At 36.5% G+C, this 69,488-nt stretch overlaps 7 protein-coding genes across 9 annotated transcripts; 4 read left to right on the top strand and 3 right to left on the bottom strand.

Annotated features, from left to right (window-relative positions):
• The first annotated feature begins 32,610 nt into the window (after positions 1–32,610).
• Positions 32,611–34,452, top strand: LOC136269035 (tyrosinase-like). The gene is made up of 3 exons (XM_066064497.1): positions 32,611–32,927; positions 33,119–33,753; positions 33,812–34,452. The coding sequence occupies exons 1-2, from the start codon at positions 32,855–32,857 to the stop codon at positions 33,739–33,741; spliced, it is 696 nt and encodes a 231-aa protein (XP_065920569.1). The 5' UTR covers positions 32,611–32,854; the 3' UTR covers positions 33,742–33,753; positions 33,812–34,452.
• On the top strand, positions 33,742–34,132 carry LOC136236868 (tyrosinase-like). Its single transcript, XM_066027100.1, has 2 exons — positions 33,742–33,753; positions 33,812–34,132. Exons 1-2 carry the CDS (start codon positions 33,742–33,744, stop codon positions 34,130–34,132), a joined length of 333 nt encoding a protein of 110 aa, XP_065883172.1.
• A 4,943-nt stretch (positions 34,453–39,395) lies between the features above and the next one.
• Positions 39,396–41,088, bottom strand: LOC136268813 (tyrosinase-like). Its single transcript, XM_066064279.1, has 3 exons — positions 40,900–41,088; positions 40,074–40,708; positions 39,396–40,016 (listed from the first exon to the last, which is right to left on the bottom strand). The coding sequence occupies exons 1-3, from the start codon at positions 40,970–40,972 to the stop codon at positions 39,699–39,701; spliced, it is 1,026 nt and encodes a 341-aa protein (XP_065920351.1). The 5' UTR covers positions 40,973–41,088; the 3' UTR covers positions 39,396–39,698.
• Positions 41,073–41,969, bottom strand: LOC136268814 (tyrosinase-like). Its single transcript, XM_066064280.1, has 3 exons — positions 41,827–41,969; positions 41,320–41,573; positions 41,073–41,200 (listed from the first exon to the last, which is right to left on the bottom strand). The coding sequence occupies exons 2-3, from the start codon at positions 41,566–41,568 to the stop codon at positions 41,099–41,101; spliced, it is 351 nt and encodes a 116-aa protein (XP_065920352.1). The 5' UTR covers positions 41,569–41,573; positions 41,827–41,969; the 3' UTR covers positions 41,073–41,098.
• Positions 41,970–44,299: 2,330 nt separating this feature from the next.
• LOC136236122 (sentrin-specific protease 1-like) lies at positions 44,300–47,034 on the top strand. 2 transcript variants are annotated; one of them, XM_066026223.1, is made up of 6 exons: positions 44,300–44,483; positions 44,984–45,215; positions 45,267–45,452; positions 45,513–45,632; positions 45,750–46,361; positions 46,420–47,034. In XM_066026223.1, exons 2-5 carry the CDS (start codon positions 44,984–44,986, stop codon positions 45,932–45,934), a joined length of 723 nt encoding a protein of 240 aa, XP_065882295.1. In that variant the 5' UTR covers positions 44,300–44,483; the 3' UTR covers positions 45,935–46,361; positions 46,420–47,034. The 2 variants fall into 2 exon arrangements, with proteins under 2 accessions (XP_065882295.1, XP_065882294.1); XM_066026222.1 differs by having other exon boundaries at positions 44,336–44,483; positions 46,420–47,016.
• LOC136236121 (uncharacterized) lies at positions 46,930–48,441 on the bottom strand. 2 transcript variants are annotated; one of them, XM_066026220.1, is made up of 3 exons: positions 48,225–48,441; positions 47,397–48,017; positions 46,930–47,345 (listed from the first exon to the last, which is right to left on the bottom strand). In XM_066026220.1, exons 1-3 carry the CDS (start codon positions 48,313–48,315, stop codon positions 47,035–47,037), a joined length of 1,023 nt encoding a protein of 340 aa, XP_065882292.1. In that variant the 5' UTR covers positions 48,316–48,441; the 3' UTR covers positions 46,930–47,034. The 2 variants fall into 2 exon arrangements, with proteins under 2 accessions (XP_065882292.1, XP_065882291.1); XM_066026219.1 differs by having other exon boundaries at positions 46,930–48,017.
• A 15,241-nt stretch (positions 48,442–63,682) lies between these two features.
• LOC136236908 (tyrosinase-like) lies at positions 63,683–66,070 on the top strand. Its single transcript, XM_066027137.1, has 5 exons — positions 63,683–63,807; positions 64,061–64,314; positions 64,434–64,734; positions 64,926–65,560; positions 65,618–66,070. The coding sequence occupies exons 2-5, from the start codon at positions 64,066–64,068 to the stop codon at positions 65,933–65,935; spliced, it is 1,503 nt and encodes a 500-aa protein (XP_065883209.1). The 5' UTR covers positions 63,683–63,807; positions 64,061–64,065; the 3' UTR covers positions 65,936–66,070.
• The last annotated feature ends 3,418 nt before the right edge of the window (positions 66,071–69,488 follow it).

The following is a 69,488-nucleotide window of genomic DNA, read 5'->3' as shown; positions in this document are numbered from 1 at the left end:
TTTACCCAGCCTGGATAGAACCATCCTGCAAGATTATGCCAGAAAAGGTCCAATTCCTGTAGTATTTTTGCAGGATCATGCAGGGAAAGGTCTTTTTATTGCAAGATCTTACATTTTCTTGCAAGATGGTCTATAGGCAGCCAGGCAAAGTGGGTAGGCAGTAGTTTCTCATCAGCCACTGGTGTGGGTAGGCAGTCATTTTCTATTACTGATTATTGAAGGAAGCACCCAAAATCACAGCAACAGTAGGCTATCTGTCACTATACAAGGATTATCAAAGGCCTTCATATAAAGCTTAATATGCTTACACTTTACTGAAGCAGGAGGAAACGTTTTCCGTAGCAGAAAATGGTGGCTAGTTTGTCTAAACATTAAAATGCTGGTGCACATGATCAATTGTTATAATAGCAGTAATAAATTTAAAGGCAGCAGGGTAGAAAAGGTGATGCGGACGAGTGATGAGAAACTATAAATGAACCCTACCCTCCATTCCCCATCTAATTCAATTGTCTAATCAGTTATCCCGCTGCTGCAGCACTTCGTCATTTTCTTAACTGTTTTGTTATTTTGTATATGTTTTATCTGTTGTAATTGTTAACTTGTTTTTCATTTGTGCAACTGTGTGTTGATGTACTTTGTTTGGAGAGCACGTTAGCAGGCTATAAGTATGCCTTTTGTGTATACCATTGTCTTTGACAGTGGATATACTGATTGAAAGTCTAATGCATGATCAGTTTCAAAAACACTTACAAGTCATCCACAATTTTCAGCATTTTTGCAAGCGTACAAACCATATGCTAGGGGAGGGGGGTAAAATTATATATATATACTTTTTAAAAATGTCAATCACGTCAGTTGGTAAGAATTCTGAATAATGCAGTCATAAAGCTCTAGTAAACCGCTACTAATACAAGTGAGTGTCCATTTAAATGGTGGACTAAAGTGAGCTGATGCTGTTAATGTATGGGCCCAAGCCAACATGATTGGAAATGGAGTGCTTCAGTGAACTGAAGAGCAATGTAGGATGAAATGAGGTTTTATAAGCTGAAGGAAAGACGAAAATATAGCCCATTGAACCATTTTTCAAACTACAGTTATCAGCATGATAACACTACAGGCTCTTTATGCTTTTATAACAACAGCGCTTTCTTACTTACTTTCTTTCTCTTTAGTCTTAGTCTAGCAACACTAGTACTGATAAATGATTACAATATAGCTACACTGGTTGTTGCTTTTGTTTTCTACCTACAGAAGGTGTTGTTGTGGGTTTTGGGCATGGGAGGCTGGATTATGTGGGTACTAACATGTTGACATTTGTGGCAGTTGTGGGTTGCCCATAGAGAAATAGACCCACATTTCCTGACCTCAGTCCACCTGTTGTTGCTACTGCCAGTGGTGTTTACATGAGCACATTAATGATAACCAAGAGGAGTTGTTTCCATGATGTGTTCCAAATGTGCATCAGAATAGTTCTAATGCCTGGTGTGTGTGTTCAGGGTATCAGCTTCTAAAGCATCAAAATGATAAAGCCATAAGATGTCTAAAAGACAAAACAAACATCATAACATGTATTTTGCAATGTTAAAAGTGTCAGTGTATTCGTTCTGCTATACAATACATCCATATGTGTCAACATTTATACAGTACACTTTGGGCTAGGGTGAGGGGTTAGAAAAAAAAAGAGTAATCTTTCTACACTCACTAAAAAAGCTGAAAATTGTGGATGACCCCTTAAAGCTTTAAACAGATTAAAATAAATTAAGCAGCAGTACTAAGGATGTTACAAAGATCAGCACAGTAATCCTGGTACCACTGGGAAGTGCTGTACTGTATCTACTTTGTTTCCTGTCGTTGCTAACTGATGATGTACAAGCTCATCCTTAAATACGTAATAACCAACGACTTCTACCTACTGTGTATGGGATTCTTATCCACTATGGTGCTCCCAAGCAGTGTAACATATCTTCAACACCTGAAGCATGTTATAAGCCTCCAAACCTCTCTAGGCCATGTGTACCATAGTTGATGGTGCCTGAAAGTGAGTATATTTTAAAATACAAATGGTCTTCCAATTTACCCTTGCTTTTGCAGTCAATTCTCCTGTTGTTTAGATAGAATTTACTTTGATTCACTACCTTAGCAGGTCTTTCCATCTTTTTTTGTACCACATAAATGACTCATAATGGCTGTCTGTGCAGCCACTAATCCATCATAGTTAAAACAGAAGTCCTATCGGTGGTAACGTAGACACAAATATTATCCCATTGAGAAGAGTGATTGTTCCAGCAGAGTCAATCACTAGAACCTTTTGAACAACTGCAGCCTGTCTCTTCAGTGTCATCTGTAAGACTCTGTGCACTACAACATAAGAAACGACACGGATAAAGTTCAGTATGCTATTAATACCACCATTTTCATGCCAAGAATGACAGGTTAACATATGCAAACTAAGTCATAAACAAACCTCTCATTATTCACCAACAGATTTAACTGCTAGGACAACAAAATGAAACAGCTTATAGTGTTTCAAAATTCCATGTTTGAATCCAGATTGTTTTTCACAATAATAACTGTCGAGTTAGGTGATAGTAGATGTCTGTTGATGATTAATTGCTTACGATACTGGTAGTAGTCATAGTAGAGGTTTTATAGTGCATGTAATACAAACAATAATTGAGGTAAGTAGTAGATGTCTCTCTATCCTGCCTGCTCTCATTCACACATGATGAGTGATGCACACCCTCCAACCAGGGCAACATACCATTATGGTGCAAGTTCCAGCTAGTATTTACACAATTAAAGTACTAACAAAATATTTTTATTAAGTGTAGTCATACTACATGTTGAAAGTAATAGATCATACAGCAACAGTTGTATTATGATCATTGATGACCACTTGCACTGTCAAAGTGAAGATCATGGCCACCACTTATCATCACTGTAAGGCTAATTACTCCATAATGGCAGCATATTTCTGATTGTTGCAAGCAGCAAACTAAATAGAGCTAGAATATGTATTAAGCCCCGTAAAGCCTCTTTGTCTATTCAGCTCACGTGAAATACTTTCAGTACTTGTGCAACATTATTATGCATTCAGGTGGGCTTGTTCTATCCTCTGGGTCCTACCTCTGAACACTACTATAAAACATGCTCAAACATAATCTCATGCCCAGCTAATGTGCAAACACCATCTGGTGACAATTCTCTTGGGCCTGGAAGTACAATCCAGCCAAAATATTGGCTGGCCAATCAGAATCGAGGAATTGCACAATCGCATGAATGTATTGGAAGTAGACAAAAAAGCAGACTATTTATTAGAAGTTACTCTCCTAGGCTATTCAAGACGTTTGTTGTCAAGTAGTGCTCGGCATTGAAATTTGAATACATGGTGTTAGTAACAGGAAAATATCGCAGTATATCGATGTATAGTGATGTATAGTTAGCTTGTTATTCAGTGTAACTATTGCATCATTTCTTTGGCCTAGTATGAAGCAATATGCATCCCAAAAACCAAAAATATAGTTCAGTACAAGTAGGCATGTGTTGTAATGTGATAACCTCAAATTTTTGTTTAGGGTGTGTCTGCTAAACCATCAACAAATTGAGTAATTAAACACCAAAGGCTGTCATGAGTTAAAGGTATCCTATACTGGTATTCATTGATATACTGGTATTTCGATATATCGATTATCAAAGGATGTCATGGTATGATAATTGGTTATGATAATTTATCACGATAAACAGTATTACCGGTATATCGCAGAGTACTATTGTCAAGTTGTTTTTTCCGGTCTCACCTTGTGAATCGTGAATCGACGTTTCACCAGAAATGATAATATTTATGCTATCCTCTACCGATACGATAAATGAAGAAATCGCATTAAGTAAACGCCCTATTTTGAGTTTTACTTTATTCCTAGCCATTTTTGAATGGTATTTCAGTGTTTTAAAATGGTTATGCAACTCCTCGATTCTGATTGGCCAGTCAATATTTTGGCTGGATCGCACTTCCAGGTCCAAGAACCTCGAGCATTGTCACCAGACAGTGTTTGCGCATTAGCATAAGCCCGGGGCAATACTAGCTCACTCTGTGCACAAAAATTGTCACTACCCTGGTTTCTTGTTAATAACTCTTGTTATATGGGCCAGCTGCCCAAACATTTAGTGGCACTGTGAAGCCATTTAAATGCCAAAGCTAATAGTCAAAAAAGTGCTTTGATGCAGGCAAGTACAAGTGAGTTGTGAGGCTTTGAAAATATCCCATACATTTAGCATAGATGATTCCATGTATACAACATGAAAACATGCTTGTTTCAGTGCAAAACCATTGGAAGTGAACATATAAGTGAACATATGTTCACTTCTTTGATATGATTGTATTTGGCAGAGCTCAGGTGAATGTGTACTGACTATAGTGCTGTAAACAAGGCTAAAATTATCCATAAGGCTGTGAAAATTTAATTATATGTTTCTGGTTCCCTTCCTGGTCATTATGAATAATTGTGCAATCACCATGCAATAATATTTTATATCTGTTCATGTTGAAAGGTTTTCATGTCTTGTAAATACTTTTGCTTACAAAAACTATACATTAAAGGGACACTCTGTTGTATTATTCACATTGTAAAGCTGTTCAAGTTTATGATGCAACATTTATTTTTGATGACGTAAAATTAATAAAATAGTGGGCGAAGCTTTCTAAGACATGCTATAGTATATCAGTAGTGCTATTTCTGTGAAAAGATAGCAAGTTACAGCTGTACATAATTAACACTACACAACAACTTGAGTCATGTATCACAACCACACTGTTGTGCAGCTGAGAAAACATTTCAGGCTGTCTTCTACCAGCCTATTTGTCAATGTACAAGCCCAATTCCCCTTCCACTTGCTGTAAAATCACATGTAAAATTGTGTATAGTTATGTATGAAGTAGTAATTATGAAATTGAATGGCTTTAATATTGAGGAAGTGTCCTTTTGACTTTAAAATTCCATGTACTGCTACGTCAAATAGTGTACCTCATCAAAAATTTGCAGCAACAACAAAACACACAAAGCCTGCATGGTCACCTGGTAAATTTTGGGGAATCCATAGGACCAAGAATTTATAATGTTGGAGAGGTAAACTCCAGAAATGATAATTAATGGCCTAATAATAAACAACATTAAATCCTGAGTGTCAAGGTGCCACCATATCCAAAGCAACCAGGCTACTGTAGTTCTTGGATGTGTAACTGATAGCTCCTTTTATTATCCCAAACTGTATTATGTAGTGATCATTCAATCTGACTATTTAAAATTATTTTGTGTGCATTGAATTTATACATTAACCCTTAAACCCACAGAGAACTATTGGGAAATGCGTGTTTACACATTATGGGTAGCACAGCGACACTAAGTGGGGTAGCTTAATTCTTATAGCCTACTCCATTTTGATTAAAAGTCTGTTCACTGGGCTACTTGGAGAAAGTTAAATGAACACTGTAACTATAGCAGCTTACTTGTTATGAAGCAATGAACAACAGCAAGCTGCGTATCCATGTTTCTAATTCTAGCCACGTGTTTGATTTTGATTGTGGGTTTACTTAATATGAATTTTATATGGCCTGATGGAAAATTTAATGGCAAATCAAAGGGTATTTGTTGCAAGGTGATAGGAGTAACTACCATATGATCGTATAAAGGTATGTAAAGGATTGCATGTTTTGCCTACCAAAAAATTAACGCTACTTACACAGCTATAGTTTTGGCCTCACTGTTTAGCATTAAGGTAAAATCCTAGGTATCATTTTGCTCCTCATAACATCACAAGTAGAATGATGAAAATTGCATAGCCATAGGACAGGCACTTCGAAAGTTACAGCACTTTGTGCAAGGCATGCGTGTTTAAATCCAGTTTTCGGATTTAAGGGATATGTAAACTGAAATTTATACTACTGTGTATTTATACCTTGTAATGTAGCTCCTCCAGGTTATGGCCAGCAGGGTTATTACCCTCAGCAACAGTATCAAACTATGCCTCCGCAATTTGTTCAGCAGCAACCATACCCTCCTCCGACATACCCCACTCAGACATCAAACACCAACGTCGTCGTTGTAGGAGGAGGAGGGACTCCGGTCCAGCAGACCACTATAATTGAGCAACCAAGGGAGAATGTCAACCATCTTCTTCACTGCATTATTTCCTTCTTCTGCTTTCCATGGATTTTGGTCTGGTGTTGCCTATGCTGTATGTATGGATGTTAAGCAATTCAGATGAACATTAGTGTAGGCTACAAACTAATAAACTCTATTCAATATGATTTTGTACGTGGCTTTTAGATATATTAAGATGTATGTCTATACATGTGACATTATATGTGACTGGATTAGCGAAAAGAAGTCTCCCACCCACATCCAATTTACCAACTTTGACATAATATTATCATAACTTCAGATTGGGAAAAGGTATTGCTTTGAAATTTGGTCAATACAATATTATAGTGAGCAACATGAGTTAAGGGATGGAGAAATTTTTCAGGTTTGTATCTTACTTGAATACCAAGTCATGGTCTTCCAAGTTCATGGTGTGTGGAAGACCCCTTTTTGCAAATCCAGTCACATATACGTATATCACCGTTTGTTAGATTTATATGTAAAGAGCAACTTTAAAGTGCAATTGAATGTACAATATCCATTTTTGTGTATTGTTTGCTTTTACACTAAACTTTTTCGCCAGTTGAAGTTTTGGGAATTACAATAATTACAGGATGGATATTAACTTGTTGTTTTACTGTATACATTTTTTTTACAATACGCTAATCATTTCAGAGATTTGGCTGTCTAGAAAGATAAACCTTTACTTATGGACTGATGTTAGTAAATACTTACATTTTGGAATGTCCTGGCTCCAGGTGTTCATGTCAATTTATATATCTGTAAGAAGATATGTAACTTAACTAGCTATGTAAGCAAGTGGCTTTTGAGGCATTGCACAAGAGCATGTTTTAATATGTACTGATGTGGGTTTCAATGTACGTTTTTAAATGTGAGGATAAATAGGGTTTCTTTGCTCATCATTGTGTGCATGGATTACATGTTTGTTGTTCAATTCATAATCATATTATATAAACATACCCCTCTCCTAAAAACTAAATATATATGTCACTAAAATAAAGCAGTGCAGTCAGGGCCACAGGCAACTGGGGCATTTTGCCCCAGGCCCAAGCCTGAAAGGGGTCCCAGGAGGCCCCATGAATACCTATTTAAAAGATTGATATACTCTAATAAAGCAGTAAGATCTAAATACTTTAATAGAACAGTCACAGTATTCTTCAGAGGAGCAGTGTAGGAAGCTTATAAATAAGGAGATATGGTTGGTGAGGGGTAGCTATTGTCATTGTCAGCATGTAATGACCTTTTTTTTGGTCTTCAACTTACAGCTTGGGTGAAGTTGTGATTCAGAATGGAAACCTCCTTGCCCCTGGGGCCCCACTTTAATTCTTTGCCCTGGGCCCCTTAATTTCTCTGGGCGGCTCTGAGTACAGTCATATCAACCTGTCAGTTAGGATTGAGGTACCGAGAAAGAAAAACATTACAAGGAGTTCTTCAAAGCCAGGAGAGACTGAGAACTAAGTTGAAATGTACATGAGAACTAATTTCTGAGAAAGTCTAAGATTCAACCCAGGTACTGAAATATGCACTGAGCAGCTAAATAACTACACCTTTACTACCAAAATTTTAAGACAAAGTCTAGGACATGTATTATGGATCCAGAGATGAAAATGATTATTATAGTGCTTAAATAGTTTTTAAGTGTCGTAAATTCTCAATATGTAAACTTTTGCCATCATTTGATTATAGGGAAGACAAAATCAGCCATAATGTATCTTTCAGCTATATTTTACTTTTGAATCTTCATGCAATATTTCATGATTGCATATGGGATGGAGGCCTGAAAGATTGGGCCGTGCCTTTGTGCTTCAATGAGTTAGTCAACAAACTCATTAAATAATATATAGGAAACTGATGGCATCCCTTTGTTATGCTGATAACAAGTACACTATGTATTTAAACAATTACATGCAATTTATTTGTAAGCCTCAGTTATACTTGCAAGTGCATACTTTACCAGTGGCTGAACTATAGTCTAACTTGAGCTGTACAGTGCAACCTCACTTATCCGAACCCCTTGGGACCAGGGGTAGTTCACAAGTCTGAAAAGTCCATATCTCTGAAACTGTATAAATAATCTTAAAATAGCATATAAAGATTTTTTTAGAACAGTCACTACTTTAGGAGAGCAGTCATTTCTGTAGTTTGATTAACCGAGAATCCGGACAACTGAACTACAGAAATTGTAGTTCAGTTATCTGTTTGCTGAATTGGAAAATTAAAGTAACACTAAAGCTAGCAGTCAAATAAGAATGGAATTTCAGCCAGTAAAATTTCAGTGACTTCCTCTGTTGTGTTACACATTTCTTTATGTCTTAAAAAGAGTATCGATATCTTGGTTGCTTTGGTTTTTTAAAATCTTGAATTGTTACATAGGAGTATTGCCTATATCATCCACAGCCTGTTATGAGTTATGAAACACAGCTGGAAGAATTTTTCTATATCTTTAACACTACCAAGGATCAAAAATTGGCTTCCTGTTTTATAGCAGGAGAACCAATCACAATTTTATGATGCTAATTATAAGTGCTTTCCATGCACGCACATGTATGCACCATCAATTCAAAACAGTGGAAGAGAACTTTAGGAAAGGAAACTCTATATAGTTAGGCCAAACAAACTTGTTTCTCATTCCAGCCGGCAGCACTTAACACCACATGGCCACTACCTCAAATTTGTTATTGCTGCTATTAGAGATGTGAGTATATGTATTTTGGTGTTACAATGATTGACAAGTGACACAAAAACTCATCAGGATGAAAAAAAAAGCCACCAGTGTCACTCTGAACTATTCTGAATTTTGAATTGGACTTGCTGAGTATAGCCTGGGGCAAATGTGCATTCAGAGATTCTGTAATCATTCAAAGAACTATATAGGGAGTGCTAAAGTGTTACTATACAGGGAGTGCTAAAGTGTTACTATACAGGGAGTGCTAAAGTGTTACTATATAGCAGGGGCGGATCCCAGGGGGGGGGGGGGGGGGCTTTGGGGGCTGAAGCCCCCCCCCCCCTTCATATTTAGGCTTTACTTGATCAATATGCTGAGTATTATAATGAAATTTTGTCTTAGCATAATTATATGATCACTAATAATACAAATACTCTTAAAACTACCTTATAAACATTTTTCCAAGGTATTATCAGTGGATTTATGCTAAAGTTTATGCAACAAGGACCCGAATCAGCATTGGAGGTTTACAAGATCGAGATACTCTAATAGAGCAGTCAGCTAACTACTCTAATAGAACATTCACTGGAAACATGTAGTTGGTTCTGTTATGGAATTTTTCCAAATCTGCCTGCACCTATACATACAATGAAGTGCATTGGTCTGTTTAAAGGGTTTCATTCATCTACTTGTGTACGTAGTTAATATGTATGACAATACTTAATTCAGGTACACAATTTCCATTGAAAATGCTCTCAGATTCAATCTTGTATTGTTCAAATTTCAAAATTTTCCACTTTCAGCATATTATTATTCTAACATGCACCTATTCAGTGTTGTGCAATTGTGAGAGGGGTGCATCATGTACTTGGTTGCCTGTACCTACCCAAACTTTTCCATTAGCAAAATACTTCAGAGTCAGAGAGCCATACCTATAATCTAAAGGCAGTATATAAAATATCTACAGGCAGAAAATATTATGAATTTTATGTGGAAATGTCTCCCAAATTGCAGTATTTTGGCATCTATTTTTCAAAATTTTCCTGGGGGGGGCATGCCCCCAGACCCCCCTAGTTCCAGCATGCTTCGCATGCTGGGAAGTGTGCTTTGCACACCTCTACCCAAGAGATTAGTACCTTGAGTTAGCCCCCCCCTTTATAAATCCTAGATCCGCCCCTGTATAGGGAGTGCTAAAGTGTTACTACTATGAACAAACATACTGTATGTGAAAGTGTTAAGTGTTACCTTGTTTCTCAATGAAAAATTGACTCAAAATACATTAATTTGCTAATGCTTTTTCCCTGTGGTTAGTAGGGAGTTTCTGTTACCTCATTAATACTAATTTTGTTACTGTAGGCGTACTGTTTTCTGCTTAGCAGGTACATTCATTCAATCACCTAGTATGGTAAACTCAATTTAAAATAGAATGGTTAGAATTCATATACACAGATTACTATGCAAACTATGAGAGTGACACATTAGTTGTGAATATACTTATCTTTGATGCTAAACAAAGTCATTAAATTGCCGACAGAAGGAAGAGCGAGGAGATTCAAGTCATAAACAAATTCATAATTAGAAGGAATTTATATAATGCAAACTGCATAAGTAAAAACAAACTCCACATTTTATACTATGTGGACCACATATGTACCCCACACATACAGCAGATATAGTAGCTGGTATGTAAAAGAAAGGAAATTTTTGTAGTATGAAAGTCCCTATTACTGTGTCTGTACATGTTGCCCTATAGTTTACACATGTGCAAGAAAATAGCAGTTACAGACTTTGTTAGCCGGTTATGTGTTGCAACTACTTTTGTGATGAATCCATTACTTGTCACGTTGTTACCAATGTGTTACTGAAAGGCTTCCAGTCTTGTGCATGTAACAAGATAATGTGAAAGTTACCATGATGTGCTTATAGAAATATCACTAGCTACTATGAATAAATGGACCACACATTGCAGTCACTCTGAAGTGTGTACACTCATGCAGATTCATTATACATTGCGCTAACAATTGTATCATAAATACACTTAGGAAGTGTACTACTTGACTGAAAACTCACTAGAAATGTCAGCAAACAATTGCAAACTATCCATAGATAACCCGGCAACAAAATAATCTGACAGTCCAGGCTGTAAACAATCATCACACTATAATAAGTTAGTGGATTTTACAGAATAAATGTTTTCACAAATTTTGATAACATTAGTAGAAGGAGTGGAATATTCAGTTTTCACTACTTGTGTAGTAAAGTATACTATATAATTAGGAAATTAAGGTATTAACTTGCTTTGTGATACCCACTAGCATCATCTTACATATCATACAGTTAAGTCCATCCTTTATTAATGCACGTATATGATTTTCATCGGTTACTCAAAGCAAATGGTAATACAACTGTTACATTCTTGTTCAATATGCATGCATTGTAACTTCTAGTTAGTTCCTGTACAACGAGTTCACAGTCTGAAGACACAGTAGGAACACGATGCTTCATCCCAGTGACTAACTCACAGCCTCTTCTTGAAGATATCCTCTCCTCAACTGGTACAATAAGTTTGGTACCTTCCAGACTTACAGCAGGCAGAGTAGCAGTGTTTGAATTTTGGGCTAATTGGTTTGTCATTGAATTCTGTAGCAATTAAATACAACAATAAGTCCTAACTGTTGATGAAATGTTTATAATTCATACATCTATTAGAACTTTCATTGCAGTACATACCAACAGCCATAATATATATTACCTGCTAAATATTTAAGTGAATTTCAGAGTATCGATATACAACAACAGATGATCATAGATATGTAGTTTTTGTAATTTGCTTGGCAGTTCACTGTATATATAGATAATCTAATCCAAAACAGCCAAGCTGTAAAAAAGTGTGCGGCCCTCAGAAAGGCTATGGTGAAAAAAGATGTGAAATCCAAGGTGGCGGCCAAGAAATGGCTGTGATGGTAGGTTAATGGTAAAAATTTTAATAACGACAATTCAGGTGAATTTTTGTGCCGCTTCACAAAATTTACCTAAATTGTCATTATTAAAATTTTTACCATTAACCTACCATCACAGCCATTTCTTGGCCGCCACCTTGGATTTCACATCTTTTTTCACCATAGCCTTTCTGAGGGCCGCACACTTTTTTACAGCTTGGCTGTTTTGGATTAGATTTCATTTCTTTTTGTATTTGTATACCCCAAAGCCGGCCTATGGCCAGCTTTGGGACTTTTTTAACTTATGTTTTTTTTCTTTACTACAGGAAGAAGAAAAGATGAAGTAGATGTACTTTAAATGTTTTATCAGTAAATGTACAAATCATATATATATAATACATATGTGACTGGATTTGCGAAAAGGGGCCTTCCACACACAATTTGCCAACTTTGACAATTGATAACTTCAGATTGGAAAGAGCTATTGCCTTGAAATTTGGGCAGTGGTGATTTCTTTGCAGCTGAACTCTCTACATGATGGTTTCTTTGTAGCTGAACTCTCTACAAGGTAATTTCTTCTAGCTGATCTCTCTACAGGGAGATTTGTTTTTAGCTGAACTATCTACAAGGTAACTTCTTCTAGCTGATCTCTCTACAGGGTGATTTGTTTGTAGCTGAACTATCTACAAGGTAACTTCTTCTAGCTGATCTCTCTACAGGTGATTTGTTTGCAGCTGAGCTCTTTACAGAATGGTTTCTTTGTAGCTGAACTCTCTAAAAGGTAGCTTCTTCTAACTGATCTTTCTACAGGGCAATTTGTTTGTGGCAGGATTTTATACAGGGTGATTTCTTTGCAGCTGAACTCTCTACATGGTGGTTTCTTTGTAGCTGAACTCTCTACAAGGTATATAACTTCTTCTAGCTGATCTCTCTACAGGGTGATTTGTTTGTAGCTGAACGATCTACAAGGTAACTTCTTCTAGTTGATCTCTCTACAGGGTGATTTGTTTGTAGCTGAACGATCTACAAGGTAACTTCTTCTAGCTGATCTCTCTACAGGGTGGTTTCTTTATAGCTGAACTCTCTAAAAGGTAACTTCTTCTAACTGATCTTTCTACAGGGCAATTTGTTTGTGGCTGCATTTTCTACAGGGTGATTTCTTTGCAGCTGAACTCTCTACATGGTGGTTTCTTTGTAGCTGAACTCTCTACAAAAATAATTTCTTCTAGCTGATCTCTCTACAGGTTGATTTGTTTGTATATAGCTGAATTCTGTACAGGTGATTTGTTTCTTTGTAGCTGAACTCTCTACAAGGTAACTTCTTCTAACTGATCTTTCTACAGGGCAATTTCTTCGTGGCAGAATTTTATACAGGGTGATTTCTTTGCAGCTGAACTCTCTACATGGTGGTTTCTTTGTAGCTGAACTCTCTACAAGGTAACTTCTTCTAGCTGATCTCTCTACAGGGTGATTTTGTTTGTAGCTGAATTCTGTACAGGTGATTTGTTTGCAGCTGAGCTCTTTACAGAATGGTTTCTTTGTAGCTGACCTCTCTACAAGGTAATTTCTTCTAGCTGATCTCTCTACAGGGAGATCTGTTTGTAGCTGAACTATCTACAAGGTAACTTCTTCTAACTGATCTTTCTACAGGGCAATTTGTTTATGGCAGAATTTTATACAGGGTGATTTCTTTGCAGCTGAACTCTCTACATGGTGGTTTCTTTTTACTGTAGCTGAACTCTCTACAAGGTAATTTCTTCTAGCTGATCTCTCTACAGGGTGATTTGTTTGTAGCTGAATTCTATACAGGTGATTTGTTTGCAGCTGAGCTCTAAACAGAATGGTTTCTTTGTAGCTGACCTCTCTACAAGGTAATTTCTTCTAGCTGATCTCTCTACAGGGAGATCTGTTTGTAGCTGAACTATCTACAAGGTAACTTCTTCTAACTGATCTTTCTACAGGGCAATTTGTTTGTGGCAGAATTTTATACAGGGTGATTTCTTTGCAGCTGAACTCTCTACATGGTGGTTTCTTTTTACTGTAGCTGAACTCTCTACACAGTAATTTCTTCTAGCTGATCTCTCTACAGGGTGATTTGTTTGTAGCTGAACTATCTACAAGGTAACTTCTTCTAGCTGATCTCTCTACAGGGTGATTTGTTTGTAGCTGAATTCTGTACAGGTGATTTGTTTGCAGCTGAGCTCTTTACAGAATGGTTTCTTTGTAGCTGAACTCTCTAAAAGGTAACTTCTTCTAACTGATCTTTCTACAGGGCAATTTGTTTGTGGCTGAATTTTCTACAGGGTGATTTCTTTGCAGCTGAACTCTCTACTTGGTGGTTTCTTTGTAGCTGAACTATGTACAAGGTAATTTCTTCTAGCTAATCTCTCTACAGGGTGATTTGTTTGTAGCTGAATTCTGTACAGGTGATTTGTTTGCAGCTGAGCTCTAAACAGAATGGTTTCTTTGTAGCTGAACTCTCTACAAGGTAACTTTTCTAGCTGATGTCTCTACAAGGTGACTAGTTTGTAGCTGAACTCTCTACATGGTGGTTTCTTTGTAACTGAACTTTCTACAAGGTGACTTCTTCTAGCTGATCTTTCTACAGGGTGATTTGTTTGTAGCTGAACTCTCTACAAGGTAACTTTTCTAGCTGATGTCTCTACAAGGTGACTAGTTTGTAGCTGAACTCTCTACATGGTGGTTTCTTTGTAACTGAACTTTCTACAAGGTGACTTCTTCTAGCTGATCTTTCTACAGGGAGATTTGTTTGTAGCTGAACTCTCTACAGGTAATTTGTTTGAAACTGAACTCTCTAAATGATGGTTTCTTTGTAGCTGACCTCTCTACAAGTTAACTTCTTCTAGCTGATTTCTCTACAGGGTGATTTGCTTGTAGCTGAACTATCTACAAGATAACTTCTTCTAGCTGATCTCTCTACAGGGAGATTTGTTTGTGGCTGAACTCTCTACAGGTGATTTGTTTGAAACTGAACTCTCTAAAAGATGGTTTCTTTGTAGCTGAACTCTCTCAAGGTAACTTCTTCTAGCTGATGTCTTTACAGGGTCACTAGTTTGTAGCTGAATTCTCTACATGGTGGTTTCTTTGTAACTGAACTCTCTACAAAGTAACTTTTTCTAGCTCATCTTTCTACAGGGTGATTTATTTGTAGCTGAATTCTGTACAGGTGATTTGTTTGCAACTGAGCTCTTTAAAGAATGGTTTCTTTGTAGCTGAACTCTCTACAAAGTAACTTCTTCTAGCTGATGTCTCTACAAGGTCACTAGTTTGTAGCTGAGCTCTCTACATGGTGGTTTCTTTGTAACTGAACTCTCTACAAGGTGACCTCTTCTAGCTGATCTTTCTACAAGGTGACTTGTTTGAAGCTGAAGTCTCTACAAGGTAACTTCTTCTAGCTGATCTCTCTATAGGGAGATTTGTTTGTAGCTGAACTCTCTACATGATGGTTTTTTTGTAGCTGAACTCTCTACAATGTAACTTCTTCTAGCTAATCTCTCTACAGGGAGATTTGTTTGTAGCTGAACTCTCTACATGATGGTTTCTTTGTAGCTGAACTCTCTGCAAGGTAACTTCTTCTATTGATCTCTCCACAGGGTGATTTGTTTGTAGCTGAACTCTCTACATGGTGGTTTCTTTATAGCTGAACTCTACAAGGTGATTTTTTCTGGCTGAACTATCTCTTTCCACAGTTGCATGAACTCCCTACAAGGTAACTTCTTCTAGCTGATCTCTCTACAGGGTGACTTGTGTGTAGCTGATCTCTATACAGGTTTCTTATTTCTAGCTGATCTCTTGAATTCTCTTCAGGGTGACTGCTCTATTAGGATGACTGCTCTATTAGAGTATCTCGATCTCGCACTTGCTGCACCAAGTTGGATTTCGTGTTATTACTCCGTGGCTTTAAGTCTGATTCTTCTACACCATTGATGAGCCTTTCTAAGATGATTACTCCATCTGTACAACGATTTTCAAAGCATTACCCCAAGCGGTTTATCTGGTAGGCGTGGCAAGCAGTCTTTTTTTATTTATTAGCTAATCTCGATTGCGTAATTGTTACACACTGTTGGTTTTTTTGTTGTATCTTCCTGTTTTTTAGCTCGATTTCTTTCAAACCACAAAAGGTTTGAGGTTCAATAGTTAACCTATTAACCCACCGATTTTCAGCTTCTTCCCATACGCGGTTTACCCTGTAGGCGTGACAACATATTGGTGTTATTTTTCGTGAATAATCGCTCATAACTCTTTGCCTGTTTATCGTATTCCAGCCAAAGTTGGTACCGAGATGCGCCCTTATATCCCCCTTCTGTGTGCCAAATTTCAAGGCGATCGGATATGGCGTTCAAGTTTTATAGCAGTTTTTGTAAGTTTGCGACAAGAAAAAGAAAAATAAGAAGAAAAAAAAAACGAAGAAACTGAGCCAATTTTTGAAGTCGCATATCTCGGGAATGCGCGAAGCGATTTCGCTCAAATTTGGAGTATGGAGTGCTGCAGTTGGGGGGCATGTCCACAGCAAAAATCGTCTTGTTTCATCAAGGGAGCACAGAGCTACGGAGGTGCGAAAATTGCGTTTTCTTTCTTCCTGTCAATATACTCACGGGTGTTACGCGCCGGCTTCTTGGGCCGCACGACACACTACCGTGTGTCTTGATAGTTGATACCATATAACTGAAAAATGAATTTTGTTAACAGGCAAACTTGAACATGCAACCATATTTGTTCTGCTATTCATTGGCTTCACTGTCACATGTATGACTGCATTTGCATACTCGTGTAATTATTATTTGCTAAACTCTTTGCTCATTACAGAAAACTTACTGGTGCCTGTATGAAAATCAGTTAGCTCAATTTAATCCCAATGCCATCTTTCTTAAATATGGATGACACCATTGGGAAAATTATTTTTGTCCTTTATAGCTATAAAGAGGTGTTCTTATTTAAGGGGTGTACAAACTACCAGTACTGTTTATCTTTGATCTGGACAAATGTCCATTATAAAGAGGATGTCCTTTTAGAGTGGTTTCACTGTATAATCCACGTCTGAATAGCGTTTGAACCACCAGTGAAGGATAATGTATTCATTGTGACCACTGTGCAGCTGTTGAGGGTTATGAATCTCTTTACATTACTTTTTCAGATACCACACACATTTACCAGACAACTGTACATCATTCATTTGCACAAAGTGGTTTTGTGAAGACTGACAAGATTAACGACAACAGCTGAACAGTGACACTGAATATACTTTTACACGCTCAAATTGATGTAGCTAGGGACTATGTCATCCTAGTTTACCAAAGATTCTCCTCTGAAATTATACAAACCATAATAGTAATTCACTTAACCTCAGGTAGGGTAAATGGTAAACTTTTGCAGACCGCATGCCAGGTGGTATCCCTACAACTCAGAGACGATTTTAAAGAATGTGAAATTGTAACTGATTTTGACAATACCAGTACACATCCTGTTTTTATGAATTTGGAAGATCATAATTCTATGTAGGAATATGCCATTGAATACTCCTGGCTTCCACAGTGTGGATGCCAGGTTTGGAAACAGTGTGGAAACCTGGTTTTCACTGTGTGGAAGCCAGGTTTGGAAACAGTGTGGAAACCTGGTTTTCACAGTGTGGAAGCCAGGTTTTAATTGGTTGGCAAAATTTGATCTTAAAAAGTGTTGCAGTCAATGGGATGGAGCATTTGGGCCTCCCCTTTGTGGAGGAGCAATACTTTTTTTTGATTTACTAAGTGTTATGTCAGACCAAAATTTATTAATTTAATTCTCAAGAAAATATGTATATTACCACCATTTATTGCAAACCCACCTGAAACCAAGTGAAACTATCACCCAGCATCTTTTTGCATATTAAGCGCCTCTAAAATAATTATCGTGTTGCTGTTGTTTAAGCCATTCATAGCCTTTCCAACAGTTTTTTCACAACCATCCACAAAAGGGTGTAATCAACAGTTAGACACTACTAAATAGCCTTCTTGCTATATAGCATAGCGGTGTAGCCCCAAAATTAGCCAAATCGTGCACTTTTTCATAAAACCATGAAACTTTCCACATAAGTAGTACTTCTTATGATTTTTGATATAGTGCCATCACAGATTTGACCTTTGGTGACCTTTATGGTCATTTTTGTGCAGAAATTTGACCATTTCTGTCTTTATCTCCCTTAGGCATTAACTGATGTGTTAAAGCATGGTACCAAAGTAAAGGTCTTGTTGAACAAAATAACTTGATTTTATTTAAAGTTAATAGGTAATTTGAAGTTACAAACAATTTTATTAGCTGCAAAATTCTCTGAATTTACCTGTGCTTGGGGTGTAAATTAGCCATGGGAGGTTAATTAGCTCAAAATCCATGGATAATATAAATGATCATAATTTTGATATGAAATCACCTATTAACTTCAAACAAAAACTAAGTTGTTTCATTCTTCTTTTATTTTGTTACCATGTTTTATTAAAATTAGCATGTTAATTGATCCCTCAGGGAGATAAAGACAGAAATGATTAAATTTTTTGGCAAAAATGACCATAAAGGTCACCAAAGGTCTAATCTGTAATGGCACTATATCAAAAAAATTATGCCATGAGAAGTACTACTTATGTGGAAAGTTTCATAGTTTTGTGAAGAAGTGCACGATTTTTGTGTTGTGCCACTATACTACTATTATGCACTTTATGGCTTCCATACATTTTTTTATTTGTCAGGTTCTTCGTGCATGATATTTAATGGCACTATGAAATGGTATGAATCAAACAAATGTTGATGCTTTTATCAAAAGTGAACCATTTTTTTGTTTTAGCCACTATGATGTTTGTTAGTATATTTCCAATTCCCATGTGATTTTTTCCACCAGAGAATAATATATTTAATTGCATTATAGATGATGAAACACTGAAAATATCTTCATTTATATGGTCATTGCTTTAATTACGTATATTATTTACTTTGTGATTAGTTATATACGTAGCGGATGAACATATATGCTTTGTTGGGAGCTTCCAAGGGTCAAGACAAGTAAGTTATTTAGGTAGTAATTCTACCACCAATGCCTATAGCCTTTTTGTGTATGTACACGACACAAGCAAATATTCTTACTCTTAATTAAAGCTGAATCAGACAGTATATAGGTTTATATTGATTGAACCTTGTTTCACTGCTTACTAAAGCGATAAAGCATTTGTATAAACTTTAATGCAGCACACATTTTTATGCAATTGCAAAATAGAATTTGTGAACATAATAATATAATTTACTCAGCTGGTCACATAATTGCTCTTTGTTTGGTGTTTGTTAGTAGTCCTTGTATAAAAGTCTGTTAGATTTATAGTTACCATGAATAAACCAGCTGCAATGCTACAGGTGTTTAAATCCAAGATCATAACTTGCATGTATACTGGTTTACAAGGTATTTTAAATGAGGAGCTGACAGAAACCTGTAGACTAACAAATTGAAAGATGTTTTACTCCGCATGTCAAACAGGCAAAAAGATGTTTCAGTTTTTAAATTTGTAAACATTTAGCCTTATATCAGTGCTAGTGATGTAACTGTATGGAAACAATTTCAATATAACTATTATATTTATTAGTAGTATTTATTTATTAGTATACTAAATAAATACTATAGTAAATACTATAGTATTTATACAGGGAAAACAGCATCAGCCGAAGAGGCTGTTTTTCAGCTGTGCCCTGTGAAATTACATGCAATCAAACAACACAAAATAGTACAGCACACAAAACAAAAATAAATTTACAAAGAACAAAATAATGATTTAAACTGTCTGATAGAGGTGGCATATATATAATAGTACAACTATATAATGCCACAAAGTGCTAGTTCTATATAATAAGGCTTGTTTCCTGTCATCATCCCATCAATTGTCTGGTAGCTACACCAGATTATTTGGTTATACATCCCATGAATGCAATATTTATGTTAGTGGGAGGCACAGGATGACCAAGTGCCAAGGTAAATACTTAAGCATGTGCATTATGAACATAGCAGAGGGTGACTAAGGGTTAGAGTACCATTGCTGCATCTTTTAAGATCAAGAGAGCAATTGTTTACTCAAATGCAGCAGTCAAGAATATAATTAATTATTGCATATTTACCTTCTACCCATATATAGTTTTTGCTTAGTGGGATGGGGAAAGGGCAATGCAATACTTATGTACACATACGACTGAAGGACTTATTTCCATCATCATCAATAGACACAAATATAAGTCTCACTCCCAAAGTTGGAGCCTCTGAAACAGATAGAGGTGGTGGAGTAAGGAAAATATGGATGGAAAAGGTGAGGTAACTTGGCAACAAAAAATATGCACAGCATATAGAGCAAAAACATATAGATGTGAGGCAGAGTTAACTAAATACTACGCGATTACCTGTTACTTCTATTCCATGTAATTAGTTACAGTTACTTTTAAAAGGTTACTACAAGTTATGTCACTAGTTACTTTCATATGCATGTTTGTACTTTTGTGGCATGTTGTAATCACTGTTATCCTCAGATATGCCCTAGCAGGGAAAAGACAACTGTATACATATGTGTACTTGCTGAAATAATAATTCTGTGACCATTTCAGCTCAGTTTCAACTATTGTCCTGTCTTTTACTCAAGCTGAAGAACAGTGCACAGAATGTGTCAATTTAGTGTGGCTGTAGTATATATGTCTGGTGCAAAAATCAAGGAGTGTTCTGGCTTTTAAAGAATGATTACTAATTACTATTAGACCTGAGTCAAATATGCTCAAAATTTTGCCCAAAATACTTTCAGGAATATCCCAAAATTTTCACCTACTATGCTTGCATTATGCTCCTAAGTTAGCAACATTTGTTACAATTATTTTGTAACATTTTAATCAGTGAATGCTTTATTAGAGTATTTCACTATAAAATAACTGTTCTATTAGAGAGTATCGATCAAAGTAGGTGCTCTATTGCAGTTTCCATTGACTGCTCTATTTGGGAGTATCGATCTATTTTCATGGAATTAAGCTCCATATAGTTTGAAATATCCACCTAATAAGCCTATCATGCTTTTTATTGTGCCAACATATTTCATGCAGGCCTAGTTACTATGTAACTAATGTAACTAGCTACTGTTGTATTAGTTACTTTTTGGACAGTTATTCCTAATTTATTTATTTATTAAGAGTTTACAGCACAAGTGCAGGACTCCTGGTCCTATAGCCTGTTTAAAGTAATTACAAGGGATGTAACTAGTTATATTACTACAGTTACTTTAAAAGTAATAATTATGTTATGTAGCTTAGTTAATTATTCTAAATGCTGTGTGGGAGTCTAGGGAATTAACAGAGAAAATTTTTATAAGCTCTGAAGACTATTTTCATTACATGTGTATTTTTTATAGTAGTTGACTGAGGGGATGTCATAATGTGAGCACACCAGTCTCTGGGATTTTGTTGCCCTAGTTAGCTTAGGGACCATCCACTATTTTCAGCAATTTTGCAAGCCAGAGTGCACACAGAGAGTACGCTAGGGAGGAGGGGTTAAATTAACCTGAATGCTTTTAAAAATGTTGGCCTTAGTAGCACCACAATTTAGTAATAGTGTTTGGGTAAGTGGTTAAAGCTGAGTTGCAGCTGGACTTTGAATAAATGCTTCAGGAGCTGGCTATGCAGCAGTGTACACAAGGCTGTATATCAACAATCAGCATTCTGTCAATGCCTGCATTCTGACAAGTCAGATGATTAGCAGGCAGATGTTTTGAATAATAATAACTATCACATCAACATTTATAATAGTACACTTTTGGGTAGGAGGTCAGGGAGGAGGTAAACAAATAGAGTACTCTCTGTACATTTGTGAAAATGCTGAAAATAATGGATGATCCCTAGTGGCTATAAGAAGCTAAAAATGTGCTATCGGCTAATGCTCATTTAAACTTTACTGTGTATTGAAAGCACATATATATCTCATCAAAGTAGCCTATAATATTATACTGTAATACTGAAACAGTCTGTATGTTACAAACACATAATCCGGACATAATGATAGTGTCTCTAAGCAGAAGTATTTCCAGCTACCATGAAAGCAGAAAATTTGACAGGAAAATATTTGGCAAATTGAACATATTTGATGAATTTTAAATTTGATGATTCCACTTGTTCACAGCTATAATCAAATATGGGATGTGTTGAGAATTTCATGATCAGTGATGACGTCACATGAAAGCTCAAGCTAAGCTAGCTTGAGTGACAATTTATAGCCAAAGTTACCACGAGTACAAACATGCAGTAACTAGTTAGCTAGCTAGCTAGCTGGGATGCATGATGCACCAGTAGGAGTAGTTAAGCATCTTGCAGATGCCTCTGGCATGAAAAATCCAAAACTTTCAGAGAACCAAAACTATATATGTCAGGCTGCAGCTGTAGGACCATTCTCATGCAGTAGTGCACCTTTCAATATTAGCTTGGTATTTGTGCAGCATCAAAATTAGCTGTTCCTTTAATTGCCACGTTATGTTAATTGCAAGCATTAGCCTGGAATTTATCTGTGATAGTTTTCTGTACTTCATTCATCTGATGACAGAAACATGTACTGAAAAATAAATGTCAGCTTAACCTTGACACAGTCTTTAGCTAGCTGGTTATTTGATTCCCTGTCAAGTTTTCTGATCTTATACTTAACAAAGTTACATAGTTACATAAATATTTAAATGTATATAGTAACTTTCTTATACTTCTGTGGCATAAAACTATTGCTCAGTGTTATTGATTACAAGTACTAGGAGAGGAAATGTAAAAATGAAATTGCCATACAGTCCGGCGGGTTGTTAAGCGCATGCATTTATAATTTTCAGAGAAAAATTTTGTACAAATCACACTATCTGTTAGGCGCATATACCTAATCAGTAATTACGGTGTCCTTATCATGGAACCACTATGTAGTAAAGAGTAGTTTGTGGTCACCACGCCAGTGTGTAAGGATATTTGACTTTGTGATGATTTTGCAATCCAGATGGCTGATTTGCTGTATACATAGTGAAGGAGACCTCAAGGGAGATGTAAGCACTTGAGGAGACATCAGTACTTTCATATTTTATTCCAAAATCAGTAGGAGTAACACTTTACAGAAACTTGGAAAATATGGGCATGATTGGATACACAAATATCAGTGACCAACATTTGGACAAGATTATTGTGCATTATAAACACTCTTAATGGCGAGAGGATGTTAATTGGTTATCTGTATATGCATGCAGCTTGAATGTGCACTTGCAAAGATGGCAAATTCACTGATCTATTCATAGAGTGGATCTCAGAGAGAGAAGCATAAAGCTAATGTAACGAAGAACTTACTTCTTTAAGGTTGTCTGGCACATGGATGGCAATCACAAGTTAATACACCGAAAATTTGTCACCCATGGTGTGGTCGATGGATACTCTAGACAAGTGACCTTTTTAAAATGCTCAAACAACAACAGGGTTCTGTTTGGAATCATTTACTGCTGCTGTCCAAACATACGGTATTATTAGGAAACTTCTTACAGATTTATGTGGGAGAATGTGAATTCCTTGGACTATATGGTCACTCTACATGGTGGTGATAAATCAACCACAATAACTAGCAACTCAGTTCATAATGAATGAATTGAGTGTCTGTGGAGACATTTATCATGTTCAGTTGTTATCCCATGTGAAGCATTTTTACTGCTCAAGGAATTATGAATGTTAAACAATGATTGTTTTGTCTGTATGCAGTATTCACTGATCGTATAAATGCTTTATTAATAGAAGTCAGCCATTGACATCCAAAAACAACCTGTAGTAAATTATCAGACAGTGACAACAGACCATAGAATATTTCAGGACAATTACCAGTACCACAAACAGCTGTTGAAGTCAGTAACCATGGTTTTATTCTTTGTGTATCTCTTGACATACAAGTGAAGGTGTTCACTACTTGCAAATGGAGGGTGTGATGTGTATGAACAAGTTGCATGCTTTGTAAGCATGCACATCTCCATAATGATTGCAATGACTACAGTTTCTCTTGAAGTGTAATGCATAAATGTATTGTCTTATTGCTAGTTTACTTTTATGTTGAGGAGTTATGGTAACTCATAAATTAAAAAATAAAAGTACTTGGAATATAGAAAAGCCTGACATGGATATAATGAAAATATGAGTACACTGATAGTAGTCATGTCAACTACTGAGTTACACTTGGACATGTTTGAGAATTTGGTAACAGCTGTGAAAAGAGACAATGCAGCGATTATGGATAAGATGATAAACTTTGCACAAGATCAACAACAAAAACTATACCATTTCATCAGAACATACTCATTGGCTGTATTAACTGCTTAATACCATGATAATCTGACAGCGTGATGAAGTGACCCTGAAAATCAACTGGAATTTCCTACAAATACAAAAGCATCATCATGTAATATAGTGTAATCTCATAATTATGTACAATTTTAATATAGATCCATATGTGACACAGCGAGAGCTTGTGGTCTCTCAAAAGGAGGTCAGCAGTGTTGTAAAGGTATGCGCATATATACAATACCCTGTCAACATCTCACCTGTCAGTAAAAATCATAAACAAGATGCCAGTTTGTTAGCATAATTTTGTGTAGGAACATGTGAATAGTATAAAGTCAGTGTTGCAAGTCATAGGGCTACTATACTCATACAGAAACCCTGCAATTAATTAAATTTTTGACAATTTTGGAACCCATGCTAGTTCCCATATCATGTAAGTTTTAACCACTAGCAAAGGAAAAGACCACTAGGACAAACATGCTGACACTATTTCAATGTTGATACGTGTTGTTAATTTCATGCTTCTTGCAGTTCTGTGCAGCACAGGGCATGGACAGTGAAGGCAGTGACATTGAAGGAGTAGATGATGTTTTGGCATTGGCGACAGTTATTAATCTCACCCTACACAAAGTAACAAAGTGTTATTTATATCACTGTTATTTTATGTGAGTGTGCTGTAGGAAAAGAAAAGTAAAAAGCAGTTAAAGTTGTTCATTTTGGAAAAAGCCAAAATGGGCACTGACTGTTTTTCAAAGCTGCTTTTGCAGCATTTTTGCTTCAAAAGCTGCTTTTGCTGCAAAAAACTGCTTTTGCAGCTTTTGCAGCATAGCAATGTTTTGATTGCAGTACAGAGAACACATTGAAACATTTAAACTTCTTTTCTCAATGAAATTAGCCAGCAGGAGATTAGAACTTGCATCTGCCTGGTTTCATTTGCAGTCAAATTAACTATGCCAAAAGTTCTTTATTTAGACAGCATATCTTACAATAATCTGACATTTTTAATAATCAATAATGTGACCTTTTTACACAATTTCCTTATTCCCATGAGCGTCTGATTAGAGAGGCTTCATTGTATCATACTGAATACGAGTCAGTACTCATATTTGTTTAGGAAAGAATGGCAATTAGATGTGAAACTACAGTAATACTGCATATTTTCAAAAATATATCATTGAATACTGCCCAGTTTTCATCTTCAAAGATTTTAAGACTGGAATCTAAAAGCTACTGAATGATTGCAAGGATTATAGAATGTTTTAAAAGGAGCGTAAACCTAGGAGTATAAAGATTATAAGGAATAGAGCAATAAAAAACTGAAAAACTTGTATTCTTATTAAAGACAAAAATATTTAATTTATGTGAAGATTTCTTAAAAGTGCCATAAATGCATAAGCAAAGTTAATATTGTGTAAAGGTTTCACTTATTTCATGGTAGAAAAGGATGTATACTAAACAATCTAACATGCATCATATCCTATTAGGAACACAGAAGATCAATTACTACTAGGTGTGTTGTACTAATTTAGTTGACATAACTGTTATTTTACAAGTACCACAAATACCTGAATAAAGTTAATGTGAGGAAATTAAGATATCATACCTTTAAAATTGCTTGCTATATGGTCTCTTAAATCTCTTAATTGATGCAATTATAATAGCTGTCAACAACTCTCTTATATTGAGAAGCAAGTGTGTAGCTAGCAGTGTGCCATACGTAGCTAGTTAGCTATATATACAAGTCACAACAATAATGACTACCGTTCACCAAATGTATTTACTATAAAGTATATAAAGAACCTTTAGTCACAGCTTCATAGTTAAGCTACACTGCCTCACGAACACTGTGACTGCTCCATTAGAGTATCTCGATCTTGTATGCAATTTTTCTTGAGAGAGATAATGGATTGGGAAGTGGGAAAGGGGGCACATGCCCGTTTTACCTTTCCCTCCCCCCTCCCAGGATCCGCCACTGAATAGCACAGCACATGCAGAAATAGCAAGGAGACTAATAAACAAATAAAGCACAAACAAACTAGATGATCCAATATACAATTAAATTCCAAAAAGATTCAACTGATTATTCACAAGTCAAGCTATGGATTGCCATGTATGTGCTTTTGGAAAAGCATTTACTATTTCATGTCCGATAATGGCAAGGGTATAAACGGTTTGCTGAGATTTTTTCAATTTAGTGGCCAAACCAGTGCATGGTAACTAAACTACACTATGATTCAGCTAAGACGAAATATTTAGTCACGCTGTTAAGTGTACATATAGGACTAGGTAGTACTTGTGCTGCAAAGCCTTAAAATCTTTAGAAAGTTTAAATTGAAGTTTAGATCACGTTGTCATACAACCCACGCACACGAATTACTCCGGATTTGCGACGGAAGTTTTCAAAAATAAAATTGGATGAAGTAGCTAGGTAGCAGGATATCCTGTAGCCCACGCATACAATGCAAACACTAAGTATATAAAGCGTGGAACATCAGACAAAATCATGAGTACAAACTGCAGCTTAACTGAAAACTTCTGGATTCATTAGCTATCGTGGGAATATCAATTGAAGGTTTAATTATTTCTCTCGTCAACTGAAGCTAGCTACTAGTTGAGTGCTACATATGTATATGGGTCAGTCTCATTAGGCATATATTATAGACGCCATCTCTACTAATTACAGCCTCACAAATTATGCACTAATGTGAAAAGCTAGCTATACAATGCATGTGAAATGGCATCAATTATCAACCACATACACTGTAAAGTTTTAATAATTAAATAACTAAATAACACTTAGTCTATCTCTTACATATTGAGTGTTACAGTAGCTATTTCAACTTATTTTTGTACACTGTAGTTAAAATGCAAAGTGGTCAAGTTTCTTTCATGGCCATTGCCTTGCTATGTCAGTTGGGGCAGGAGGCTTATGGTCTAATACCAAGAGCATGTAGTGATGTTACAAGTCTAGAAAACTAGGAGTGTTGTCCAACTACAAGTGATGGTGTGTGTGGACAGGACGCTGGTAGGGGACAGTGTACTGATTTGAACTTGCCTGGATATGACATAAACAGTGTTGATGTGCGTCGCAATTGGCCTCACTACTTCACCAAGGTTAGTACTGATACTTAAAAAGATCCTATGCATGACTCTACTATAATTGACTGTTATTATAATAATCTAATCCAAAACAGCCAAGCTGTAAAAAAAGTGTGCGGCCCTCAGAAAGGCTATGGTGAAAAAAGATGTGAAATCCAAGGTGGCGGCCAAGAAATGGCTGTGATGGTAGGTTAATGGTAAAAATTTTAATAATGACAATTCGGGTAAATTTTGTGAAGCAGCACAAAAATTCACCTGAATTGTCGTTATTAAAATTTTTACCATTAACCTACCATCACAGCCATTTCTTGGCCGCCACCTTGGATTTCACATCTTTTTTCACCATAGCCTTTCTGAGGGCCGCACACTTTTTTTACAGCTTGGCTGTTTTGGATTAGATTTCATTTCTTTTTGTATTTGTATAACCCAAAGCCGGCCTATGGCCAGCTTTGGGACTTTTTTAACCTATGTTTTTTTTCTTTACTACAGGAAGAAGTAAAGATGAAGTAGATATACTTTAAATATTTTATCAGTAAATGTACAAAATTATATATAATATACATATGTGACCGGATTTGTAAAAAGGGGTCTTCCACACACATCCAATTTGCCAACTTTGACAATTGATAGCTTCAGATTGGAAAGAGCTATTGCCTTGAAATTTGGGCAGTGGTGATTTCTTTGCAGCTGAACTCTCCACATGATGGTTTCTTTGTAGCTGAACTCTCTACAAGGCAATTTCTTCTAGCTGATCTCTCTACAGGGAGATTTGTTTGTAGCTGAACTATCTACAAGGTAACTTCTTCTAGCTGATCTCTCTACAGGGTGATTTGTTCGTAGCTGAATTCTGTACAGGTGATTTGTTTGCAGCTGAGCTCTTTACAAAATGGTTTCTTTGTAGCTGAACTCTCTACAAAGTAACTTCTTCTAACTGATCTTTCTACAGGGTGATTTGTTTGTAGCTGAACTATCTACAATGTAATTTCTTCTAGCTGATCTCTCTACAGGGTGATTTGTTTGTAGCTGAATTCTGTACAGGTGATTTGTTTGCAGCTGAGCTCTTTACAGAATGGTTTCTTTGTAGCTGAACTCTCTACAAAGTAACTTCTTCTAACTGATCTTTCTACAGGGTGATTTGTTTGTAGCTGAACTATCTACAAGGTCATTTCTTCTAGCTGATCTCTCTACAGGGTGATTTGTTTGTAGCTGAATTCTGTACAGGTGATTTGTTTGCAGCTGAGCTCTTTACAGAATGGTTTCTTTGTAGCTGAACTCTCTAAAAGGTAACTTCTTCTAACTGATCTTTCTACAGGGCAATTTGTTTGTAGCTGAATTCTGTACAGGTGATTTGTTTGCAGCTGAGCTCTTTACAGAATAGTTTCTTTGCAGCTGAACTCTCTACATGGTGGTGTCCTTGTAGCTGAACTCTCTACAAAGTAATTTCTTCTAGCTGATCTCTCTACAGGGTGATTTGTTTGTAGCTGAATTCTGTACAGGTGATTTGTTTGCAGCTGAGCTCTTTACAGAATAGTTTCTTTGTAGCTGAACTCTCTACAAGGTAACTTTTCTAGCTGATGTCTCTACAAGGTGGCTAGTTTGTAGCTGAACTCTCTACATGGTGGTTTCTTTTTGTAACTGAACTTTCTACAAGGTGACTTCTTCTAGCTGATCTTTCAATAGGGTGATTTGTTTGTAGCTTCACTCTCTACAAGGTAACTTCTTCTAGCTGATCTCTCTACAGGGAGATTTGTTTGTAGCTGAACTCTCTACAGGTGATTTGTTTGAAGCTGAACTTTCTAAATGATGGTTTCTTTGTAGCTGAACTCTCTACAAGTTAACTTCTTCTAGCTGATCTCTCTACAGGGTGATTTGTTTGTAGCTGAATTCTGTACAGGTGATTTGTTTGCAGCTGAGCTCTTTACAGAATGGTTTCTTTGTAGCTGAACTCTCTACAAGGTAACTTTTCTAGCTGATGTCTCTACAAGGTGGCTAGTTTGTAGCTGAACTCTCTACATGGTGGTTTCTTTGTAACTGAACTTTCTACAAGGTGACTTCTTCTAGCTGATTTTTCAATAGGGTGATTTGTTTGTAGCTGAACTCTCTACAAGGTAACTTCTTCTAGCTGATCTCTCTACAGGGAGATTTGTTTGTAGCTGAACTCTCTACAGGTGATTTGTTTGAAGCTGAACTTTCTAAATGATGGTTTCTTTGTAGCTGAACTCTCTACAAGTTAACTTCTTCTAGCTGATCTCTCTACAGGGTGATTTGTTTGCAGCTGAGCTCTTTACAGAATGGTTTCTTTGTAACTGAACTTTCTACAAGGTGACTTCTACAAGCTGATTTTTCAATAGGGTGATTTGTTTGTAGCTTCACTCTCTACAAGGTAATTTCTTCTAGCTGATCTCTCTACAGGGTGATTTGTTTGTAGCTGAATTCTGTACAGGTGATTTGTTTGCAGCTGAGCTCTTTACAGAATGGTTTCTTTGTAGCTGAACTCTCTAAAAGGTAACTTTTTCTAACTGATCTTTCTACAGGGCAATTTGTTTGTGGCAGAATTTTCTACAGGGTGATTTCTTTGCAGCTGAACTCTCTACATGGTGGTTTCTTTGTAGCTGAACTCTCTACAAGGTAACTTCTTCTAGCTGATTTTTCAATAGGGTGATTTGTTTGTAGCTTCACTCTCTACAAGGTAATTTCTTCTAGCTGATCTCTCTACAGGGTGATTTGTTTGTAGCTGAACGATCTACAAGGTAACTTCTTCTAGCTGATCTCTCTACAGGGTGGTTTCTTTGTAGCTGAACTCTCTAAAAAGTAACTTCATCTAACTGATCTTTCCACAGGGCAATTTGTTTGTGGCTGTATTTTCTACAGGGTGATTTGTTTGCAGCTGAACTTTCTACATGGTGGTTTCTTTGTAGCTGAACTCTCTACAAAGTAATTTCTTCTAGTTGATCTCTCTACAGGGTGATTTGTTTGTAGCTGAATTCTGTACAGGTGATTTGTTTGCAGCTGAGCTCTTTACAGAATGGTTTCTTTGTAGCTGAACTCTCTACAAGGTAACTTCTTCTAACTGATCTTTCTACAGGGCAATTTGTTCGTGGCAGAATTTTATACAGGGTGATTTCTTTGCAGCTGAACTCTCTACATGGTGGTTTCTTTGTAGCTGAACTCTCTACAAGGTGATTTCTTCTAGCTGATCTCTATACAGGGTGATTTGTTTGTAGCTGAACTCTACAAGTTAACTTCTTCTAGCTGATCTCTCTACATAGTGATTTGTTTGTAGCTGAATTCTATATAGGTGATTTGTTTGCAGCTGAGCTCTTTAAATAATGGTTTCTTTGTAGCTGAACTCTCTCAAGGTAACTTCTTCTAGCTGATGTCTTTACAGGGTCACTAGTTTGTAGCTGAATTCTCTACATGGTGGTTTCTTTGTAACTGAACTCTCTACAAGGTAACTTTTTCTAGCTCATCTTTCTACAGGGTGATTTATTTGTAGCTGAATTCTTTACAGGTGATTTGTTTGCAGCTGAGCTCTTTAAAGAATGGTTTCTTTGTAGCTGAACTATCTACAAGGTAACTTCTTCTAGCTGAAGTCTCTACAAGGTCACTAGTTTGTAGCTGAGGTCTCTACATGGTGGTTTTTTTTGTAACTGAACTCTCTACAAGGTGACCTCTTCTAGCTGATCTTTCTACAGGGTGATTTGTTTGAAACTGAACTCTCTACAAGGTAACTTCTTCTAGCTGATCTCTCTACAGGGAGATTTGTTTGTAGCTGAATTCTCTACATGATGGTTTCTTTGTAGCTGAACTCTCTACAAGGTAACTTCTAGCTAATCTCTCTACATGGAGATTTGTTTGTAGCTGATCTTTCTACAGGGTGATTTGTTTGAAGCTGAACTCTCTACAAGGTAACTTCTTCTAGCTCATCTCTCTACAGGGAGATTTGTTTGTAGCTGAACTCTCTACATGATGGTTTCTTTGTAGCTGAACTATCAACAAGGTAACTTCTTCTAGCTGATCTCTCTACAGGGTGATTTGTTTGTAGCTGAATTCTGTACAGGTGATTTGTTTGCAGCTGAGCTCTTTACAGAATGGTTTCTATGTAGCTGAACTCTTTACAAGGTAACTTCTTCTAGCTGATGTCTCTACAGGGTCACTAGTTTGTAAATGAATTCTCTACATGGTGGTTTCTTTGTAACTGAACTCTCTACGAGGTAACTTCTTCTAGCTGATCTTTCTATAGGGTGACTTGTTTGTAAACGAATTCTCTACATGGTGGTTTCTTTGTATCTGAACTCTCTACATTGTGGTTTCTTTGTAGCTGAACTCTACAAGGTGATTTCTTCTAGCTGAATTATCTCTTTCTATAGTTGCATGAATTCCCTACAAGGTAACTTCTTCTAGCTGATCTCTCTACAGGGTGAATTGTTTGTGGCTGATCTCTCTACAGGGTGGCTTGTTTGTAGCTGATCTCTATACAGATTACTTGTTTCTAGCTGATCTCTTGAATTCTCTTCGGGTGACTGCTCTATTAGGATGACTGCTCTATTAGGATGACTGCTCTATTAGAGTATCTCGATCTCGCACTTGCTACACTAAGTTGGATTTCGTGTTATAACTCCGTGGTTTTAAGTCTGATTCTTCTACACCATTGAAGAGCCTTTCTAAGATGATAACTTCATCTGTACAGCGATTTTCAAAGCATTACCCCAAGCGGTTTACCTGGTAGGCGTGGCAAGCAGTCGTTTTTTATTAGCTAATCTCGATTGCGTAATTGTTACACACTGTTGGTTTTTTCGTTGTATCTTCCTGGTTTTTAGCTCGATTTCTTTCAAACCACAAAAGGTTTGAGGTTCAATAGTTAACCTATTCACCCACCGATTTTCAGCTTCTTCCCATACGCGGTTTACCCTGTAGGCGTGACAACATATTGGTGTTAATTTTCGTGAATAATCGTTCATAACTCTTTGCCTGTTTATCGTATTCCAGCCAAAGTTGGTACCGAGATGCGCCTTTATATCCCCCTTCTGTGTGCCAAATGTCAAGGCAATCGGATATGGCGTGCGAGTTTTATAGCAGTTTTTGTAAGTGTGCGACAAGAAAAAGAAAAATAAGAAGAAGAAGAAAAAAAAAACGAAGAAACTGAGCCAATTTTTGAAGTCGCATATCTCGGAAACGCGCGAAGCGATTTCGCTCAAATTTGGAATGTGGAGTGCTGCAGTTGGGGGGCATATCCACAGCAAAAATCGTCTTGTTTCATCAAGGAAGCACGGAGCTACGGAGGTGCGAAAATTGCGTTTTCTTTCTTCCTGTCAATATACTCACGGGTGTTACGCGCCGGCTTCTTGGGCCGCACGACACACTACCGTGTGTCTTGATTGTACAATTGCTAGTTATACTGACATGTATATTATTGTGGTTTCTCTTCACAGGTCTGTAAGTGCAATGGAAATTATGCGGGATATGACTGTAGTCGGTGTAAGTTTGGTCACTATGGACCTGATTGCTCTGAGTCACAAGTTCTTCCCCGACGACCACTTGCTACCTACACTGATAGTGACTTAGCTGAATTCATTAAAACTATTGTTCAGTCATGTTCATTTGACTCAGGGTACGTGGCTGTATTAGAAGAGGCAGTTCCAGGAACCACAAATCTCCGCATGAGCAATGTATCACTTTATAATTTGTTTGTGTGGCTTCACCACTTTGCTTCAAAAGATTCTGCTACACCAGGTAATGTAAATAAGTATGTAGTAGGCATCCATTGTATCTGCATGCAGTGATACTTGCGTATGTGTATTATGATGTAATTTGATGGCTCAAAACTTGAATTATGGTCACATACATTTCTGCACTTGTTAATTGACTTTTTAATCCTAATACATAAATGTACATACAACAATGTCATATATATTACATTTTAGATGTATCAATTCGTTTGGATTATGCTCATGCCGGACCTGCATTCACAACTTGGCACAAATACTTTCACTTGTTGTTTGAGTGGGAAATACAACACATGTTAAAGAGCATGGGACACTTGGACTATCACACTTTCAGGCTACCTTACTGGGACTGGCGAATTGAAATTCAAAGATCTACTGGAATACTGTCAGATGATCTCTTTACTGAAAAGAGGCTTGGGGCAACAAGGAATGTCAGTGGTTTTCCTCGTGTATTTGGAGATATAGTTGGTGATGGATGGAACACAATATGTTGGCAAAAATTCTTTCAGATTTGTGATCCAAATGTTAACACTGGTCTCCTTCAACGTTGCCCATTCACAGGAACTAACCCTTGCAGTAGCAACAATCCTGACTGGCCTACAAGTCGGCAAGTAAATCTTGCCATGACTTTTAGAACATATGAAAGACCACCTTATAATTTTCTATCACGAAGAAACTATCGAAGTTTTGTTGATGCTGATGTTAACTTTAATATACGTAGATGCCGTAAAGACAGAATGTGTTTTTGTTCTCCCACTTTTGACCCTGAATGTTCCCTCACAAAGTCAAATGGCTCTCGATTGATTGCACTGAAACAATAGATGCATGGCACGGTAAGTACTGCATGATTTTTTATCATTGTGTATTAATAATTTCACTTTTCTTGTTTAGGTTCATACCATTACTGGGGCAGGTGATCTCGCCACAAATCTTCCTCTTGATAAGAGAGGACAAATGGATGATGTGGTATCATCACCAAATGATCCTCTTTTCATGTCTCACCATGTCATGGTAGATTGTATGTTTGATGAATGGCTGGAGCGACACCCTGATGCAGAGTATCCTAATGATATACCAGTGACTGTTCCCACCATAGCAGGACATCAGCATGATGACTTTATGGTTCCATTTTTCCCACTCAGTACCAACGTTGACATATTCACACTGTCTCGTAATTTTGGATACTATTGTGACCTACCAAACATCATATAACTATGTGACTAATAATAAAAGACATTTTTATCCAACTAAACACTGTTGATAACAGGAGTTTTATGGCAGCATTGATTGTAACTTATTATTACGTACTTACTATGAACAGTAGCAACATTGTGTTTTAGTACATAATTCCAGACTCACCAATGAAATTACTGTATAATAGATGTAATTCTAGAATTGATTGTATAGATACATGGTATAAATGTTACTATTAATTTTTGCATTCTGTTTTTAATTATTTTTGTGCTAAAAATTTACACTATTCCATGAACCACACTTCAAGAAACGAATACTTCCAGGAATCACATACAACATTTAAAACTGGTGTAAACAACTAAAACATGCGAATAGAGATCATTGAAAAACTAGAGAGTCAAACAAGTTACGCAGCATGTTAAACACTCACAGATCTCTATTTGGACTCAATGGATATGGCAAGCAGGAAGTGTGCAACACACAATCTTAACTATATTATTGTAACTGCATCGGATCTGTAAAAGAGTCTTATAACCTTTCCAAATTTCCATGTTTCAACATTGATTATTCATAGCTACCTGTTCATAATGTTTACTTTAGCTTATCACTATAAATTTGCACTAAACAATAGTGGCATATTAGGGATATAATGTCAAGCAGGTGTATATCTTGTTTACAAGTCAAGTTCTGGGTTGCCATTAAGGCTTACAATGTTAACAGTCCCGTTGTGTAGAATAGAACAACAATAAAAACTGAAAAAGTTGTGCTTCTCTTTTACTAATTGACAAAAAAAAAATCTTTAAACAATTCTTAGCAAGTACCATACATTTCTATGTTGAGTAATGGCTACACTTGAAGGAAAGGAAGTATCTTAAACAATTAAACATGCATCATATCTTAATAGCAACACAGAAGATTAATTATTATAGGTTTCTTGTACTAATTTAGTTGACATAACTGTTATAAAGTTACAAACACTGAAATAGGTCATTGGATGCTGCTCAGTTTTCTTTTTCAATTGTTTAAAAGATTAAAGTCTAAAGTCTAATGATCACAAGGAAGCAGTCAGTAAGAGGCTTTACAAGGAGTGTCTAAGCTTAGGAATCTAAAGATTACAAATAATAGAAAAATCATTAAAAAACTGAAAAACCTGTCCTTTTGTACGAAAATTTATCTAACTTCCCTAAAGAATTGTTACAAGTGCCACAAATACTTGAATATAGTTAATCTTGAGTAATGGCTTCATTTGTTTCATGGTGGGGTGTACTTTGTGCCCATGCAGATTTCCTATTTTGGCAATTTCAGTCACAAATGTTATAACTATAACATAATCTCCTCCTAGTTTCTATGGCCGAGGATATAATATTATGTACCTGTAAGTTTATTTTGACAAATGTCAGCTACTGTATGATAAAACTATAACAAAAAGGAAGCTGTACGAATGCTACTTGGTAGGATAATTAATCATGATCATTAAAGATTTACAGTGACCAACACTGAATATCTTACAGCAATTTGTGCTGCAGCCTTTGGATTACCTTATACCATTCATGATATACTGTAGCCCTGACTGTACAGTAAAATCATGCCTTTGGTGCTGAATTAGTACAATATTCAGCTAGAAATATTTGATATTCTGCTATTAGGATATGATGCATGTTTGATTGTTTAGGACACATCCTTTTCTACCACAGAACAAGTGAATTCCTTGATTTTATCGAATCATTTATGTCACTAGCGAATTCTTTAAGGAAGTTAGATATAATTTCATCCGTTTTGATGATTGTTACATTTTTAATCTTTAGACTCCTATATAGCTATGTAGACTCATTGTAAAGCCTCTTAGACTCTTTGTGATCTTTAGACTCTAATCATTTAAATCCTTGAAGATAAAAATCTAGTGTGCTAATTGCCTCAAGAATTGTTCATATCCCACACAAATGAACATGTGGAAAGGAAGCCACCAAAATTAATGATATCATATTATCTTCACTCACTTATTGCAAAGTCATGATGTCAGAACAATTATTTACACAATTAATTATGGTAGCCAGGATAGTAGAATAGTCTATACGTTAATACTAGTATCCATTTCTTTAGCTTTAGGACACTTGACCAGTTGCAATTAGATCTCATTTCCTTTTAATTTGCCTATCATGGAAATACTCCAAATCACTTGATGCGATTTTTTCAGTAGCCATTTGTGGTTTCCAAAAGGCTCTCATAGCTGTATAGCTAGCAGTGAATCCTATATACGAATCAATACCTACGTAGCTCATCATAACATATCATATCTACATTACGTTATTCTATTGAATATACAATGGTATACAGAGCCCCGTAACAAGCTGGGAAGGCTCTATCATGTGAACTCTTCACGGCAGAGGTAGCTACAGAAATACTAGCTACTTTGCGCTTAGGCTAGCTACTCTAAACTAACAACATTTTTTTGAAATTTAAACACATCATACAACAACTATGCACAAAAACTTAAGTGATATAAAGTACACAGGATGTGGTACCACAAAGTGCCATGCATTGTCAACTACAACAATTAAACCATTACAGCATGATCTATCCCATTCATCTTACTACACAAGTCTCTATCATAGATCATAGTTTGTGTGTGTGTGTGTGCGTGTGTTTGACACACACACACATGCACACACACACACACACACACGCACACACACAAACACACACACACACACACATACACACACACGCATGCGTACATGTATACACACACACACACATACACACACACGTATGCGTACATGTATACACACACAGACACACACTAATATTTATGATAGAGACTTGTGTAGTAAGATGAATGGGACAGATCATGCTGTAATGGTTTAATTGTTGTAGTTGACAATACATGGCACTTTGTGATATCACATCCTGTGTGCTTTATATCACTTAATTATTTATGCATAGTTGTTGTATGATGTGTTTAAATTGCAAAAAAAACATTGTTAGTTTAGAGTAGCTAGCCAAAGCGTAAAGTAGCTAGCCAAAGCGCAAAGTCGCTAGCATTTCTGTAGCTACCTCTGCAGTGAAGAGTCCACATGAGAGAGCCTTCCCAGCTTGTTACGGGGCTATGTATACCATTGTACATTCAATAGAATAACGTAATGTAGATAATAATTATGGCATGTTATGATGAGCTATGTAGGTATTGATTCGTATATATGATTCACTGCTAGCTATACACATCCTCCTATATAGCTAAGAGGGCTTTTTGGAAACCACAAATGGCTACTGAAAAATTGCATCAAGTGATTTGGTGTATTTCCATGATAGTCAAATTAAAAAGAAATGAGATCTAATTGCCACTGGTCTGGTTTCCTAAAGCTAAAGAAATGGATACTTGTATTAACGTATATACTATTCTACTATCCTGGCTACCATAATTAATTGTGTAAATAATTGTTCTGACATCATGATTTTGCAATAAGTGAGTGAGGATAATGTGATATCATTAATTCTGATGGCTTTCTTTCTACATGTTCGTTTGTGTGGGATATGAACAACTCTTGAGGCAATTAGCACACTAGATTTTTATCTTCAAGGATTTAAATGATTAGAGTCTAAAGATCACAAAGAGTCTAAGAGGCTTTACAATGAGTCTACATAGCTATATAGGAGTCTAAAGATTAAAAAATGTAACAATCATCAAAACAGATGAAATTATATCTAACTTCCTTAAAGAATTCGCTAGTGACATAAATGATTGGATAAAATCAATATTGAATAAGGACTTCACTTGTTCTGTGGTAGAAAAGGATGTGTTCTAAACAATCAAACATGCATCATATCCTAATAGCAGAATATCAAATATTTCTAGCTGAATATTGTACTAATTCAGCATCAAAGGCATAATTTTACTGTACAGTCAGGGCTACAGTATATCATGGATGGTATAAGCTAATCCAAAGGCTGCAGCACAAATTGCTGTAAGATATTCAGTGCTGGTCACTGTAAATCTCTAATGATCATGATTAATTATCCTACCAAGTAGCATTCGTACAGCTTCCTTTTTGTTATAGTTTTATCATACAGTAGCTGACATTTGTCAAAATAAACTTACAGGTACATAATATTATATCCTCGGCCATAGAAACTAGGAGAAGATTATGTTATAGTTATAACATTTGTGACTGAAATTGCCAAAACAGGAAATCTGCATGGACACAAACTACACCCCACCATGAAACAAATGAAGCCGTTACTCAAGATTAACTATATTCATGTATTTGTGACACTTGTAACACTTCTTTAGGGAAGTTAGATAAATTTCCGTACAAAAGGACAGATTTTTCAGTTTTTTAATGATTTTTCAATTATTTGTAATCTTTAGATTCCTAAGCTTAGACACTCCTTGTAAAGCCTCTTATTGACTGCACCCTTGTGATCATTGGACTTTAGATTTTAATATTTTAAACCGTTGAAAAAGAAAACTGAGCAGCATCCAATGACCTAATTCAGTGTTTGTAACTTGATAGCAGTTATTTCAACTAAATTAGTACAATAAACCTATAATAATTAATCTTCTGTGTTGCTATTAAGATATTATTACTAACACTTTACAGTGACCAGCACTGAAGGTCTGGCAGCAACATGTGCTGCAGCCTTAGGATTACCTAACCTAATTTCAAGGACTTAGACGTATTGACTTGACCTAGTGACTGACTACATGACTGAGATATGATGCATGTTTAATTGTTTAAGATACTTCCTTTCCTACAAGTGTAGCCATTACTCAACATAGACATGTATGGTACTTGCTAAGAATTGTTTAAAGATATTTTTGTCAATTAGTAAAAGAGAAGCACAGCTTTTTCAGTTTTTATGGTTGTTCTATTCTACACAACGGCACTGTTAATATTGTAAGCCTTAATGGCAACCCAGAACTTGACTTGTAAACAAGATATACACCTGCTTGACATTATATCCCTAATATGCCACTATTGTTTAGTGCAAATTTATAGTGATAAGCTAAAGTAATCATTATGTTCAGGTAGCTATGAATAATCATTGTTGAAACATGGAAATTTGGAAACGTTATAAGACTCTTTTACAGATCCGATGCAGTTACAATAATATAGTTAAGATTGTGTGTTACACACTTCCTGCTTGCCAAATCCATTGAGTCCAAATAGAGATCTGTGAGTGTTTAACATGCTACGTAACTTGTTTGACTCTTGTTTTTCAATGATCTCTATTCGCATGTTTTAGTTGTTTACACCAGTTTTAAATGTTGTATGTGATTCCTGGAAGTATTCGTTTCTTGAAGTGTGGTTCATGGAATAGTGTAAATTTTTAGCACAAAAATAATTAAAAACAGAATGCAAAAATTAATAGTAACATTTATACCATGTATCTATACAATCAATTCTAGAATTACATCTATTATACAGTAATTTCATTGGTGAGTCTGGAATTATGTACTAAAACACAATGTTGCTACTGTTCATAGTAAGTACGTAATAATAAGTTACAATCAATGCTGCCATAAAATTCCTGTTATCAATAGTGTTTAGTTGGATAAAAATGTCTTTTATTATTAGTCACATAATTATATGATGTTTGGTAGGTCACAATAGTATCCAAAATTACGAGACCGTGTGAACATGTCAATGTTGGTACTGAGTGGGAAAAATGGAACCATAAAGTCATCAGGCTGATGTCCTATGGTGGGAACAGTCACTGGTATATCATTAGGATACTCTGCATCAGGGTGTCGCTCCAGCCATTCATCAAACATACAATCTACCATGACATGGTGAGACATGAAAAGAGGATCATTTGGTGATGATACCACATCATCCATTTGTCCTCTCTTATCAAGAGGAAGATTTGTGGCGAGATCACCTGCCCCAGTAATGGTATGAACCTAAACAAGAAAAGTGAAATTATTAATACACAATGACAAAAATCATGCAGTACTTACCGTGCCATGCATTTGTTGTTTAAGTGCAATCAATCGAGAGCCATTTGACTTTGTGAGGGAACATTCAGGGTCAAAAGTGGGAGAACAAAAACACATTCTGTCTTTACGGCATCGACGTATATTAAAGTTAACATCAGCATCAACAAAACTTCGATAGTTTCTTCGTGATAGAAAATTATAAGGTGGTCTTTCATATCTTCCAAAAGTCATGGCACGATTTACTTGCCGACTTGTAGGCCAGTCAGGATTGTTGCTACTGCAAGGGTTAGTTCCTGTGAATGGGCAACGTTGAAGGGGACCAGTATTAACATTTGGATCACAAATCTGAAAGAATTTTTGCCAACATATTGTGTTCCATCCATCACCAACAATATCTCCAAATACACGAGGAAAACCACTGACATTCCTTGTTGCCCCAAGCCTCTTTTCAGTAAAGAGATCATCTGACAGTATTCCAGTAGATCTTTGAATTTCAATTCGCCAGTCCCAGTAAGGTAGCCTGAAAGTGTGATAGTCCAAGTGTCCCATGCTCTTTAACATGTGTTGTATTTCCCACTCAAACAACAAGTGAAAGTATTTGTGCCAAGTTGTGAATGCAGGTCCGGCATGAGCATAATCCAAACGAATCGATACATCTAAAATGTAATATATATGACATTGTTGTATGTACATTTATGTATTAGGATTAAAAAGTCAATTAACAAGTGCAGAAATGTGTGTGACCATAATTCAAGTTTTGAGCCATCAAATTACATCATAATACACATACGCAAGTATCACTGCATGCAGATACAATGGATGCTTACTACATACTTATTTACATTACCTGGTGTAGCAGAATCTTTTGAAGCAAAGTGGTGAAGCCACACAAACAAATTATAAAGTGATACGTTACTCATGTGGAGATTTGTGGCTCCTGGAACTGCCTCTTCTAATACAGCCACGTACCCTGAGTCAAATGAACGTGACTGAACAATAGTATCAATGAATTCAGCCCAGTCACTATCAGTGTAGGTAGCAAGTGGTCATCGGGGAAGAACTTGTGACTCAGAGCAATCAGGTCCATAGTGACCAAACTTACACCGACTACAGTCATATCCCGCATAATTTCCATTGCACTTACAGACCTGTGAAGAGAAACCACAATAATACACATGTCAATACAACTAGCAATTGTACAATTATTATAATAACAGTCAATTATAGTAGAGTCATGCATAGGATCTTTTTAAGTATCAGTACTAACCTTGGTGAAGTAGTGAGGCCAATTGCGACGCACATCAGCACTGTTTATGTCATATCCAGGCAAGTTCAAATCAGTACACTGTCCCCTACCAGCATTCTGTCCACACACACCATCACTTGTAGTTGGACAACACTCCAAGTTTTCTAGACTTGTAACATCACTACATGCTCTTGGTATTTGACCATAAGCCTCCTGCCCCAACAGACATAGCAAGGCAATGGCCATGAAAGAAACTTGACCACTTTGCATTTTAACTACAGTGTACAAAAATAAGTTGAAATAGCTACTGTAACACTCAATATGTAAGAGATAGACTAAGTGTTGTTTAGTTATTTATTTATTAAAACTTTACAGTGTAGCTATGCGGTTGATAATTGATGTAATTTCACATGCATTGTATAGCTAGGTTTTCACATCATCACATAATTTGTGAGGCTATAAGTAGTAGAGATGGCCTCTATAATATATGCCTAATGAGACTGACCCATATACATATGTAGCACTCACCTAGTAGATAGCTTCAGTTGACGAGAGAAATAATTAAGCCTCAATTGATATTCCCACGATAGCTAATGAATCCAGAAGTTTTCAGTTAAGCTGCAGTTTGTACTCATGATTTTGTCTAATGTTCCACGCTTTATATACTTAGTGTTTGCATTGTATGCGTGGGCTACAGAATATCCTGCTACCTAGCTACTTCATCCAATTGTTTTTTTGAAAACTTCCGTCGCAAATCCGGAGTAATTCGTGTGCGTGGGTTGTATGACAACGTGATCTAAACTTCAATTTAAACTTTCTAAAGATTTTAAGGCTTTGCAGCACAAGTACTACCTGGTCCTATATGTACACTTAACAGCGTGGCTAAATATTTCGTCTTAGCTGAATCATAGTGTAGTTTAGTTACCATGCACTGGTTTGGCCACTAAATTGAAAAAATCTCAGCAAACCGTTTATACCCTTGCCATTATCGGACATGAAAAGTAAATGCTTTTCCAAAAGCACATACATGGCAATCCATAGCTTGACTTGTGAATAATCAGTTGAATCTTTTTGGAATTTAATTGTATATTGGATCATCTAGTTTGTTTGTGCTTTATTTGTTTATTAGTCTCCTTGCTATTTCTGCATGTGCTGTGCTATTCAGTGGCGGATCCTGGGAGGGGGGAGGAAAGGTAAAACGGGCATGCGCCCCCTTTCCCACTTCCCAATCCATTATCTCTCTCAAGAAAAATTGCATACAAGATCGAGATACTCTAATGGAGCAGTCACAGTGTTCGTGAGGCAGTGTAGCTTAACTATGAAGCTGTGACTAAAGGTTCTTTATATACTTTATAGTAAATACATTTGGTGAACGGTAGTCATTATTGTTGTGACTTGTATATATAGCTAACTAGCTACGTATGGCACACTGCTAACTACACACTTGCTTCTCAATATAAGAGAGTTGTTGACAGCTATTATAATTGCATCAATTAAGAGATTTAAGAGACCATATAGCAAGCAATTTTAAAGGTATGATATCTTAATTTCCTCACATTAACTTTATTCAGGTATTTGTGGTACTTGTAAAATAACAGTTATGTCAACTAAATTAGTACAACACACCTAGTAATAATTGATCTTCTGTGTTCCTAATAGGATATGATGCATGTTAGATTGTTTAGTATACATCCTTTTCTACCATGAAATAAGTGAAACCTTTACACAATATTAACTTTGCTTATGCATTTATGGAACTTTTAAGAAATCTTCACATAAATTAAATATTTTTGTCTTTAATAAGAATACAAGTTTTTCAGTTTTTTTATTGCTCTATTCCTTATAATCTTTATACTCCTAAGTTTACGCTCCTTTTAAAACATTCTATAATCCTTGCAATCATTCAGTAGCTTTTAGTTTCCAGTCTTAAAATCTTTGAAGATGAAAACTGGGCAGTATTCAATGATATATTTTTGAAAATATGCAGTATTATTTTAGTTTCACATCTAATTGCCATTCTTTCCTAAACAAATATGAAGACTGACTCGTATTCAGTATGATACAATGAAGCCTCTCTAATCAGACGCTCATGGGAATAAGGAAATTGTGTAAAAATGTCACATTATTGATTATTAAAAATGTCAGATTATTGTAAAATATTCTGTCTAAATAAAGAACTTTTGGCATAGTTAATTTGACTGCAAATGAAACCAGGCAGATGCAAGTTCTAATCTCCTGCTGGCTAATTTCATTGAGAAAAGAAGTTTAAATGTTTCAATGTGTTCTCTGTACTGCAATCAAAACATTGCTATACTTACGTAGGTGATTTTTCAGCAAGCAATAATATATGGTTATGCAAACAATTATCTATGCAGTTTTATCAGCTCTTGTTAGTCAGAAATTACGGAGACCAGTAGACTTTTGTTCTCTACTCCTTCAAATAAACTTCTATCTGGCTTCACCTGTTCTATGGTAGGAAAGGATGTATCCTAAGCATGCATCATCTCCTAGTAGTAATACAGAATGTCAATTATTACTAGTTTTAATTCAGTATATCAAAGACATTTTTATTCAGGGCCATGTCATGTATGGGTATACACGTACATCCTGCTCTATACTGCTGCAGTAGTGTGACTGTTGTAGCAAGCATGCAGGAAGTGTATAATACACAATCTGTATTATTGTAACTGCATGGGATCTGCAAAGAGTCTTAAAACGTTTCCAAATTTTCATGTTTCATAAAGCATTGTTCATAGCTACCTGTTCATAATAATTACTTTAACTACTATGCACTTGTCAATTTCATGCCCCACCCCCTACCCCCGGGCGTCCCCACACCCCCGGGCGTCCCCACACCCCAGGTGGGGATTTGACATTGCTTCTTGTCCCCACCCCTGCGGCAATTGACAGTTGTCCAATTCATTGACCTATTTTCGGTAATTGCATTTCTAAACAATAAAATCGGCGCACTTGCTATGATTTTACTAGCTACAGGCATAGATAATATATACCTTACCCGGGATTGGAAACCGGACACACTTCAATACAAAAATCGCGAGCCGTCAGCATTGTAATAATTGACACTTTCGCTTTGATATGTAAGGTTTCACCTCGCCGACGGAAGAAAGGAAAAGAACGGGTAGATAAGCTACTAGTTGTGAACATGAAGAGGATTTACCGTGGTGGTAAGAACAATACTGTTGTATTACTTGCATACAATCGTCAAAATTTTGAACAAATAGCGTTTGACGCGGTTTATGCAAAAAAATGGCTTTTTAGTCGTACCCTCGACTTTTGGGGTTCGTAGAGCAGTGTGGGAGCGATATTTTTCGATGTAAACTACACTGTTTGAAAGCTGAGACATTAGCGGACAAAATCATGCAACTTAAAACCCTTAGTTTTACCGTCTATGCCATCAAATTGCAGCGCAACTGCGAAACAAGCGATTTTGAGGTATTAAGTTTTGAGGCCTACAGGTCATTTTCTAAAGGCTACTAACTTTCTTTCTTAAGTATTTCCTGTAATTCATATGTATACAAACAAAATAGGATAGTTTTAAGGCTGCTGACTTGTACTGATGTAGGCGAAATCCTTGAATCTTCAAGTGAATGCAAGTATTTCCTTTTCAGAACTGTTGCTTTATTATTATGCATATAGCTATAGTTTGCACTGGATTTTTTTGCAGATGAATGATAGGAGAGGTCACAGAAAGCTTAGACTTCATAGTAACAAACACTGGCAGCCTAAACCTAAGAGGCTACCAGTTTCAATTCCTTTGAGAGATGTGTCAGTGCTGAAGGTGTCTCTGCCACTGTCATTTCAAGTGTCTCTGCCTTTGTGCTCATTTGTTGATGCACCAGTCAGGTCTTTGGATATTTTGCACAGTAGACTGAAACAGTGTAATGGCATTCCTTCAGGTATAGTGACACAGTGTGTGCAGATGCTTAGCTAAATCATTCCTTTTACAGGGTGGATTGATACAATCCAAAATGCAGAATTGAGAATATTCCAACTGGGTTATTTTGAGTCTGGCACTGAGGTTTTAAGATCGTTAGCCATTAAGGAAGACTTCTCATGGATTGTGAATTATAAAAGAGAAACTCTGAAGCCCTCATCTGCTCTTTTGAAAGACATTCCGACATCTCTTAATTCAGGTATTGGTTGGATTGCTGTACGATATTAAACATGCAATGGAAATTTTATGTTTCCTGTAGTTTCACATGTATCAAACTTTATCAACATTCTACATACAAGCAAGGTTTGCGAAGGCAACTGTGATGATGCATTCTTGAAGCTCCCAAACATTCAGAATGGCGAACTCAAAGATAATTCAAGTAAGCTGTCCTTTCTGCATACATTTAACTGTATGTAAAGTCAATAGAGCATGACAAGTTTTATGTGTGCATACCTTTGTTGTGTTCACCATACTTTGATGTGAATAACTTTTGTAGGAACCAGCACTGTGGCAGCACTGGACACCGCAAGGACTGGTAGCTTATCCATCTATCATGTTGAGTGTGATATATTGATGAACAGTACAGAAGAGTCCAGGCTGTGCATATGTTGTAAGAAATACAAGAAAACACTATCAGCTATGCTGTCACGTCGCCACGATAGAAATGACGTGACAGCATAAATATTTGGATATTCCTGTACAGAAAGTTGTTACTGTTGACATGCCTGCCAGTTCAAGCAATAACCCTAACAGTAATGATGTGCCAGCACCAGTACTTAATGAAAAAGCAACATCATATGTGACAGAAGCCTCCCATGAATCTTGCTCGAATGATCAGGTGAAAAGTCATAAGCATCAGCAAACTTCTGCAGAAGTAGACATTGTTGAAATGGATGAAAAGGATACACTTGCTGGCAGTCACGATAGAAATGATGTGACAGAAATGGACATATCATTTGAGCAGAAGGCCCATTCTACTGATGATGATATGATTAGTGAGGCACTAGGACCAGGACCTGCGGAGGAAGAATTATCAAGGTGTTGTACCATTACTTTAACACGTCATGACTTCTGGACTTTAAAAGATACCGGATGGTTAAATGACCAAGTAAGGCTATTTGTGATGTAGTACTTATTTTTTATGTGTTGCCATTTTCTTTTGCTAGGTGATAAACTGCTACATGAAATTAGTAGCTGAGGCCAACACAGATGTCTACGTATACAGCACATTTTTCTATCCAAAGCTTGTACGTTTTGGTTCCCAGGCAGTGTGCCGGTGGACAAAGGAAACTGATTTATTTAGCAAGAGGTTGTTGTTGGTTCCAGTGCACCTTGGAGCACACTGGTGTTTAGCAAGCATAAGCACAGCTGACCTACAGATTGTTTATTATGACTCGCTGCATGAACCAAATCCAGCATGTTTGGAAGCATTAAAATCATATATTTTAGAGAAATCATCCAACTGTGCCTCTACCACGGAATGGAATTGCTCTACTTCGCAAGGTGTTCCACAACAGACAAATAATTCAGACTGTGGTGTGTTTGTATGCAGAATTGCTCAGTGCCTGGCTAACAAAACTTCTTTCAACTTTAGTCAATGTGATATGGCTAGCATTAGGCGACAAATGGTATTAGAATTACTTCTGCAAAAGCTGTTGCCTTAAATTCCATTTTTATTAATCAATTAATTAATATTTCGCTTGTATCATTTACTGTGTTGTTGTAATCACAAAATAAAGTTGTGTTATGCATAGCATTGCAAATGTTAATAATATAATATACTATAAGCTGCTATCATACAAGTCTCTACGTAAGCTTTTTGACCGCTGTGTACTCTTTTTTGCTGACTGCTTAAATTTCTCCATCCAAAAGCTCGCATATGAAAATCCACGGATAGTCACATAAAGCTGCACTATTTCCTTAAGAAGTGCACTATGTACCTCCTTCTCACCAATCTCGAAATCTGCAGTGGAAATCAGCCAATAAAATTCAACATCATCACTGGAAATAACTTTTTCAACAATCTCCTCTTTTTTTCCAGCTGCTGGGTTGCTACCAAGTAACATTTTTAGGCATTCTCTCACTTCTTCTTCTATTGCAATAAACAATATAAATGTTGTTTCTTTAACATACCATAGCCCACCTCTATCTAGTGCTAATGTCCATTCTTCAGAACTGCCACATTCACTATGTTCTTCGGGTGTGTCCTTTGTTAAAGCCATCAGGCACAATACCATCTCTTCCTTAAGCTCATGTTTACTGCGTTCGATTTTCTTACGTAAATGTCTACAAACATAGCCGGCAGCATAACGAAGAGCATTGCCTTCGCGTTTTGTTACAGCTGGTGCTGGATCAACCTTGGTTTCAGCTGTACACCCTGTCACATGATCACCAATGTATCCCCTGAACAAAATATCAGTTAAATGCTGATACAGGATAGGTGTAGCAGCCACATTAGCGGAGTCCAAAAAATTTACCCAGTCCTCTCGAAATTTCTCTGAAGAGCGCAACAGAAAAAAATTTCTCCAAAGTTTCTCACGATTGCATGATTTCTTCTTACAAGAGCTCATTGCCTGTTTCAGGTCTTCTGACAATTTCAAAACAAATGTTGTAAAACAGCTATTGTTGGCAGCATCAAGACACCAGTCTAACAGAATCTGTGCCGCTTTTCTTGCTTCAATTGCTTCTGAGGACATTATTTTAAATGAATCATCATTCAATACGCTTCTGAGTGCTTCCACAAAAGTATCTTTTGCTTTGGGACCTGCATTGAAAGAAAAAGACAGGTATGGTATAGCATAGTAAGGTATATATTATCTATGGGTATAGCTAATGAATGGCTACATCAACATAACTTGCACACAAACAAGGCCAGGCCAGGCACATCAGTGATTGAATGTTTAAGCTGTAAAAATGCCCAAATTCTGCTACCAGCGCTGGTTGTTTATTGTTAGCTATAATGACAACGAACCAGCATCGTCATTTCCATCGGATTCTCCGCTCTTCCGCTTCGAGCTCTTCTTTCTAGCACGAGTTCTTTTACGAGTTCCAGCATTCGCCATTTTATAAAACACGGACTGAATTACGGAATTACGTTACACTAAACTCGCGATACTACAACGCTGAGTGAACTTGTTGATAGGTGTTGATTGCCTCCGTTTCCAATCCCGGGTAAGGTATATATTATCTATGCTACAGGTGACTAGTCGCATGCATGAAATATGCGCTTAGTCATCCTTGAGGTGTTGTCAAATCCCCTACTAGTAGCGATTCCGGGAGAATTTTAAAATTGATGGAAACAATTTCTATTTAGCACAGGCTTGTGCAGCGCTCCCTAAGGATCTCATAGACACTTAGTTTTTAAAAATCCATCAATGGATGATGGAGTTATAAGCAATTTTATCCTTTAAAAATGGTAAAACTTTCTCCGCTTCTTTTCATTGAAAAAGTCCCCAAAAATGGCACAATTGAACAAATGTTTATAACTCAGGTTTGCAAAAACATTTTCAACTTCTGTTTCCTGATATAAATACCTCAGTACATGGACTATAGTGCAACCACCATTATAAGACCCTCTCAGTAAAGGTCACCTCTGTAGAAGGCCACCTAACAGTTGCATGAACTTAGCATATTACAAATGGCAAAACAACTTGCACTTGGTCTGAATGCAAACACTCTGTACTAGTCACCTTCACCCAAAATACAATGTGCATGCAAAACAAGGACTTGTACTGTTCATTTATATCTGCTTATACAGTTATTTTTACTGTTACTTTTTAGCTCCTTGATAGCTACCAAAGTGACGCACCAGACAACTTGGTTATTTATGTTTCAAATTTGCTGACTTTTTGCATACTAATAATGAAAACTACATGGACAAAAATGTTGCACTTGGTGTAACTAACATGTGCTGGGTCGTTTCTGGCGAAGACAACATTACATTGTGGTAAATATATTGAAAAACAATCTTAGAATTGGCATAAAACACCACATAAACACATTTATAGAAGGAAACTAACAGCAACATCGTGTTCCTCGTCCCCAGAAACCCTAGAAACGATCTAACTGTTTGATCAAACACTCGTACGGCAGCGAATCAATTGTGCCATCTTCCCAATGGAGGATTCACGGAGAAAATTTTATGCAGAATTTACGGAATTCCGGAATCGCTACTACTAGGGGGTGGGGGCATAGTGGGGATTTGACAGCCGATTTTGCCCCAGTAGTTGGGAATTTGACACTACGATTTGTCAAATCCCCTGTATTCCCCACCCCCCGGGGCGGAGGGTGGGGAATGAAATTGACAACTATTGCACTAGAGCTATCCAAGTCTGAACTAAACCGTTGTCCTTGTAAGACTTGCGTGCAAACCTCCAAGAGATAACACGTTCCGCTTACAGCATCGCCGCTACAAGGTTACGGTAGCACTATAGTAGAAAAAATGTTTTAGGGTTGGGGCGTTTATAACAGAAAGGTGTCGACGGAGGTGAGAATTCGGGGAGAAGTGTGAAAACAGCCAGATTCCTATTCCGAAGTGTAAAGGATCTGTGAAATATTTTTTTCCTAATAATTATGTGTGGGTTGGAGGATATACATACGTGTGATGACCCGCTAATCTCTGAACTTCCGGCACTGATCTCAATATCGCATAGAGCAATGCGTGGTTTAAGGACGTGATCTAAACTTTGAACTTCCGTGAAAACAAAAGTTTCATGAACATATCATCTCAACCGTTTGTAGCTAATATGAAGGGTTCAATAGCTGCATGCACAGTATGCATGTTAGTTAAAAGCAATTGTGTAGCTACAGATGCTACTGAAATACAGTGGTATACATAGTCATTGATCTAGCCAATTATAATTATAGCCTGTCACTGATTCAGAGTTAAATAATTGAAAAGGGGAACCACATAAACACATTTAGGACTGCCACCGATGTAACATTGGTTGTGAATGATATCAAGAGTACATAATAAAAATAGGGAGGGAGAGTGTCTAACTGCCAATACAGCCTGTACAAAATCACTGCGTATTATTGAATAGACAATGATCTTTGAACAAATTAACACTTTTACTGATGATAGAGATCTGTTGATAGGTGTTGAGTGCTGTTGATAAGTGTTGAATAATGTAAAGCTTTTGCTCGACCAATGTGTGGATTGTCTATAATACGCAGTGATTTTGGCTGAAGGTGTCCTAGTTAGACACTCTCCCTCCCTATTTTTATTATGTACTCTTGATGATATTAATATACAAATTTTACTGTATCACATCCCGGAACACCTTACATAACTTACTGTATCGATATCTTTTGTTGAGTATGTTATAAGCAACACCTTGACTGTGTTGTGTTTGAGATTATGATACTATAGTTGTTAGTGAATGAGTAGCCTGCCAAAACTTAAAGTTAGCACAGCTGTAGCTTTGTGCTGGAGTGAGTTGAGGATAGCCTTTCCAGCTTGTTAAGGGACTGTGTTACAGTATATGGTGTAAGTGTATGGCATTGCACATATGTGACCGCAGGCTTGTGAAAAAGGGCATGTAGACACAAACTACACCCAGTCACACAATAGAGACATATTTCGGTACCACAATGGAACACTGATCTGCTAAGCTATATAATCTGCAAACCATAGTAAATGTTCAAAAAATACTTAAATTGAAAGTCATTAAAGTTTCAAAAAGTTATGTGCCCACATGCCATCTATCTCTTCGCAGGCCGGTCACATAATTATGTAACATGACATTATGATGATGTAGGTAGATTTTATGGCTACACACGTACCCCTCGATATGAGTTGTTGAAAGGTATTGAAAGCCACCGAGATATTTAAGACATATGGAGCATTTTTCAAACAAATAATAGGAAACTTCAAAAAAGCATAATAAGCTCAGATCCAATTGCCTTCTAAATAAATGGCTACTCATGCTATAATAGTTACTGTTGTCCAGGGTCTTGCTTCCCAAGATTGCACTGTCAGAAATCATTATTATAATTTCCTACTCTGTAAACACTACAGGAAGGGCAAATTTCCTTAAAGAGATTCCTAAGAAGTTTGTCCTGTCTTGTAGTACATGTGTTTGTGCATCGGAAAATTATGTAAAAACATTTTCCTTATACATACACTAGGGGAGATTTTTTATGGTACCATACATGTATAATATTCATATAGCCACTTACATTTCCTTTATTATTATATTCATGAAATGCACTATTTTTTTTCATCTCCTGGCAACCAAGTGCAGGTTATTTTATCGTAGTAATCAGTACCTTACCACAAATCCAGGTATATCATTGTAGTATACATTAAAGTACATAGCATGAAGATGGTGAACTGCTGAAACAGTAAGTAAAGCCATCGCTAGATATTTACTAAAATAAACACTTTGTCACAGTGCCATACTCCCCAGCTGTCTGTCACTATTCATGACAAATTCTAACATCTATATTGTACAAGACACAAAGTGTAACACACAATTAAGGCCATAAATTCATGCAATATTTACCTTGGCATACAGTACACAACTATCTAGCTCCACGTGTTGACTGTTTATATTGTCATGTTGAAAGCCCTAAAGGGTTGAGTATCATCACTGTATGCTATAGCGTCTTTTTTCTGTAGCACGGTAAGTCACTGAGAAATATGGTGTAGTTGATTTAGATACAATTCTGGCATCACGTAAAGTTAATTTTAAAAGTAAAATAGAGTTTCCTTAGTATAACAATTCATATACCACTAAAATGTTATTGCAGCAGCATAATATGCCGGGTTACAGTGTTACACATTGTTGTAGAGCCACTCTGTTATATGATTTTGAAAGTCTATGTTGTGTTGAGAACCACGTTTTGGCTCAGTATTACACTGAGCTAAACACAAGAAACCTGCAGTATCCATTTGATCAGTTTACAGCTGCATTTTCACTTGTCATGAATATGGTGAAAATCTTAATACTGATTTTATCTACATTTCTTGTAAATGTTAAAACAATTTACTGCAATGTGACACTAACAGGAAATTGTACAGAAAATATTCAAGGACATTTCCTGCATGATAACTCAAATAGGAAATTCTAAAGGAAATCATTTAAAAAATTTCCTACATGCTGACACAAGCAGAACATCTTACTTTTCGTGCAGTGATAAAGCCCGATGATTGTTGAATAATACATGCTGAAAATGTCAAGGCCATAGCATGATTGTACAAAATGGTATGGGCTATGGAAACTTGAAAAAGTAGGCAAATTTTATGTGCCAACATGCCCCCGTAACAAATAGCTATTATGATGATTGCATCATATATCCTGCTCGGTAGCTTTATCCCATCCAAATGAACTCATTTGTGACATGTGGACAGGAAATCATTTTACATACTCACCCATTTTCATTATCATGACCATCATATTATTGCAAAATACTGTATGTGCAACTGTTATGTACAAAATTGCATTGCAAAAAATGTTTTTACATAATTTTCCAATGCACAAACACATGTACTACAAGACAGGACAAACTTCTTAGGAATCTCTTTTAGGAAATTTGCCCTTCCTGTAGTGTTTACGGATTAGGAAATTATAATAATGATTTCTGACAGTGCAATCTTGGGAAGCAAGACCCCGGACAACAGTAACTATTATAGCACGAGTAGCCATTTATTTAGAAGGCAATTGGATCTGAGCTTATTATGAACGGTAGTCATTATTGAACGGTAGTCATTATTGTTGTGACTTGTATATATAGCTAACTAGCTACGTATGGCACACTGCTAACTACACACTTGCTTCTCAATATAAGAGAGTTGTTGACAGCTATTATAATTGCATCAATTAAGAGATTTAAGAGACCATATAGCAAGCAATTTTAAAGGTATGATATCTTAATTTCCTCACATTAACTTTATTCAGGTATTTGTGGTACTTGTAAAATAACAGTTATGTCAACTAAATTAGTACAACACACCTAGTAGTAATTGACCTTCTGTGTTCCTATTAGGATATGATGCATGTTAGATTGTTTAGTATACATCCTTTTCTACCATGAAATAAGTGAAACCTTTACACAATATTAACTTTGCTTATGCATTTATGGCACTTTTAAGAAATCTTCACATAAATTAAATATTTTTGTCTTTAATAAGAATACAAGTTTTTCAGTTTTTTATTGCTCTATTCCTTATAATCTTTATACTCCTAGGTTTACGCTCCTTTTAAAACATTCTATAATCCTTGCAATCATTCAGTATAGCTTTTAGATTCCAGTCTTAAAATCTTTGAAGATGAAAACTGGGCAGTATTCAATGATATATTTTTGAAAATATGCAGTATTACTGTAGTTTCACATCTAATTGCCATTCTTTCCTAAACAAATATGAGTACTGACTCGTATTCAGTATGATCAAGACACACGGTAGTGTGTCATGCGGCCCAAGTAGCCGGCGCGCCACACCGTGAGTATATTTACAGGAAGAAAGTAAACGCGATTTTCATACCTTTGTAGCTCCGTGATTCCTTATCCTATTAAAACCAAAGTTGCTACAGAAATGCCGGCAAGGTAGGGGAGTCCACATACCAAATTTGAAGAAAATCGCTCCAGCCATTTCCGAGATACGAGCGGACAAATTTTGGGTTTTTTTTCTTCGTTTTTTTCTTCTTCTACTTCTTCGTCTTCTTTTCGCACACTTTGCAAAATCCGCAATAAAACACGAATGCGTGCTTGGATCGGGCTAAAATTTGGCACACTTAAAGGGCTCATTAAGGCGAATCTCAGTACCAAGTTTGGTAGGAATCCGATGAACATTCACGGAGTTATGACCAATTATCTGCGTAAAATAAGGTCGAAGGTCTGTCACGCCCACAGGGTAAACCGCTTGAAGGAATGAGCTGAAAATTGCTATGTAGATGGAGTAACTATCGTAGGAGTGCCTTTTTGTGGTTTGAAAGGAATCCAGTTAAAGGCCATCGAGATATGACACAAAACCCAACCTATGTCAAAATTACGCGATCGACTTTTACGAATAAAAAAACTATTAGTTTTCACGCCTACCAGCCAAACCGCTTAGAACAGTGAGCTGAAAATCGGTGTGTAGCTGGAATAATTATCATAGAAAGTCATTGCAGTAGTACAGAAGAATCGGATTACAAACCACTGAGTTATGATTCCAAAGCCAACTACGTGTAGCATATGCGAGATCGAGATACTCTAATAGAACAGTCACCCTAATAAAGCATTCAGCTACGTTTATAACTTACTCCATTATAGAATTATATGGCATTGCAAGTTATTCTGTAGGGAGTTCAGCTACAAACAGTTAATCTTATAGACAATTCAGCTACAAGCAAGTCATCCTGTAGAGAGTTCAGCTACAAATATGTTGCTGTAGAGATTCAGAACATTATAAGTCACACTGAAGAGAATTCAACTATAAACAAGTTACCTTGTAGAGAGTTCAGCTACAACAAGTCACTCTGTAGAGAATTCAGCTACAAACAAGTCACTGCATAAAGGGTTCAGCTACAAAAAAGCTACCTAGTAGAGAGTTCATCTAGATCAGCTACAAACAAGTTACTTTATGCAATGTTCAGCTACAAGTAAGTCACTCTGTAGAGAGTTCAGCTACAAACAAGTCACTCTGTAGTACAAACAAGTCACCATGGAGAGAGAGTTCAGCAACCAATCAAAAAACCACCATGTAAAAGAGTTCAGCTATACAAACAAGATATAACTCTATAGAGAGATCAGGTAGAAACTTAACAGATCACACTGTAGAGAGTTCAGCTAGAAACAAGTCATCCAGACTGAGTAGAGAGATCAACTAGAAAACATCACCTTGTAGAGAGTTCAAATCACCCTGCAGATAGTTCAGCTACAAACAAACCACCCTATAGAGAGATCAGCTAGAAGAAGTCACCTTGTAAAGAGTTTAGCTACAAAGAAACTACCATGTAGAGAATTCAGCTATGAACAGATCATCCTGTCGAGAGTTCAGCTAGAAACAAGTCATCCTGTAGAGAGATCAACTAGAAGAAGTTACCTTGTAGAGAGTTCAGCTACAAAGAAACAACCATGTAGAAAGTTCAACTGCAAACAAATCAAACTGTACAGAGTTCAGCTACAAACAAATCACCCTGTAGAGAGATCAGCTAGAAACAAGTCACCCTGTAGAGAAATCAACTAGAAGAAGTTACCTTGTAGAGAGTTCAGCTGCAAACAAATCACCCTGTAGAGAGTTCAGCTACGAACAAATCGAATTGTAGAGAGTTTAGCTACCAACAAATCACCATGTAGAAAGTTCAGCTAGAAACAAGTTATCCTGTAAAGAGATAAGCTAGAAGAGGTTACCTTGTAGAGTGTTCAGTTATGAACAAACCATCATGTAGAAAGTTCAGCTGCAAACGAATCACCCTGCAGAGAGTTCAGCTACGAGAAGATCACCCTATAGAGTTCAGCTAGAAACAAGTCACCCTGCAGAGAGATCAGCTAGAAACAAGTCATCCTGTAGAGAGACCAGCTAGAACAAGTCACTTTGTATGTAGAAAGTTCAGCTACAAAAAAATCACCCTGTAGAGAGGTCAGCTACAAACAAATTTCCCTGTATAGAGATCAACTAGAAGAAGTTACCTTGTAGAGAGTTCAGCTACAAAGAAACCATCATGTAGAGAGTTCAGCTGCAAACAAATCACCTATAGAGAGTTCAGCTACAAACAAATCTCTCTGTAGAGAGATCAGCTAGAAGAAATTACCTTGTAGAGAGTTCAGCTACAAAGAAACCATCATGTAGAGAGTTCAGCTGCAAACAAATCACCTGTAGAGAGTTCAGCTACAAACAAATCTCCCTGTAGAAAGGTCAGCTAGAATAAGTCACCTTGTAGAGAGTTCAGCTACAAAGAAACCATCATGTAGAGAGTTCAGCTGCAAACAAATCACCTGTATAGAGTTCAGCTACAAACAAATCTCCCTGTAGAGAGATCAGCTAGAAGAAGTTTCCTTGTAGAGAGTTTAGCTACAAAGAAATCACCCTGTAGAAAATTCAGCCACAAACAAATTGCCCTGTAGAAAGATCAGTTAGAAGAAGTTACCTTGTAGAGAGTTCAGCTACAAAGAAACCATTCTGTAAAGAGCTCAGCTGCAAACAAATCACCTGCACAGAATTCAGCTACAAACAAACCACCCTGTAGAGAGATCAGCTAGAAGAAGTTACTTGTATATTGTTCAGCTATAAACAATTCACCCTATAGAGAGAGCAGCAAGAAGAAGTCACTTTGTAGAGTGTTCAGTTACAAAGAAACCACCATGGAGATTTCTGTAATAAATATATGTATTATATATAAAATTTGTACATTTACTGATAAAATCAGAAATATTTAAAGTACATCTGCTTCATCTTTTCTTCTTCCTGTGGAAAAGAAAAAAAGACAGGTTAAAAAAGTCCTAAAGCCAGCCTATGGCCGGATAGGCCGGCTTTGGGGTATACAAATACAAAAAGAAGTGAAATCTAATCCAAAACAGCCAGCTGTAAAAAAAGTGTGCGGCCCTCAAAAAGGCTATGGTGAAAAAAGATGTGAAATCCAAGGTGGCGGCCAAGAAATGGCTGTGATGGTAGGTTAATGGTAAAAATTTTAATAACGGCAATTTAGATGAATTTTTTGCCAAGACCAAGCGGCACAAAAATTCACCTGAATTGTTGTTATTAAAATTTTTACCATTAACCTACCATCACAGCCATTTCTTGGCCGCCACCTTGGATTTCACATCTTTTTTCACCATAGCCTTTTTGAGGGCCGCACACTTTTTTTACAGCTGGCTGTTTTGGATTAGATACAATGAAGCCTCTCTAATCAGACGCTCATGGGAATAAGGAAATTGTGTAAAAATGTCACATTATTGATTATTAAAAATGTCACATTATTGTAAGATATGCTGTCTAAATAAAGAACTTTTGGCATAGTTAATTTGACTGCAAATGAAACCAGGCAGATGTAAGTTCTAATCTCCTGCGGGCTAATTTCATTGAGTAAAGAAGTTTAAATGTTTCAATGTGTTCTCTGTACTGCAATCAAAACATTGCTATACTTACGTAGGTGATTTTTCAGCAAGCAATAATATATGGTTATGCAAACAATTATCTATGCAGTTTTATCAGCTCTTGTTAGTCAGAAATTACGGAGACCAGTAGACTTTTGTTCTCTACTCCTTCAAATAAACTTCTATCTGGCTTCACCTGTTCTATGGTAGGAAAGGATGTATCCTAAGCATGCATCATCTCCTAGTAGTAATACAGAATGTCAATTATTACTAGTTTTAATTCAGTATATCAAAGACATTTTTATTCAGGGCCATGTCATGTATGGGTATACACGTACATCCTGCTCTATACTGCTGCAGTAGTGTGACTGTTGTAGCAAGCATGCAGGAAGTGTATAATCACTGCATGAAAAGTAAGGTCCTTCTTGTGTCAGCATGTAGGAAATTTTTTTAATGATTTCCTTTAGAATTTCCTATTTGAGTTATCATGCAGGAAATGTTTTTAAACATTTTCTGTACAATTTCCTGTTAGTGTCACATTGCAGTAAATTGTTTTAACATTTACAAGAAATGTAGATAAAATCAGTATTAAGATTTTCACCACATTCATGACAAGTGAAAATGCAGCTGTAAACTGATCAAATGGATACTGCAGGTTTCTTGTGTTTAGCTCAGTGTAATACTGAGCCAAAACGTGGTTCTCAACACAACATAGACTTTCAAAATCATATAACAGAGTGGCTCTACAACAATGTGTAACACTGTAACCCATATTATGCTGCTGCAATAACATTTTAGTGGTATATGAATTGTTATACTAAGGAAACTCTATTTTACTTTTAAAATTAACTTTACGTGATGCCAGAATTGTATCTAAATCAACTACACCATATTTCTCAGTGACTTACCGTGCTACAGAAAAAAGACGCTATAGCATACAGTGATGATACTCAACCCTTTAGGGCTTTCAACATGACAATATAAACAGTCAACACGTGGAGCTAGATAGTTGTGTACTGTATGCCAAGGTAAATATTGCATGAATTTATGGCCTTAATTGTGTGTTACACTTTGTGTCTTGTACAATATAGATGTTAGAATTTGTCATGAATAGTGACAGACAGCTGGGGAGTATGGCACTGTGACAAAGTGTTTATTTTAGTAAATATCTAGCGATGGCTTTACTTACTGTTTCAGCAGTTCACCATCTTCATGCTATGTACTTTAATGTATACTACAATGATATACCTGGATTTGTGGAAAGGTACTGATTACTACGATAAAATAACCTGCACTTGGTTGCCAGGAGATGAAAAAAAATAGTGCATTTCATGAATATAATAATAAAGGAAATGTAAGTGGCTATATGAATATTATACATGTATACCATAAAAAATCTCCCCTAGTGTATATATAAGGAAAATGTTTTTACATAATTTTCCGATGCACAAATACATGTACTACAAGACAGGACAAACTTCTTAGGAATCTCTTTAAGGAAATTTGCCCTTCCTGTAGTGTTTACGGAGTAGGAAATTATAATAATGATTTCTGACAGTGCAATCTTGGGAAGCAAGACCCTGGACAACAGTAACTATTATAGCATGAGTATAGCCATTTATTTAGAAGGCAATTGGATCTGAGCTTATTATGCTTTTTTGAAGTTTCCTATTATTTGTTTGAAAAATGCTCCATATGTCTTAAATATCTCGGTGGCTTTCAATACCTTTCAACAACTCATATCGAGGGGTACGTGTGTATAGCCATAAAATCTACCTACATCATCATAATGTCATGTTACATAATTATGTGACCGGCCTGCGAAGAGATAGATGGCATGTGGGCACATAACTTTTTGAAACTTTAATGACTTTCAATTTAAGTATTTTTTGAACATTTACTATGGTTTGCAGATTATATAGCTTAGCAGATCAGTGTTCCATTGTGGTACCGAAATATGTCTCTATTGTGTGACTGGGTGTAGTTTGTGTCTACATGCCCTTTTTCACAAGCCTGCGGTCACATATGTGCAATGCCATACACTTACACCATATACTGTAACACAGTCCCTTAACAAGCTGGAAAGGCTATCCTCAACTCACTCCAGCACAAAGCTACAGCTGTGCTAACTTTAAGTTTTGGCAGGCTACTCATTCACTAACAACTATAGTATCATAATCTCAAACACAACACAGTCAAGGTGTTGCTTATAACATACTCAACAAAAGATATCGATACAGTAAGTTATGTAAGGTGTTCCGGGATGTGATACAGTAAAATTTGTATATTAATATCATTCACAACCAATGTTACATCGGTGGCAGTCCTAAATGTGTTTATGTGGTTTCCCTTTTCAATTATTTAACTCTGAATCAGTGACAGGCTATAATTATAATTGGCTAGATCAATGACTATGTATACCACTGTATTTCAGTAGCATCTGTAGCTACACAATTGCATTTAACTAACATCCATACTGTGCATGCAGCTATTGAACCCTTCATATTAGCTACAAACGGTTGAGATGATATGTTCATGAAACTTTTGTTTTCACGGAAGTTCAAAGTTTAGATCACGTCCTTAAACCACGCATTGCTCTATGCGATATTGAGATCAGTGCCGGAAGTTCAGAGATTAGCGGGTCATCACACGTATGTATATCCTCCAACCCACACATAATTATTAGGAAAAAATATTTCACAGATCCTTTACACTTCGGAATAGGAATCTGGCTGTTTTCACACTTCTCCCCGAATTCTCACCTCCGTCGACACCTTTCTGTTATAAACGCCCCAACCCTAAAACATTTTTTCTACTATAGTGCTACCGTAACCTTGTAGCGGCGATGCTGTAAGCGGAACGTGTTATCTCTTGGAGGTTTGCACGCAAGTCTTACAAGGACAACGGTTTAGTTCAGACTTGGATAGCTCTAGTGCAATAGTTGTCAATTTCATTCCCCACCCTCCGCCCCGGGGGGTGGGGAATACAGGGGATTTGACAAATCGTAGTGTCAAATTCCCAACTACTGGGGCAAAATCGGCTGTCAAATCCCCACTATGCCCCCACCCCCTAGTAGGGGATTTGACAACACCTCAAGGATGACTAAGCGCATATTTCATGCATGCGACTATAGTCACCTGTAGTAGGCATTCCAGCCCAATTTTTAAATTTTGGAAAAATGGGCTTTTTATATGCTCAATAGATAGAGTATTGATTGCCGATCTCAGAAATATATAGTTTGTTGGGCTGGAATTAGCTACTTTGGCATGCATAGTGCTTAAAAACTGAAAAAAGGTACATTTTTTCTCCAGGGCTCCCCATACATTTTAAAGGGAAAAATGGCACAATTAAATCAGGAAGCCATCTAGCAATCTGGACTATCTTGAAACTGCAGTTGCTTCTAGCTGCAAGTTTGTACATGTAGTGAGAGTAACTTCAGATTGTATCAGATCTCAGCGATCTTTGTATGCTTTGTGGTGAGCAAATATGTTTCACCTACTGCACACTTCTTCAATACAATGGTGTATGCCTATGGGCAAGAGGCTATGTCAAGTAAGCAAAAACATCAAGTTAACAACTTATAAAGGTAAACAACTAAAGTGGAGGTGTCACAATGATGCAACAGTACCTAAGGTGGAGTTGCGGTTTTAATTATGGCATTGTTATGCCGACTTTGAAGTGGTTTATACTTTTGAGATGACGACACAGCCATCAAAAAATTGCTCTGGAGCTGAAAATCGCTAACCAGAGTGAAGTAACTACGCACTTTAAAGTAAGCACCAGTGACTACCTTCTACCCGACAGTACGTTTTTTAAAGTTTTAAAGTATTCTACATACATTACAAGGCTTGAAAAGATTACAAAACAACACAAAACTTACTTATACGTAACGCGCACGATAAAACTAAGATTTTCATGATGATCAGCGTGTGGACAAACCCCACAGCGATTTTCATCCTCATTGGAGCTCGGACGACGGAGCAATCCCAAGTTAAACACGAGTTGTTATTTTGTGCCAGGGTTCTATTGGGGAATATACGGAGAATTTTTTAATTTAAAAATCTAGGATACTGGAATGCCTACCTGTAGCTAGTAAAATCATAGCAAGTGCGCCGATTTTATTGTTTAGAAATGCAACTACCGAAAATAGGTCAATGAATTGGACAACTGTCAATTGCCGCAGGGGTGGGGACAAGAAGCAATGTCAAATCCCCACCTGGGGTGTGGGGACGCCCGGGGGTGGGGGGTGGGGCATGAAATTGACAAGTGCATAGTAGCTAAAGTAATTATTATGAACAGGTAGCTATGAACAATGCTTTATGAAACATGAAAATTTGGAAACGTTTTAAGACACTTTGCAGATCCCATGCAGTTACAATAATACAGATTGTGTATTATACACTTCCTGCATGCTTGCTACAACAGTCACACTACTGCAGCAGTATAGAGCAGGATGTACGTGTATACCCATACATGACATGGCCCTGAATAAAAATGTCTTTGATATACTGAATTAAAACTAGTAATAATTGACATTCTGTATTACTACTATAGGAGATGATGCATGCTTAGGATACATCCTTTCCTACCATAGAACAGGTGAAGCCAGATAGAAGTTTATTTGAAGGAGTAGAGAACAAAAGTCTACTGGTCTCCGTAATTTCTGACTAACAAGAGCTGATAAAACTGCATAGATAATTGTTTGCATAACCATATATTACTGCTTGCTGAAAAATCACCTACGTAAGTATAGCAATGTTTTGATTGCAGTACAGAGAACACATTGAAACATTTAAACTTCTTTTCTCAATGAAATTAGCCAGCAGGAGATTAGAACTTGCATCTGCCTGGTTTCATTTGCAGTCAAATTAACTATGCCAAAAGTTCTTTATTTAGACAGCATATCTTACAATAATCTGACATTTTTAATAATCAATAATGTGACCTTTTTACACAATTTCCTTATTCCCATGAGCGTCTGATTAGAGAGGCTTCATTGTATCATACTGAATACGAGTCAGTCTTCATATTTGTTTAGGAAAGAATGGCAATTAGATGTGAAACTACAGTAATACTGCATATTTTCAAAAATATATCATTGAATACTGCCCAGTTTTCATCTTCAAAGATTTTAAGACTGGAATCTAAAAGCTACTGAATGATTGCAAGGATTATAGAATGTTTTAAAAGGAGCGTAAACCTAGGAGTATAAAGATTATAAGGAATAGAGCAATAAAAAACTGAAAAACTTGTATTCTTATTAAAGACAAAAATATTTAATTTATGTGAAGATTTCTTAAAAGTTCCATAAATGCATAAGCAAAGTTAATATTGTGTAAAGGTTTCACTTATTTCATGGTAGAAAAGGATGTATACTAAACAATCTAACATGCATCATATCCTATTAGGAACACAGAAGATCAATTATTACTAGGTGTGTTGTACTAATTTAGTTGACATAACTGTTATTTTACAAGTACCACAAATACCTGAATAAAGTTAATGTGAGGAAATTAAGATATCATACCTTTAAAATTGCTTGCTATATGGTCTCTTAAATCTCTTAATTGATGCAATTATAATAGCTGTCAACAACTCTCTTATATTGAGAAGCAAGTGTGTAGTTAGCAGTGTGCCATACGTAGCTAGTTAGCTATATATACAAGTCACAACAATAATGACTACCGTTCACCAAATGTATTTACTATAAAGTATATAAAGAACCTTTAGTCACAGCTTCATAGTTAAGCTACACTGCCTCACGAACACTGTGACTGCTCCATTAGAGTATCTCGATCTTGTATGCAATTTTTCTTGAGAGAGATAATGGATTGGGAAGTGGGAAAGGGGGCGCATGCCCGTTTTACCTTTCCTCCCCCCTCCCAGGATCCGCCACTGAATAGCACAGCACATGCAGAAATAGCAAGGAGACTAATAAACAAATAAAGCACAAACAAACAAACTAGATGATCCAATATACAATTAAATTCCAAAAAGATTCAACTGATTATTCACAAGTCAAGCTATGGATTGCCATGTATGTGCTTTTGGAAAAGCATTTACTTTTCATGTCCGGTAATGGCAAGGGTATAAACGGTTTGCTGAGATTTTTTCAATTTAGTGGCCAAACCAGTGCATGGTAACTAAACTACACTATGATTCAGCTAAGACGAAATATTTAGCCACGCTGTTAAGTGTACATATAGGACCAGGTAGTACTTGTGCTGCAAAGCCTTAAAATCTTTAGAAAGTTTAAATTGAAGTTTAGATCACGTTGTCATACAACCCACGCACACGAATTACTCCGGATTTGCGACGGAAGTTTTCAAAAAAACAATTGGATGAAGTAGCTAGGTAGCAGGATATTCTGTAGCCCACGCATACAATGCAAACACTAAGTATATAAAGCGTGGAACATTAGACAAAATCATGAGTACAAACTGCAGCTTAACTGAAAACTTCTGGATTCATTAGCTATCGTGGGAATATCAATTGAGGCTTAATTATTTCTCTCGTCAACTGAAGCTATCTACTAGGTGAGTGCTACATATGTATATGGGTCAGTCTCATTAGGCATATATTATAGAGGCCATTTCTACTAATTATAGCCTCACAAATTATGCGATGATGTGAAAACCTAGCTATACAATGCATGTGAAATTACATCAATTATCAACCGCATAGCTACACTGTAAAGTTTTAATAAATAAATAACTAAACAACACTTAGTCTATCTCTTACATATTGAGTGTTACAGTAGCTATTTCAACTTATTTTTGTACACTGTAGTTAAAATGCAAAGTGGTCAAGTTTCTTTCATGGCCATTGCCTTGCTATGTCTGTTGGGGCAGGAGGCTTATGGTCAAATACCAAGAGCATGTAGTGATGTTACAAGTCTAGAAAACTTGGAGTGTTGTCCAACTACAAGTGATGGTGTGTGTGGACAGAATGCTGGTAGGGGACAGTGTACTGATTTGAACTTGCCTGGATATGACATAAACAGTGCTGATGTGCGTCGCAATTGGCCTCACTACTTCACCAAGGTTAGTACTGATACTTAAAAAGATCCTATGCATGACTCTACTATAATTGACTGTTATTATAATAATTGTACAATTGCTAGTTGTATTGACATGTGTATTATTGTGGTTTCTCTTCACAGGTCTGTAAGTGCAATGGAAATTATGCGGGATATGACTGTAGTCGGTGTAAGTTTGGTCACTATGGACCTGATTGCTCTGAGTCACAAGTTCTTCCCCGACGACCACTTGCTACCTACACTGATAGTGACTGGGCTGAATTCATTGATACTATTGTTCAGTCACGTTCATTTGACTCAGGGTACGTGGCTGTATTAGAAGAGGCAGTTCCAGGAACCACAAATCTCCACATGAGTAACGTATCACTTTATAATTTGTTTGTGTGGCTTCACCACTTTGCTTCAAAAGATTCTGCTACACCAGGTAATGTAAATAAGTATGTAGTAAGCATCCATTGTATCTGCATGCAGTGATACTTGCGTATGTGTATTATGATGTAATTTGATGGCTCAAAACTTGAATTATGGTCACACACATTTCTGCACTTGTTAATTGACTTTTTAATCCTAATACATAAATGTACATACAACAATGTCATATATATTACATTTTAGATGTATCGATTCGTTTGGATTATGCTCATGCCGGACCTGCATTCACAACTTGGCACAAATACTTTCACTTGTTGTTTGAGTGGGAAATACAACACATGTTAAAGAGCATGGGACACTTGGACTATCACACTTTCAGGCTACCTTACTGGGACTGGCGAATTGAAATTCAAAGATCTACTGGAATACTGTCAGATGATCTCTTTACTGAAAAGAGGCTTGGGGCAACAAGGAATGTCAGTGGTTTTCCTCGTGTATTTGGAGATATTGTTGGTGATGGATGGAACACAATATGTTGGCAAAAATTCTTTCAGATTTGTGATCCAAATGTTAATACTGGTCCCCTTCAACGTTGCCCATTCACAGGAACTAACCCTTGCAGTAGCAACAATCCTGACTGGCCTACAAGTCGGCAAGTAAATCGTGCCATGACTTTTGGAAGATATGAAAGACCACCTTATAATTTTCTATCACGAAGAAACTATCGAAGTTTTGTTGATGCTAATGTTAACTTTAATATACGTAGATGCCGTAAAGACAGAATGTGTTTTTGTTCTCCCACTTTTGACCCTGAATGTTCCCTCACAAAGTCAAATGGCTCTCGATTGATTGCACTTAAACAACAAATGCATGGCACGGTAAGTACTGCATGATTTTTGTCATTGTGTATTAATAATTTCACTTTTCTTGTTTAGGTTCATACCATTACTGGCGCAGGTGATCTCGCCACAAATCTTCCTCTTGATAAGAGAGGACAAATGGATGATGTGGTATCATCACCAAATGATCCTCTTTTCATGTCTCACCATGTCATGGTAGATTGTATGTTTGATGAATGGCTGGAGCGACACCCTGATGCAGAGTATCCTAATGATATACCAGTGACTGTTCCCACCATAGGACATCAGCCTGATGACTTTATGGTTCCATTTTTCCCACTCAGTACCAACGTTGACATGTTCACACGGTCTCGTAATTTTGGATACTATTGTGACCTACCAAACATCATATAATTATGTGACTAATAATAAAAGACATTTTTATCCAACTAAACACTGTTGATAACAGGAATTTTATGGCAGCATTGATTGTAACTTATTATTACGTACTTACTATGAACAGTAGCAACATTGTGTTTTAGTACATAATTCCAGACTCACCAATGAAATTACTGTATAATAGATGTAATTCTAGAATTGATTGTATAGATACATGGTATAAATGTTACTATTAATTTTCGCATTCTGTTTTCAATTATTTTTGTGCTAAAAATTTACACTATTCCATGAACCACACTTCAAGAAACGAATACTTCCAGGAATCACATACAACATTTAAAACTGGTGTAAACAACTAAAACATGCGAATAGAGATCATTGAAAAACAAGAGTCAAACAAGTTACGTAGCATGTTAAACACTCACAGATCTCTATTTGGACTCAATGGATATGGCAAGCAGGAAGTGTGTAACACACAATCTTAACTATATTATTGTAACTGCATAGGATCTGTAAAAGAGTCTTATAACGTTTCCAAATTTCCATGTTTCAACAATGATTATTCATAGCTACCTGTTCATAATGATTACTTTAGCTTATCACTATAAATTTGCACTAAACAATAGTGGCATATTAAGGATATAATGTCAAGCAGGTGTATATCTTGTTTACAAGTCAAGTTCTGGGTTGCCATTAAGGCTTACAATATTAACAGTGCCGTTGTGTAGAATAGAACAACCATAAAAACTGAAAAAGCTGTGCTTCTCTTTTACTAATTGACAAAAATATCTTTAAACAATTCTTAGCAAGTACCATACATGTCTATGTTGAGTAATGGCTACACTTGTAGGGAAGGAAGTATCTTAAACAATTAAACATGCATCATATCTCAGTCATGTAGTCAGTCACTAGGTCAAGTCAATACGTCTAAGTCCTTGAAATTAGGTTAGGTAATCCTAAGGCTGCAGCACATGCTGCTGCCAGACCTTCAGTGCTGGTCACTGTAAAGTGTTAGTAATAATATCTTAATAGCAACACAGAAGATTAATTATTATAGGTTTATTGTACTAATTTAGTTGAAATAACTGCTATCAAGTTACAAACACTGAATTAGGTCATTGGATGCTGCTCAGTTTTCTTTTTCAACGGTTTAAAAGATTAAAGTCTAAAGTCCAATGATCACAAGGATGCAGTCAATAAGAGGCTTTACAAGGAGTGTCTAAGCTTAAGAATCTAAAGATTACAAATAATTGAAAAATCATTAAAAAACTGAAAAATCTGTCCTTTTGTACGAAAATTTATCTAACTTCCCTAAAGAAGTGTTACAAGTGTCACAAATACATGAATATAGTTAATCTTGAGTAACGGCTTCATTTGTTTCATGGTGGGGTGTAGTTTGTGTCCATGCAGATTTCCTGTTTTGGCAATTTCAGTCACAAATGTTATAACTATAACATAATCTTCTCCTAGTTTCTATGGCCGAGGATAAAATATTATGTACCTGTAAGTTTATTTTGACAAATGTCAGCTACTGTATGATAAAACTATAACAAAAAGGAAGCTGTACGAATGCTACTTGGTAGGATAATTAATCATGATCATTAGAGATTTACAGTGACCAGCACTGAATATCTTACAGCAATTTGTGCTGCAGCCTTTGGATTAGCTTATACCATCCATGATATACTGTAGCCCTGACTGTACAGTAAAATTATGCCTTTGATGCTGAATTAGTACAATATTCAGCTAGAAATATTTGATATTCTGCTATTAGGATATGATGCATGTTTGATTGTTTAGGACACATCCTTTTCTACCACAGAACAAGTGAAGTCCTTATTCAATATTGATTTTATCCAATCATTTATGTCACTAGTGAATTCTTTAAGGAAGTTAGATATAATTTCATCCGTTTTGATGATTGTTACATTTTTTAATCTTTAGACTCCTATATAGCTATGTAGACTCATTGTAAAGCCTCTTAGACTCTTTGTGATCTTTAGACTCTAATCATTTAAATCCTTGAAGATAAAAATCTAGTGTGCTAATTGCCTCAAGAGTTGTTCATATCCCACACAAACGAACATGTAGAAAGAAAGCCATCAGAATTAATGATATCACATTATCCTCACTCACTTATTGCAAAATCATGATGTCAGAACAATTATTTACACAATTAATTATGGTAGCCAGGATAGTAGAATAGTATATACGTTAATACAAGTATCCATTTCTTTAGCTTTAGGAAACCAGACCAGTGGCAATTAGATCTCATTTCTTTTTAATTTGACTATCATGGAAATACACCAAATCACTTGATGCAATTTTTCAGTAGCCATTTGTGGTTTCCAAAAAGCCCTCTTAGCTATATAGGAGGATGTGTATAGCTAGCAGTGAATCATATATACGAATCAATACCTACATAGCTCATCATAACATGCCATAATTATTATCTACATTACGTTATTCTATTGAATGTACAATGGTATACATAGCCCCGTAACAAGCTGGGAAGGCTCTCTCATGTGGACTCTTCACTGCAGAGGTAGCTACAGAAATGCTAGCGACTTTGCGCTTTGGCTAGCTACTTTACGCTTTGGCTAGCTACTCTAAACTAACAATGTTTTTTTTGCAATTTAAACACATCATACAACAACTATGCATAAATAATTAAGTGATATAAAGCACACAGGATGTGATATCACAAAGTGCCATGCATTGTCAACTACAACAATTAAACCATTACAGCATGATCTGTCCCATTCATCTTACTACACAAGTCTCTATCATAAATATTAGTGTGTGTCTGTGTGTGTATACATGTACGCATACGTGTGTGTGTATGTGTGTGTGTGTGTATACATGTACGCATGCGTGTGTGTGTATGTGTGTGTGTGTGTGTGTGTGTGTGTGTGTTTGTGTGTGTGCGTGTGTGTGTGTGTGTGTGTGCATGTGTGTGTGTGTCAAACACACGCACACACACACACAAACTATGATCTATGATAGAGACTTGTGTAGTAAAATGAATGGGATAGATCATGCTGTAATGGTTTAATTGTTGTAGTTGACAATGCATGGCACTTTGTGGTACCACATCCTGTGTACTTTATATCACTTAAGTTTTTGTGCATAGTTGTTGTATGATGTGTTTAAATTTCAAAAAAATGTTGTTAGTTTAGAGTAGCTAGCCTAAGTGCAAAGTAGCTAGTATTTCTGTAGCTACCTCTGCCGTGAAGAGTTCACATGATAGAGCCTTCCCAGCTTGTTACGGGGCTCTGTATACCATTGTACATTCAATAGAATAACGTAATGTAGATATGATATGTTATGATGAGCTACATAGGTATTGATTCGTATATAGGATTCACTGCTAGCTATACAGCTATGAGAGCCTTTTGGAAACCACAAATGGCTACTGAAAAAATTGCATCAAGTGATTTGGAGTATTTCCATGATAGGCAAATTAAAAGGAAATGAGATCTAATTGCAACTGGTCAAGTGTCCTAAAGCTAAAGAAATGGATACTAGTATTAACGTATAGACTATTCTACTATCCTGGCTACCATAA

This window comes from Dysidea avara, chromosome 10 (assembly GCF_963678975.1).
Source record: "Dysidea avara chromosome 10, odDysAvar1.4, whole genome shotgun sequence".
NCBI classification, from domain to species: domain Eukaryota; kingdom Metazoa; phylum Porifera; class Demospongiae; order Dictyoceratida; family Dysideidae; genus Dysidea; species Dysidea avara.
This window is presented reverse-complemented; position numbering and strand designations above follow the sequence as displayed.

Excerpts from the sequence above, each read along its gene's own strand:
- LOC136269035 (XM_066064497.1), top strand. The coding sequence starts at position 32,855 with ATGAGCAATGTATCACTTTATAATTTGTTTGTGTGGCTTCACCACTTT. Across the intron at positions 32,928-33,118 it reads AAAAGATTCTGCTACACCAG|ATGTATCAATTCGTTTGGAT; the intron begins GTAATGTAAATA and ends ATTACATTTTAG.
- LOC136268813 (XM_066064279.1), bottom strand. The coding sequence starts at position 40,972 with ATGAGTAACGTATCACTTTATAATTTGTTTGTGTGGCTTCACCACTTT. Across the intron at positions 40,709-40,899 it reads AAAAGATTCTGCTACACCAG|ATGTATCGATTCGTTTGGAT; the intron begins GTAATGTAAATA and ends ATTACATTTTAG. Across the intron at positions 40,017-40,073 it reads AACAACAAATGCATGGCACG|GTTCATACCATTACTGGGGC; the intron begins GTAAGTACTGCA and ends TTTCTTGTTTAG.
- LOC136268814 (XM_066064280.1), bottom strand. The coding sequence starts at position 41,568 with ATGCAAAGTGGTCAAGTTTCTTTCATGGCCATTGCCTTGCTATGTCTG. Across the intron at positions 41,201-41,319 it reads GGCCTCACTACTTCACCAAG|GTCTGTAAGTGCAATGGAAA; the intron begins GTTAGTACTGAT and ends TTCTCTTCACAG.
- LOC136236122 (XM_066026222.1), top strand. The coding sequence starts at position 45,975 with ATGCCTGCCAGTTCAAGCAATAACCCTAACAGTAATGATGTGCCAGCA. Across the intron at positions 46,362-46,419 it reads CCGGATGGTTAAATGACCAA|GTGATAAACTGCTACATGAA; the intron begins GTAAGGCTATTT and ends TTCTTTTGCTAG.
- LOC136236121 (XM_066026219.1), bottom strand. The coding sequence starts at position 48,315 with ATGGCGAATGCTGGAACTCGTAAAAGAACTCGTGCTAGAAAGAAGAGC. Across the intron at positions 48,018-48,224 it reads CGATGGAAATGACGATGCTG|GTCCCAAAGCAAAAGATACT; the intron begins GTTCGTTGTCAT and ends CTTTCAATGCAG.
- LOC136236908 (XM_066027137.1), top strand. The coding sequence starts at position 64,066 with ATGCAAAGTGGTCAAGTTTCTTTCATGGCCATTGCCTTGCTATGTCTG. Across the intron at positions 64,315-64,433 it reads GGCCTCACTACTTCACCAAG|GTCTGTAAGTGCAATGGAAA; the intron begins GTTAGTACTGAT and ends TTCTCTTCACAG. Across the intron at positions 64,735-64,925 it reads AAAAGATTCTGCTACACCAG|ATGTATCGATTCGTTTGGAT; the intron begins GTAATGTAAATA and ends ATTACATTTTAG.